Raw genomic sequence first — 72089 nt, forward strand, 5'->3', positions numbered from 1 at the left:
TAGGACACAATCATAGCAAAAAAGCAACATGTAAAAGATCTGGGAATTATAATGTCTGACAACCTGACATTTAGTGAACATAACCGAGCAAATATAGCGCCGGCCAGGAAAATGATAGGATGGATAATGAGAATGTTCAAATCCAAAGACCCCACAGCATTGCTAATACTATTTAAATCACTTGTGCTGTCCAGTCTTGAGTATTGTTCGGTACTCTCACACCCCTTTCAGAGCGGGAAAGATCTCTGAATTAGAGGATACACAGAGAACATATACGGCACCCATAAAAACGATAAAATATCTAAATTATTAGGACCATCTCAAAGCTCTCAAAATGTATTCTTTTTAAAAGAGATGAGAGGTATCAAATATGTACATGGAAGATATTTGAAGGCCAGGTCCCAAAATTGCACAGTGGAATAACCACATACTGGAACGAAAGACATGGAAGGAAATGCAGAATAGAACCACAAGGGTCAGTCAGTAATAAGTCAATAACCACAAGGGGGGGGGGGGGGGGTTGCCGTGGTTGTGTCCCAGCCTTGAATATAACAGGCACTATAAGCCTCGGGAACACTTTGGGACCCTGAGGATGGCTTAATCAATGGGATGATACCTTGCTTTGTGGGCAGTTTAATATATAACTTTCATAATGATATAAAATTCATTATAATGATGAAAAGGACATTAAAGAAACTAGTAAACTGTGAATGTTCAGAAGCTTTTAATAAAACGTGCATTTTTGTGCTAGCTCATTTAGTAGCACATACTAGCTGTAATGAAAATTTGCCAAATATAAAAAAATATCTTCCATTAAAATCTGAGCTGTGAGGAATGAACTAATATTTGAAATTAAATTTGACCTTGAGAAGAAACCTGGTCCGCACTTGAGCAGGATCATAAACAATATATTCATTGTATATGAGTGAGTAGCCATTGTTTGCTTCTGATTCTGAAGCTGGTCCCATAGGCACCACTGTTCCATCAGACCTAGAGAGAAAGCAATTAGATTATTTGTTTAAACAAAACAAAAACAAAAAAATAGGGCTTTGAGCATATAAGAAAAGCTACTTTAAAAAGCTAATGTTATTTCATGTGAGGCCAAGATGGCTATTAAGGATTGTTTTGTCAAAGTTCACAGTCAGAAGCTGTCAGTTTTGTTCTTGTGGTTGTGATTTTGAGACTGTGTAAGTTTTCATGTCTTATCACTGATAGTTCTTGCAGAGTTGTGAAGAGACTGAATTATTTGTCCAACACTGGTTGTCACCTGAGACAGTTCAGATAGGTATTCCTTGCACTTTTTCTTGTTGTTCTTGTCCATTGCAACAGGCATAATAGGTCTACTTCTAGGTCCTGTTGTGTTGTTGGTAATTCCAAGAGTGAAGTAGTTTCAGATGTGTCGGAGTGGTCTCACCCTGTGTCTTCTACTTTTAGACATTTGGCCGAGGCTGTGTTTCACAGAACCAGAGTGAGGGGGACCAGCTTTTCCTGAAGGGGTTATACCAGATCTGGAAAGTGTCTGCCCAGATCAACCTCATTAACCAGGAGAATTCCTTCAACCAACCCCTATTTCTTCAACTTCATCTAAGTGAGTTAACTCTAGAAAAAAAAGGAGTAATGACCAGTGGAAAATTTATGAGGTCATACAGAACAGAATGTTGCCATTCCAGAAGTGTTCATGGGACCATAAATTGAACTACAAGTGTCAGAGTTCACTACATCCTATTCCAAGTAGATGGTGTCTACCTGATAAAGTGCTCCAGGATGACAACTTTTGTTTGATTTGTACTATTTGTGTATCTCATGTAGTGCATTGTGGGATGTTGAGTAAGTACTTTATCTTGTGGGGCTGGTGCAGTGCAAAGTGTTTACCTTCCATAACGTTAGTACTTTGGTGTTATTGGACTAATGCGAGTATAAGAGTGAAAACAGCTAAGTGGAAAACTTCTTTACCAGACTTTGTTGTCCAGACTATCATTTATGTGTGTGTTGATTATACTCAATTCCCATGTGAACCTTGATAAGTGATAAGTGTGGTGATTATAGCATGAGCAAATGTGTTGATAGGAGAGCAAGTAATTATGTCATGTATGTAGGTGGACAGACTAAGATAGTGCCCTTGAAAGATAAATGTGTTGCAAATCCAAGGTGTACAGGTGTGGATACACTAGTGTGAGCACTTTGGGATTGGTTGTGTTAAGAGGAATGTATATTGTTTAACTGACACAGTGATTTGTGGGTGTTCTCATGTGAAGAGTGTAATGTCAAATTTTAAACTGTGGATTAATTCAGCAATTCTGTTGGAGTTAAGTAACTCGTTACTACTGCAGAAACTAACAGTCCAGTTGTGTTTATTTTCTTTCCAGATGTATATACCTTGTTACATACTATATTTCTGATTTATTGCAAGTTGTTCCTGATATGTTAATTTTGTATTCCTATTTACATTGCTAAGATAATAGGAAGGATAAGAAACCTAGATGATTGTCATGCCCTTCAAGAAGACCTGGACAAAGTATATGAAGCACCACTTGGCAAATGGAATTTAATGAATAAATGCCATGTTATGGAATGTGGAATAGGAGAACATAGACCCCACACAACCTATAAATTATGTGAGGAATCTTTAAAGAATTCTGATAAAGAAACAGATCTAGGGGTGGTTCTAGATGGAAAACTATCACCTGAGGACCACATAAGAATGTTGTGCGAGGAACCTATGCTGCACTTTTTAACTTCAGATTTGCTTTTAAATACATGGATGGGGAAATACTAAAGAAATTGTTCATGACTTTTGTTAGGCCAAAGCTAGAATATGCAGCGGTTGTGTGGTGCCCATATCTTAAGAAGCACATCAACAAACTGGAAAAGGTGGATGGATGAGGTAGGGATGATTTCCTGAGACCCAGAACTTCAAGAACACTTTTACAAACAGAGTAGTAGACGGTTGGAACAAGTTAGGTGAGAAGGTGGTGGAGGCCAAGACCGTCAGTAGTTTCAAAGCGTTATATGACAAAGAGTGCTGGGAAGACGGGACACCACGAGCGTAGCTCTCGTCCTGTAACTACACTTAGGTAATTACAGAGCCAGCTGACGCTTCCTCCCTCCCTCACTCGTTCAAGACCAGACACACTAACATTCCTCCTCCAACCATACTGTTTGTGGTGTTATTACACTATATACACACATTACATATAAGTATCTACATGTTTTATTCACCATAACTGTACAACTAAGCTGGTATGGTGAGCATACCAAAGAGCATAGTGGCAACCCTACACAGCATGACAAGTCATGCATACGATGCCACCTACCTCACTAAAATGGCTCCATGTTATTACATGTTATATATAAGTATCTACATTTATGTTCACCATAGAGAACCATTAAGCTGGTATGGTGAGTCCAGACAGTAACAGGTTGCCACACACAGTCAGCAGATGACGCTACCTCCCTCCCTCACCAAGATACTACCATACCTCCCTCCCTCCCTGCCATACTATGCAAAGTGCTAATTATCACCACAATCCTGCTATTATCAGAATCCTGGTAATTTTCATCAGTCAGGGGTCTTTGTAATACTTTCATTACTAAATAATACCAGTTACATATATATTTTGACATTTTTAGGCAATGCTGTGGTCACAAGCTGAACAGAAGTGCTGTTCATGCTGCGTGCGCCAGCCTTGGTGGCTCACTCAGTACTGAGGCTTTCACACCCGGGAATGCTGCCCAAGATTTTTTTTTTAATGGTGTCTGTTTATTAGAGCCTTGAGGAAACTGATGTGAACACAGTGTAGCCGCGAAACATTTAAATCGTTCGTGGGACCCTCAATCGCCTATGTATGATGTGCGCTCATCGTGACAGCTACTCTCATCACCTATATAAGTATTGCACAGCATTAGGGTTAAAGAGTTCTTGCAAAGATCTGGTTGGAAAATTTCAAAGCTTTTGGTACATTTACCTGTACTAAGGTGGTTTCTGCACTTTCTAGGGTGATTGTATTTACATATTACACTTGTTCTTCCCAATATCTCAGGTTTACAGATACCCCATTTATAATACACGTTTTGGGTCCTTGTTTTGTTTGTTTCTCTTTGCCTGGCTCTGGCGCCGAGACCGTGCCAGAGGTCTCCAGCATTATGCATTACAACTTTGCTGTGCACTTGACCACAATGTATTAAGTTTTTTCTGCAGACTTTACCACAAACACTACACCTTCAAAGTGTTTTTTATGTGTCAAACATATAAACAAAAAACAGAATACTTACAGAGTTGTAAAATTCTTCGGATCTGGAGCAATTCTTCCACATCCTTTGACCGAGTTGCATCCTTTGGGAAGTTTATTGGCATTATAATCAGCATTGTTGAGGTTATTAGTCTTGCCTAATGCCACTTCAGAGAGCAAAAGCAGACCTACACTGGAGCGCTGAGTAGCCCAGCAGTAATTAGCACTCTTACTCACCATATCAGCAAAGTAGATGCCCTTACCAAACTGTAAGTGTAAAAATAAAAATTAACCCCTAGAAAGATGTCCACATTACTCAGTCAAGAAAACAGAGAACAAAGAAAGGCACATATAAACACTAAAAGGATAATTGTGAGAGATGTCATAAATTAATAGCTAAAAGCTTAGTGGCTCTGTACAGTAAATACAGTAAAGCCAAAATCTACTACTAAAATGAAATACAGTACATTGAAAAAAGTTATACAGCGGAACCTCAGTTTTTGTATGCTTGGGTTCCAATAATGTCAGTGGTAAAGTTCAACCTAAGAAAATAGTTGTGAGGATGACGATAGAGGAAAAACAAGACATCATTCATTGTGTGACAATGTGATGTCTCACTACAGACAAGTGTTAAAATGTAGGGAAAACATGTGTCAATAGACATATTCTTAGTAAGACAAGCAAGCAGTGAGCCACAACCAGGTCCTAGTGGTATGCCTGCAAAATGTGAGAGAGAGAGAGTACCCCAGAAATGTCATCACTGCTGTTATAATGGAAGGGGACTCCCCTTCCAAACACTAACAACACCTTTCTTCCCCCCCCCCCCTCACTGTCTTCCGTACACCAATAAGAGTCCTCCATAAAGGTAAGGTAATGAGTAGTTTTCTGTATAAAATTAATTTTTTAGTTAATATTTTTGGGGTTGTGGAACTGATTAATTTAGATTACTTCTTATGGGAAAATTTGTTTCGATTTTTGTACTGTCTCTAAGAATGGCTTAAATACGAAAACTGAGGTACCACTGTACAATATATGAATTTTTCTGCAAAAATATTACATTTACAAAATAGGAACTGGTAATAATACCCACCCTGTCTAATAAAACCTAACAAACTGCCAATTCACTCAAATTGAATGAAATAACAGATAACAGGTTTCAAATGACTTACCATATAGCCCGTTGATGGGGCTTCTGGAGGAGCAATTCTCAAGCCTTGACTAAGGATGCCAGCCCAGTTTGACAGACGAGATCCATGCCATAACAACATGCAGTTACCCACATTTTTGAATCTCTTTTGTTCAGATTCTTTATTACAGGCAAATGCCTCCAACAGCTCCAGGTGATAATTGGTGTGAGTCTTTCCATGTGTAGATTCAAGGTACTTTTGTATTACCTAAAACAAAGATTAAGATATTTTACATCTTTAATAATTATAAAAGCCTTCAAAATTTTATATTTTGTGAAACTTTCATAGAAGAAATAAGGCTTACTAGTACTACCAAAGTATTGAATTTAAAGAACTGTACAGTACATTATTGCTGAAGGTGACATACATACTTTGAACTAAATAATAATTGTCAATATGGCTTGTAACTGTGCATTTCATGAATGGTTATTTTGTACACAAGAAAATAAATTTGTCTATTAATTCTCATATCATCCACATTATGAAAACAATCACCGTAGCCATTTAACAGCTTTCTTTACTGTGCCGAGGCAAGTGCCACCTTCTGCTCACAAAATAAAATAAACAAGGGGAAGAGCATTTATTTTTCCATTTGCAAAAAACCAGCATTGAGTGTAATGAAACGCCATTTTCAGTGTGAGTCCCGGAGGCTCCCTGGAGCTATCCAGGCTGATATGTATATCCTTAGACTTTGGCATCAGTGTGAATGGAGTTCTAGACACGAGCCAGAACCTGGCCCCCACCCTTTCCCCTCAGAGAGGCACGAGGCGCAATGGCCTATAGAAATGCACATGTGATTTGGAGCATTCTATATCTGCCATCAACCGGGACAGGCACCCAGAAAGGTAAGTGCCCAAAAACACTTCCCTATTCCTGGTTAAAATGACAGAAATAGACAAACGAGTGGACAAAACTCCCAAATGAAAACGAGCAACTGAGCATGATATCACACGAGCCACGCCACAGGTCTGGGCATGCTCCCCCCCTCTCCAGGAAGGGGACGAGGAGCCCCAGACCCTTGAGCCAACAATCCGCTCCGCAGTTTTGAGGCTGGATATAAAAAAACACTGTGAAAAACCACCGACCAGAGGGAGGGAGGGTTGCGGGGAAGCCTCCAGGACTCACCCAGAAAATGGAGTTTCATTACATTCAACACTGGTTTTCTGGGGGCCGGAGCTAACTACCCAAAGCCAAGTACCAAAGAGGGACAATCCCAGGAAGCGGAAACCAAGCTCGAAAGCAAAATAACTGGCAACACCATATGACCCCGCAGATGACCCAGGAGACCCAAACCCTGGAACAGAGATGACGAGATGGGTCAACCCAAAGCTCGTTCAGGGCCACAGAGGCCGCAGCAAGCAGGCAACAGCTAAGAGCCACAACCGAACACAAGAATGATGCACCCCTGGCCAACCAACCAAGCATCAATAACCCCTAGGGATCCACCCCCCCCCAGAAAATGGCCGTCCCAACCTTGCCAGAAAAGACGAGACTACCACAAATGAATAAACTGACCACCAGAACCCAAAGCAGCAGAAACTGTCGATAAACAAACCTGAATTGAAGGGGCCACAACAAACCGAGGGGAAGAGAGAAAAAAGTCCAAGACCAGGACAACTCAGGTGGCACATGAGCAGGCTGGAGGAGAAACAATGCTCGAGACAGCTCGCAAAACCGTACAGAAGGAATCTCAAAACCGAAAGCAAGCCATAGCGGCTCCGCCAGCACCACACAAGACAAGGCAAGCAGACAAGTATGTGGCAAGGAGACGGTTCGGAACCTCTACGAGAGAAGGACGAGACCACGTCAATAAAAAGAGCAGTATACCTACGAAGAAAAGAAAAGGAAGAACAAAAGAACAAAAAGAAAAGGAAGGACTACCAAAAAAACCTATACCGCCGCCAAGACGAAGCACAGAGGTGGGACACCAGCAACGAAGCCACCTGATCACCAAACAGATGGTGAAAGACTAAGTCAAAATTACCAGACTTGAAGACTCAAGGAGAAGACCGAACCAGCCTAGTCATGGACCGGGCTGATCATTTGTAGAGGCGGAGCCGTGGGAAAACTCCTGGGTGCGGACACCGAGCAAGCAGCGCCTGAAACTAAGGCTGTCAAGGAACCAGAAGGAACGTCCACCGGGTGAACCAGGAACCCAAACCCGGCGAGCCGGGAAAGTACCAACCCGGGCGAGCCGGGAAAGTACCAACCCGGGCGAGCAGACACGCCCCGTCCGGGATTGGAAATACACATCCACCTGCAGTCATCGCAACCCAGAAGCTGGTAAGTGACATACAAAGAGAAGATGAAGAACTCGGTACTATAACTGAACTCTGGGGCTGTTCAAAATCAGGGAACTGAACATGTACATAGTCCAAGCTAGCATGAACATTAGTATAGCCAATATAGTATACACATACTAAGATACACAACAATGTGTAGTATAGAAATAGGAAATACTTAAATATGTAAGGAAAATACTTAAAAGAGTCTTTTCTTGGACTAAAAAATATAGTCCAAGCACCGGCAGCTAGGGATAAAAAGAGTATAATCAATATGAGGAACTAATATGACCTAGGCAGCAATCGGTAACTTAGCGTACACGATCAACTATATATATATACAGAGACACTTCAATGTACTGTATATATAAGGGTGCAGCCAGGCACTGCACGACGGTCAATGAATGAGTGTCCAGGTAGCATTGAAGAAGTCAATGAAGGAGCGCCCCAAGGCAAGAAAATATCCAGGCACTGAAAGACTAAACAGAAGTTATTGACATACGGGGCTGTGCCCCACCATGTAACGAATAGCAATACATACGGACACAGTAAGGTCACGTTAAGATGCACGCAAATTGACCAATCAACACACTACAAACAATACCCAACACTCATCTAAAAACCGAGGACCAGGGCCTGGCTGACAGTGTTGCCAGACTGCATAATCTCACCTGTGGAGCGTAGGCACTATCATGTCACGACATAGTTGAGCCGTGTAATATTCCAGGAGCATCGCTAGTGGAGCATTGCGTATGAAGGAGGAGATGCATTCCAGGAGGAGATGCAGTCCAGCATTGCGTATGAAGGAGATGATTAGGTGTAGTGTAGAGGTGGAGGCGGCGCCACTCTGAGCCACTCCACATCCGTATGCAGGGAAACGAACTAGGTGTCTTCCCCATATATAAAATCCAGAAAACCACCCAGTATCTAGGGGGGCTATGACTGGAGAGAGAGGATGAGCGAGAGGGGCGAATTACCCGTGATAAAGGATGCAGAACACTAACACATGTTTACACCGTCCATAAACAAAACGATCATCCACGGCCCATGCGCAGGACGCATAAGGTCCGAGCTGCACTTACCCCGTCTTTCGGGGAGGGTGCCTACAAGGTGTATATAACTGATTATTAGTAATGTCAAGACAGAGTACGGAGAGAAGATGTAATTATAAAATAATTAGAATATAATATCGAAAAACGAGTAGTAGTACGGAAGAGGACCAACGTATCCTATAAAGAACTAGAAATAAGCCTCACTGGAAGTCGACATAAGTTCCAATAATATTGGAAGTATTGAAGATCTTCTTGAACCTTCGAGATCCTTGAGAAGCAAGCACAAAATCACGGAGGCTCATATGGGACCAGTGGTATCCGTGACCAAGGCCATGCAGGATCCGATACGATTGGAACATGATGTAAAATACATGTCCTAGATAAGAAGGGCAAGAAAGTGGTTAAAATATCCCACAGGAAGTACGGAACCGATGCACCCGGAGGGACACGGAACCGAACCAGGGAATGGGCCGATGCCCAAACTAACTCGTACGCAGAAGGCGGGGGGAAAAGAAAATAAACACTCCTTGTAACCAAAAGCCCCGCTCAGAGGGTTGGGAAACCCAGGCAAGGTCCAACGGGGCCCAAGGCCTCCAAGTCCACTCCTCCCCAACCCCGGGAATCTCCGCCTCAAACCCCGGGGCCAAGTCATCCTTCAAAGCCCCGGCCTCACAAGAAAATGCCGGGGCAGCTGGAAAAGCAGTAAGAGAAGGGACCCACTGGTCAGACCCTGTACTACGGCAGGAGGAATGGACTCGAATGCCTCCGTCATCATCCCAGAAGGGATAACCCCCGAAACTGCCAGTCCGGAAACCTCTAAACCCTACCCGACCCCAAAGCCCTCAGACGCTTAGGAGCCGGAAGCAGGGGATACAGAATGAACCACATCAGGGAAAGAACGAGGTGTGGACTGAACCAAGGCTGAAGTGCCCAACACCCCAAGTCCCGGTCCCTATAAACAAAGCGGGGCAGCCTTGGGGTATCCGGCATCCGACCTATAATTAACATGCAACGCCCGAGCCGCCTGCACCCGAAAGAATGCCATCAGTAGATTGGGTGAATTGAGTCACAAACAAGAAACAATGCTCACAGGACTCAGGGTCAAAGGTGTCACCGACCCAACAGGCAACAGAGAACGTACACAGCACGCATAGACGCAATAAAGCACCTAAATTATTGGGATCGCCTCAAAGCCCTCCAAATGAAGAAGAAAGAAACTAGAAAGAAACTAGACTAGAAACTCCACTAGAAAGAAGACGAGAGAGATACCAAATAAAATACACCTGGAAGATACTGGAGGGCCAAGTACCAAATCTACACAGTAAAATAACAACGTACTGGAGTGAACGATATGGAAGAAAATGCAGAATAGAACCAGTGAAGAGCAGAGGTGCCATAGGCACAATCAGAGAACACTCTATAAACAACAGAGGTCCGCGGTTGTTCAACGTCCTCCCAGCAAGCATAAGAAATATTGCCGGAACAACCGTGGACATCTTCAAGAGGAAACTAGATTTATTCCTCCAAGGAGTGCTGGACCAACCGGGCTGTGGTGGGTATGTGGGCCTGCGGGACGCTCCAAGCAACAGCCTAGTGGACCAAACTCTCACAAGTCAAGCCTGGCTTCAGGCCGGGCTTGGGGGAGTAGAAGAACTCCCAGAACCCTATCAACCAGGTATCAACCAGCACTACTGAGGCAAAAACAGTAAATGTCACCCTGAGACAAGTGGACAGAGCAACCCTCAAACTCACACAAGAATAGAGGGGACCCAGGGGTTGCACCCATCGGCCCCTTGCACCCCCACGGTGTTTCCCAGTGCCCTTAGACTGGTATCGCTAAGGGTAAGCCCAGGTAGGGTACTGCTAACCGGTACCCAAGCTGCCAAGGCTGAACCCCCAGGACGTGTCCACTCATGGGGACCATGCAGGGAGGCACCACCGAAAACAGAAGATCAAACCCTAATATAACAGGGGTAAGGGACACAAAGGCAGACCCCCCCCCCCCACCAAGCAGAAAACAAAATGAAGAAAAAATCCCGCAGGAGGACAATTTACACAGGAAGCCGGCTGCCGTTATAGGTGAAAACTAGCAGCGCAGCACCCCGCGCCCTTACCAGTGCAAAAACTACTCCTTACCTGTAGGTAAACAAGGAAAGAAACCCCCCCCAACACACTCGAGGCAGTCAATCACCGAGCAGCAAAAGACTAACAGAGGTAGACCCAAGGTGACTTGTGGAAGATAACCCCAAGCCCCAAGGGCGGTACTTACAGGGCACTCGGGGAAGGGAACCATAAGCACATGCAGCCCAAGTACATACCTGTGAATATTACTACCAGCTCGCATGCCACCATAAGAACAGTACTGGACACAAGGCACAGCAAAACAAAAGAGATAATCTGGAGCTGGAGCCACATGACCGAGCCACAATCACATCAGTCAAAGAACTGCAGGGCGGATTGCCGGCATGATGGGTCTGAAGCTCCCCCTACCCTCTCCCGAGGAGGGGGGAGCTGTGCAGACAGACGGCTTGGCTCGTGTGACGTCATGCTTGGTTGTTCGTTATTATTTGGGGAGTTCTAGTCCTACTCGTTCGTCTATTTTTGTCGTTTTAACCAGAATAGGGGGTTTGTTTTGAGGCGCTTACCTTTCTGGGTGCCTGTCCCAGTCGATGACAGATATAGAATGCTCCAAATCACATGTGAATTTCTATAGGCCATTGCTCCTCGTGCCTCTCTGAGGGGGTAGGTCATGTTCTGGCTCGTGGTCCCCAATAGGCCATTCACATGACAGATGTCAAAAGTCTAAGGATATACATATCGGCCTGGATAGCTCTGGGAAGCTGAAGGAGCTCGCCCCTAGAATCACTTACTACAAGAGGAATAACCTAAAAATGAAACTTCAAAAAGCTACAAGCCACTATTAAAACATCTTAGGCAAGCCCTAAATGTATGTCCAGCCAACCATTGTTTTTACCTTAAAATCACTACTGTCTACTCTCTAGCGGAGTCATATTACACTGGAGTCCATTATAATGCTGATCAGCAGGATGAAGATTAATGTCAATTGGTTGATCTAATACATTCAAAGCCGCTTGAATATCTCCAAGTGCTTCTAACAGTGCCATCTTTTCTCGAATTTCGTCTCTTGTGCGAATCAGTGGGGGAACTTTCATCCCAAAATAATGTGGTACCCTGAAAATAAAATAATATACCATTTAAAATACAGTATTTAAATTATGAAATTTCTAGAAATATCTACACCAAATGATAATACTACGGTATTAAATATATTATTTAAGATAGCTCTAAGTTTCTTCTTGGAATCACCTCTGCTGCAAGTTTCTTCCACTTGCCTTAATGTGCGTATTCAGGAGTGTCCTGGTAGGGCCTACGAGCGACCTGGGCCTACTGAAAAATCAGTCATTCGTAATACTAAGTAGCGCTTATTAACATTTTTGATTTCCCAAATTTAGGGCAAATGTACCCTGACAGAATAGCAGCAAGACACTTCTCTTGAGCTGTGCCACAAATAGATTTATTAGGAAATATGGGGTGTACATATTACATTTGCAGCCTTAAGACAGCTTTTTCTCAGTTGTGTGAACATAAACAGTTCTTCACATCAAAATTTTCTACTGAAAACCATCAATAGTTTCAAAGTGTTATATGACACAGTGCTGCAAATACTGAGACACCACGAGAGTAGCTCTCATCCTGTAACTTTACTTAGGTATTTGCACGCTGTGAAAATTCATGTGACATGGCAAACCATCTAGCTCGAACGTTACAGCCCTCACCCTCCGAGACAAGTCATCAAACTGCATCAAATGTCCTCAGACCCAATGACTTGCGATAAACCAATGACCAGGGTCAAGATTCATGAAGCAGTTACGCAAGCACTTAACACTTTAGTGCGCGCGGCACTAGCTGGAAAAAAAAGCGGGTTGTGCGCGCGGCGTTCTGGGCGCTCAAGCAGTAAACACAAAAAAGTTTATAATCTTTTCACGCTCCTAACATCAATTCTCGAGCTACGTTTTTCATTTTGGTATCAATGCGTTGGCAATAAAATTCTCTACAAGATCATATGCATAAAATGTCACCCAAACATTTGGTATCCCACCACGAAGTAAATAAACACGAAGATGACTCGCCGTGACACCCAAACAGGAAGTAAATGTTCATACTCTTTCGTTTGTTGCCAGCCTCACAGTCATCCTACAGCGCTTATTTTGATATCACTGAACTCGCAATAAAATTCCCCACCCAGACATATGCCTATCAATGTCTAATTTTGTTCCGTACGAGTGTGGGAACTGGGCGAAGCGTTAGCCGTGATTTCAGCAGCGACGACACTGTTGTGATGCAGCGCTTTGAAAGTTTATACTTATTTCACTGTCATGACATTATTTCTCGAGCTACGTATTTCATTTTTATAGCATTGTGTTCGCAATAGAAAGTTCTATAAGAACATGGGTAGAATTGGCCAACGGAGCGTCAAATAAATTTGCGGCGAATAAAATCTTACCCGAATCTTACGCGCGTTTTTACCCGTGAGCGTAAAAAGTTTTTACTTTGCTCATGTTTTATCAAGTTTATACTCGATTCACTCCGTTTTTTTTGTTTGTATAGTGTTCGGAATAAAATTCTGTACACAGACATATGCATATAAATGTAGAATCATGATCGCGGCCAACACAAGAGTGTGTGGAGTGCGCGATTACCTCTTGTGACACCAATTCAATAGTCTCTCCTCTAAGTTACAATACATTGCCGTTTTCTCAAACAGGCACAGTGCCTATTAGAGAAAACAAAAATTTAATGGCAAACATATTCATACAAACCCCAAGTCGATCGAGTAGTAAATACCCAATATAACACTGTCCATAAATTTACGTCGTGATCCGACAAGCGGTTAGGGAAACTGCCCGTAAGTCCAAGTCGAAAATCCAGGAAAGTGTTAAGAACCTGTGAATCTTTTTTTCAATCTTTGGCGGCTTTGTTTACAATTATTAAACGGTTAATGAACTCTGAAGCACCAGGAGGCTGTTTATAACAACTACAAATGTTTGGGAAGTTTTCATACGTGTAAATTGTTTAACAAATGTAACCAAAGACGTCAAGTACCTGCGTAATTGCTTCGTGAATCTGGCCCCAGGATCTTACAATCTCCTTCTAGAATCAGGATTTTTTTCCTCCATTGTTTAGAGGGATCTGCTATAGAGCGGTCCAAATTTAGGAGGATTTACTGTACATGACACCTTACAACAACATTCATTACCCTCATCACGATATTAGCAGTGATTCAGCTTTCTTATATATAATGAAAGCGCCAACTATATCCTAAGATGTACATACCTGATTCATCCAAGTACAAAAATTTTGCCATAGTTTAAAAGCCTTTTGAAATCTTGAAGGGTTCTTTGAGATGATACTGGCTAATAAAGTCTAAATATATTTCCTGTATATGATTAAATTCTTTTTATATGTATAATACATATACTTTACAACATGACTGTGTGCATATTTACCTGCCAAAGCAGCTGAAACATATACTGTACATATAAACATAAAACAATGTCTCACCTGGTATAGAAGTCATTGCATGCTTGCACCAAATCCTTTTGACTGCACTTATCACTTCGAGTTAGATCATCGATACGTTTGAGTGCAAGGTAGCCAGCTTTGATCTGATCAGTAGTAAGTTTCCCAAGAGGAGCCTTCTTAGCATCATACTTCATCTCAATCACAGTTTCTTCCATTGTTCGTACATCACAAATTAGCTCAATCAACGCCCTTACTCGTGCTTCTAGTTTGCACTTCAACTGTCATATTTAATTAAATTAGTTTAATGAAGCTTATTCACAAATATTAAAGTTTTAAGAATGAAAAGTGCCTTTCTAAGAAGGAATAATTTTTGACTACTTCCTAAGATAAAATGCCAGTCTTTGGATATGATCATACTACAGTTGAGAAAGACATCATACTGGCATAAGCACAACTTAAAATTGTCCATGTAAGGTCATTACAGGTACAGTATCCAGAATCACTTGAGAACAAGCAATTCAACCCAGAATGACCAACGTGTCAATTCATAAAAATATGATTCATTTTTAACCTTTCCTTGGCATTACAAGTGACCACTGCCAAGAGTTGTAAACAAATTACAAGATGGTTTCACTGGCGACCTACGCCAACCACCAGCTAGAAGCACTTTGCTCACACCAAGGTCTCCTGACACAGGAAAAGAGGGGCAATAAAAAATGATTCAAGAGCACCCAAATGAGTCGGCTGAAAAAACCAGCGTCGAATGTAATGAAACGCCATTTTCTGGGTGAGCCCCTACGGCTGCCTGGAGCTTATCGGGCTAATGTATGTCATATTAGACCGGGACATTAGCTAAGGAGTTCAGACCTACCAAGGACCAGCACCAGAACCTGCCCCCTTCAAAGAGGTTTCATGGAGCAATGACCCTGGAACACCCCCTTGTGGTTGGGGGTTTCCTTATCTGCCATCGACCGGGATCAGGATAACATACATTAGTATGTATGTTATACTAATATAATATTACATACATTAGTATGTTCTAATATAACATACATTAGCCCGATAAGCTCCAGGGAGCCATAGGGGCTCCCCACAGAAATGTACGGATTCTGAGCTTAGGTAATAATAATAATAATACTTCCCACATATCATCTGAACAATGTTGAAATTGTGAAGTCTGAATGCAAGATCTAGGAGTCATGATTAGTAGTGATCTAAAGCCAAAAAATTAATGCATAAATGTATGGAATAAGGCAAATAATATAGAGTTATATTTCTTGGAATGTTAGCAACAAGACCTCTGATATTATTCAACTTTATCTTGCCCTTGTTACAGCCCCCATTTGGATTATGCAGTTCAGTTTTGTCTCTACTATAGAATGGGCATAAATCTACATGAACTAGTAAAATGAAGGATGACAAAACTAATCCCAGAAATTAGAAATCTCTCATATGACATGGCTATAAAAGCTAAATATACATTCTCTAAAAAGATGAAGAGTAAGGGGTGACATGACTCAAGTATACAAATGGATGAAAGGGTGTAACATAGGGGAATATGAGTAAGATTGTAAGTATGGCAAATCGTAAGATATTGAAGCAATGGGTATAAATAGGAAAATATTAGATTCAGGAAAGACTTGGATAAATACTGGTATGGAAACAAGGTTGTTGAATCATGGAACAAATTACTGGGAAATATAATACATGTAAGATTGTGGATCATTTCAAGCGTATGTTAGACCATCCATGAATGAACTTGGGTAGATATAAATAGGAGCTGCCTTGTATGGGCCAATTGGCCTTTTATATTTACTTTTAATATTATGTTTTTATTACAAGCTTGGCCCAAGGCAATTAGCATAGCACCATGGAAAACAAGCCAGGCCCCCAGGAAAGAAGCAAAGCAGCTGGGCAAACATTCCATTCTATGTCACACAATTCAGGAACACGGTGCAAATGGTACAAGCAGGCACTGCTGAGAGGGGGGACCAATCAGCCAAAGCTCAACCTCCGCAAGCACAACTAGGTGAGTACATCAGGAGCTCAGAGGCCACAGCCTCAGGTTAAGACTATCAAATGATGTCCCAACAAACACCATCTGAAGACAACTACATAATGCTTAAAACTGGGAATGTGTGTTCTCAAAGCCATGCAGGTAGAGCTTCAAGGAAAATAGAAGCCAAAGGCAAAAGATGCAAGCACAGGAGGCATACCTACAGTCTGCATGGGCAGCAGCATTGAATGATTAATTGATGCCTTGCATACATTTTTAAGGAAAGGAGGGGGAAAGGGTAGAACAAGCAATCAGAACAGGGAACAACAAGTTCAATCAAACTGAACAGGCAGAGAATATCCCCAAAGAGCTGGCCAGAAAGAAAACCAAGAAAAGTTATCTGCCATCAACTACCCAATCACGGGGGAGAACAGGCAGGCCAAAACCAGCAAAAACCATCCCTCCTTCCTTCCCCAACACTCACGGAAACTACCCCTAGCAGAACTGGAAGTCCACAGGGAAAATTTTCACATTCCAACAAATGAGCAAAGAGTACCTTAAAGAGTTCATTTGTGGTGACTGAATCCCACAAAAATCCATCGAAGGGAAAGTTTCCATGGAAACCAATGAAACTGCAACCAGCAAACACAAGGCCAGAACTGGAATAGAAAATATGACTCCAGCAAAAAACACAAGAGAAATTCCCCAGACATGTATGGAACCCAATAACAAAGATGGTATATTTGTATGGAAACCAAAATTCAACAAAAACAGCAACATGCATGAAGATATTGAGTGAAAAGTACAAAGCTAAACAACACTCAAGAGACTTACAGGGGGCACCTGTGGTCTTTTTGAGTCTAAATACCTTGTGTCTACCTTGTGTATGTACTGCAGGGAAGTTGATCCCTGGAAGCTACAAAAGGTAGACTCAAGAAGACCACTAGTGCCCCCCTGTAAGCCAGGATTACCAATGCCCTCATGATGAGGATGGGGAGTATGATAAACTAGCTGTTGCTGACAAGTGCAATTAAAAACTCGAGTGAATCCAGTCACAATTCTTGAGTAGAACCTGAAACAAGGCACGATGAAGTGCTAATGAGGGGACCTTCCCAGAAAGATTGGCCATTACATATTAAAATTAGGGCATTTTCTTTTATTAGTCTACAGGAACACACAAAAATAACAGAACTTTTTCAAAATAAAATACAGTACTACACTAAAATGTGCCACATATGAAAAATCTTAAAAACAGTTTGCAACCCCAATCTATTACACTTACAATTTATTAAAAGGCTTACCTTCTTTCGAGCTTCCTTTGCCTTCTCAAGTGCTGCACCTGAATCAGGAGTGTCTTGTCCCACAGAGTAATCCATTGCCAACAAATCATATTTCCCGGGCACTTTTTCAAAAGCCATACGCATGTACCATTCATTCTTTGTTTTATCGCTGAACCTAAAAATTATGAGAACCTTTACACTTCCTGTTTATGTAATATAGAACAGTTAATAATGATAGAACCTTTTTTTTAAGATATCTATTTTAATGATGCTGCCACAGTGCAATTTCAGTGCAATTCTTTCAAATTCTACATATTATGTACTATATATACAAACTTCTGACAATAGATTTTTGATTAATGCATAAACTTTAAAATTACAGCTTTTCAAATGAACAGATTTAGTGCACAATGGTGGCATAATATGAAAAGTTTATTGTTTACATCAACTTGGCATACTTCAGAAATTCCAATCAATACAATATCACATTTAGGCTATTATGATAGTTGTCAGATACAATACAGTACTTAAAATTAATCAATATTTATAAGTTCTGAAATTGTCAAAATGTTGCCGTTTGTGTAGTAAAATACACAAAGGTTCTTTCTTTTTAGGTTACACTGAAGAAATGTGAACATGTGGATCTTAATGTGTGTCTGCTTTCAATCAAATTTAAAAAAAAAAAAAAAATGATTGTAATACTTATGCTTTTTTTACTAGTCCCGTAATCGGGCTTGCATTGCACTGAAATGATGCAACATTTTTGCAAAGATGCTTTCAGCAAATTTTTTATTTACCCAGCATAAGTACTGTAGTTGTGACATTACCAATATTAAAATGTAATCAAATTAAACATTGCAGTAATGATTATAATGTACACTATATATATATATATATATATATATATATATATATATATATACACACATGTACAGTACATGAATGCACGCACAATTAATAATGTACTATACAAACAAATACCTTGTATATACAGCACTTACTTTTTCATAAATAAGTCTTTAGCCTTTTCAACATTCTTTCCACAAGGAACAAGAGAATTCTGGCCATTGGCACCAACACGACCCCAACGCATCCACACTGAGTACGAGTCCTGAGTGTCGTCCTTCAACAGTTGAATCAGGTAATACTTGTTGTTGTTGAACTGAATGTTGGTCTGCAAGACATTTTGATTGTTAGGCACAAGAAATGTTAAACGGGGCTTTTCTTAATAAAGTATAGATAACACTTATCTGATTTCAGCTATCTAAATTGTGTACTGTATCTGGATGCAATTACCTACATTTATACTATTGTAATATTTACTGTTGTCTTTAATTTCCTATCAAGTAGTAACATACAGAACTATATTATATTAAGGTACAAGATTACTTTCTAGAGTTCATCAAAAGTGCCTCAAATAATTATAATAATCAAGCAAACTAATCAAAACAAACGGTCTTGAATAAATGTTTAACTGAAAAAGATACACAGTATAGAAGATGTAAATCGTGAAAACTTTAAAATAATTAATAGATGTACTGTACTATCATCCCTCTACATTATTTCTGTTTTTTTTTCTGGTTAATGTTCAGTGTCTTTTAACGACCCCTTTTTAATTTGAGTTCCTTAAATTAATTTGACTCTTTGATTTTTATATACTATGCACGCACACATAGACTCGTTCCTCTCAATGTTTGCTGCTGATGCAAAAATTATGAGAAGGATTAAGACGGAGGAAGATGGTATGAGGCTACAAGATGACCTAAACAAACTGAAGGAATGGTCCAACAAATGGCTACTAAAGTTCAATCGAAGTATATGTAAGGTAAAGAAACTAGGCAAAGGAAATATGAGGCCAGACACTGGATACAGAATGGGAGATAAAGTCCTTCACGAAACGGACAGAGAAATATCTAGAAGTTGATATCACACCAAACCTGTCTCCTGAAGCCCACATCAAAAGAATAACATCGGCAAATCTCTGAAAAGATTAAAGAATCTCTGAAACTCTAGTTTCAGAGATAGTTGAAGTTCTCGACAGTGAATAGAGGTACTGTAGTTCTAATTGTTAAGTTAATTGTATGTTTTAATAAACATTGTTTGGCATTCAGTACTCAAATATGTAAAAGTTGTAGGTCAATATGTGTCAAAATAGTCAAGAAAAAAAATCCCCCCCCCCAAAAAAAAACACTATACGGATAAGCCAGCGGTTTCAAAGCGTTATACTGTACAGTACTGTATATACAAAGAGTGCTCGGATGATGGGACACCATACCTTGAGGTTGCCTTGAGGTGCTTCCGGAGCTTAGTGCCCCCGCAGCCCGGTCGTCGACCAGGCCTCCTGGTTGCTGGACTGGTCAACCAGGCTGCTGGACGCAGCTGCTCTCAGCCTGACGTACGAATCACAGCCTGGTTGATCAGGTATCCTTTGGAGGGGCTTTGCTTATCCAGTTCTCTCGAACACTGAGGGGGTCGGCCAGTTATGCCCCTTATGTGAAGTGAAGTGTGTTGAACAGTCTCGGGCCTCTGATGTTGATAGAGTTCTCTCTCTCTCAGAGTACCTGTTGCACCTCTACTTTTCAACGGGGGTATTCTGCACATCCTGCCATGCCTCTTGTCTCATGTGATGTTATTTCTGTGTGCAGGTTTGGGACCAGCCCCTCTAATATTTTCCGAGTATAGATTGGAACTATACCATGATCATAGTTCTCTAAAATTTACATTTAGGTAATTACTCAAACTTGAACTAACTTTCCAGAACTCATTGGTAAGCAGGGGAAAATTGGAAGGTAAATATATAATTAAAAGAACAAAAGGGAGCTTATCAGTAAATTTTGATAGCCAGGATGTCAGACTAGCCAGACTAGCATTACCCACTCCTAAAGCCCCAAGGCAGTGTAGAGGATTCATTAGAGCAGGAAGGTACCCAACCACTGGTGCACTAATAGAGCCAGTAACCATGGGGTTCAAATACTACTAGCATGGAGGTCAAGAAGTTGAAAAGAAAGAGGTAGACCACAAGAAATGCAGTGCAAACATTACACATGCAAAAATAAAGAAGAGAAGCAAGGAAGAAGGGAACTAGGGTGAAAAGACAAAACTGCCTCACAAGAAGCTCGAGTCACAGACACAGAAAAGCCAGCCACTTAGTTTTACAAAATAAACTTGCTTTACACACGCTCTGTGTTAGCAGGTGGCATCGCACCACTGTGCAGCCATCAGGTGGCGAGGGAGAGAGAAGTGTTAAGTTGATATTTCAAAACAGAAATTGAAATACTTTATTCATAAATGTTTGTTTTTGAATATGTATGGTTGGGATACTTTACAAAAATTTACAGTAAATTATTTACCTAAGAGAAAGTATTTAGGAAAAGTGTTTCATATACAGTAGTTTTGTTTTTGTTAGGTTTTCGTTAGTACCGAACACATCTCTAAGCATATCTTCGAGTTTTGTGACCCTTTTTCAGCCATTTTGGCAAGGGTTCCATCAATGTGAGGGGTATCGACTACCTCAGAGATCCTGCTACTTGCAAGTAGGTGGCGAGATGGTCACAGATGCTTGGCAAGTTGGATTTTATCCCGAGATACCAGTGCATAAGCCCTGGAAAGTCATTGGAGGGGGGAGGGGGCCACCCTAGAAATGACGTATACTGTAGAGGAACCTCATGTGACGGGCAGCCCTATTTACAAGCATTGCAGGTAACGAGCGCGCCACTTGCAGAAAATTTGCCTCGATTGACGAGCTTCCGCTCAGTTAACGAGAAAACTACATGGGGCTTCCTAGTGTTCCCGCAAATTCTCGGACACCTTGGACGACAGTGTTTTATTGCGCAGAACAAACATTCCTCTGCACTTATTTGTGCTTTTCTTTATTTTTTTTTGTAGTTTTGAGACTACAATTTGTAACCCACGACATCACTAAAGCTGCTGCTAAAGATAGTGTTGTAGGAAGAGGAAGAAAGACAATTACTGTAGATTTGAAGAAGGAAATTGCCTGACTTGGAGGGGGATTCTCCTTCCACACCGTAACCCTTCTCCTCCTCCTCTCCATCGTCTCCCTCAAGCCAGCAACGACTCTTCATAAGGTAAAGTATAATTGAAAACAGCAAAACAAAAAATTACATGTATTATAATTACATTATAAAATTTTGTATTGATGTTTTTTCGGGGGTGGAACAGATTAATTTTATTTCCATTATTTTAAATGGGGAAATTCGCTTCGCAAGACGAGCGTTTCACATGACAAGCTCGGTGTCAGAACAGATTAAATTTGTTAATTGCGGCTCCTCTGTATATGTAAACATTATTAGAATAAAACAGTGTTTATCAGTACATGTAGGTGGCAGAGTGGGCATAATACATGCTGCATCATGAGGCCCTGCCCGGTGTCTGCTTTAGTAACACATGGCAAGCAAATAGAAACCATTTTTGTTTGAGTATTTTTCTCTACCCACATACATAAACAAAAATCTACCCACTAAGTATGCAAACATGTTTTTACATATTTTGCCTTAATTTTTCATAGTATGCTTCTTTTAGATAGCAAGGAATAATAATAAATTAAAATCAAGGGCTAATTTATTAATTTTACATGTAAAGTTGACATTCAAACTACGTAAGCAAGGAATTTGCACAATACTTTTTTGTATTCGCCATACCTGAATATATTTGTATAACACAAGGAAAGAAACAGCAAGTGAATGTCAAAACACACAAAAGAACAGATATTAAAAATTTCCATTGATCCTTAAAGAGAAGAAAAAGTGAGTTACCTGGTTGAGCATGCAGTCCCATATATCATCATCCTCTTCAAACACATGTGACTGCTTTGCTATTGGGCAAAGGGCATCTACAGCTGCTCGACCTTTCACCACAACTGTCCTATCAACACCTGTTTATAATTAAAACATTTCTATACATTTACTATATTCAATAAACGACGTTAGTAGTAAAAGTATTTCATCATTACGCAACAGACAATAATAAACTTTTAATATAAGTAAAACATTAAGACAATTTCATTACTATACAAATTTTAAAATCTAATATGCACTAATGAAGAAAACCAACATGTGTTGTTTATTCAAACATGTAAAACTTATGCATAAAACAATATGCATCCCTAAAACCAATGCTGTTATGAAAATTCATCTATTGGTATGATGAATACTTGAAGACATTTTCTAAGAAACTAAATTCTCACAAATAACACACAATACAATTACACAGAATTGATGAATTCCAACATTTAAAATATTCATCTTCTAACAAATCTGAGTGTTTGCATACAAAATACCAGAATCCAAATGGCTCAAGTAGTCAAAAATGATGGGAAAATACACAAGAAATAAATAGGCCTCTTAAGCAATGATTGTTACATTAATGATTGTCCATAATTGTTACATGAAGACAAGTTTGATTTGGCAAAAATTAATAAATCAAATTAAACTAAAGAATTTATACAGATACAAAATACAAAGTATTTTCCAAAATTTGTTTGTGTCTACCTAAAGCAAAGACAGTGACTGTAGGTAGTAACAATACACACTACAAGAATATAAGAATAAAGTAAACTGCAGAAGGCCTATTGGTCCTTGAGAGGGAGCTCCTATTTATATCCAGCTAAACATATTCAAATACAGTGCATGTCTAACCTAGGCTTGGAACAGTACAGGTATACCATATGTATTATATTACCCTGTACTTTGGTCTCTAATCAACCCCATTTCCAAACCATTTATTTAAATCAAAACTTATTCAGTTTGAATCCATCGTTCCATGTTTTATTTTGTGTTGATATATTTGAAGATTATTAATAATATACTTTGTTATACCATTTTGGGAAAATTTTAATTATGCTTCCTTAATTTTTTTCTAAGGTCGATTTCTAATTCAAGATATTAAATTTATCATCCATCTCTATCCACTCTGAATTTAAGTCGATTCTATGTGACCAAAACTAAACTCAATACTCTCAATGGGGCCTAATATGGCCAAGATAAAGTCGAGGAGTATTATTAGATGCCTTACTGCTAACACTTCTAGATATGATTCCCAGTATGTATCATATTTGCTACATTTTTAACATTACACATGGATTTTGGGGCTTAGGAGCCTTCCTGATCAAATTCCAAAGTTTTATACATTCACACACCCCTTGCCAAAAATAATTTATCTTAACTCGGTTTAAAAAATGCCATTAATTTTGGAGACTGGGACTGATGTAAACCTTCATATTATATATATAATGTTAAGACTGTTCTCAAGTCCACACATTTGATTACAAGCATCACTATATACAATTAACCATTGCAACAATTGCCAACAAGTTCACATCAAAGGAAAGGATAAAAGAAAGAAAAAGTATCCTATACACTATAACAGTGATGCAGGTGAAAAGGAAAAATATACCATGCTGCATGCATTACAGTATACAGTGAAACATGCTCAAGAATTTAATAATGAGAAATTACAAAAAGAATTCTACAAAATGTGACTAATATTGTGCTATGCATCTTCAAAGGCAGGTAAACACTACAGTACAGAAACAAACCCCCAAAAGGAAAAGATATCAATGTGGATCCCATAATAAACTAGGTAAATGTTAAGTCATAATTTGACAGCAATCAGTTAGATCTTTTAACACTAACTTTTAAAATTAATCCAATTTTGTCTACAAAAACTTTAAATGGGTACTCAACCTGACTTGATGCCAGATTTGCCAGGAATATTACTGGAATCGATGTTCTCTTTTCCTTCACTGGACATGCGTGAATTATTTTTCCCTTTGCTTGCATTAGATTTATTTTTCTTCCCACCTGGAGCTTTTGCAGGTGCTGTCTTCTCTTCACTCTCCTCTTTAACTTTCTTCTGGGACACCTTGCTCTTTTTCTCTGCCTTTTTGGCAACATTACCATTTGAAGTAGATGGCTCCTGATCATCATCCTCCACAATTTCTTCCTTTATTTGAGCTTCCTTTTTCCTCCCTCTCTTTCCAGTGGTTTTAATCTGTGTGTTATTTTGGGAATGGTCAATATCTAGTTCAGTCTTTACAGTCATATCAGTGTCGACTTTTTTTGACCTTCCTCGTCTCTTCACATTTGGCTCATCCTCTTGAACCACTGGCTCTTTCATTTTAGGCCGACCTCTTCCCCTTTTTGCAACTGGTTCATCTTCAGTTTTAACATCTTTATCTGGAGCAGCATCAACAATTTTGATAGTCCTTTTCCTGGTACTACCTGTAATTCATAAACGAGTTATTGAATATTTCATACAACTACTGCATGAATGATATACAGTAGGCTGTACTAAGAGGCATAATAGAAAACACTTTTAATAATACAAATAATTCTATTCAAAAGAATGTGTATACAATGAACAAAAGAGGAAGGGACAATTGAAAAGACAGGAGTTACACATAATCATAAAGCCTCTATTACGCAAAGCGTTTCGGGTAAAACTTGAGAATAATTCAGATAAAATTAATTAAGGGTGTAGAGGGGGTAAGCATTTTATCCTAAAAGAGAAGTAAGCTAACATAAGTGAGAATGTTAAAAAAACCAGCGTTGAATGTAATGAAACGCCATTTTCTGGACGAGACCCTAAGGCTCCCCGAGGCTGATATGCTAATGTCAGACTTTGGCATCAGTCATGTGTATGGAGTTCTGTGGGCCTACCGAGGACCATGAGCCAGAACCTGGCCCCCTCTAGAGAGCCAAGGGAAGCAATGGACTATAGAAACCCTGCGTGTGGTTGGAAGCATTCTATGTCTGCCATTGACCGGGTCAGGCACCCAGAAAGGCAAGCATCCCAAAACAAACCCCTATTCTGGCACACTTTGCTATCAAAAGTTGAACAAGTAGAAAGAACTCCCCAAAAGAAACGAGCAAACAAGCATGACATTACAAGTCGCCGCACCGCTGTCTGCGCAGCTTTCCCCCTCCCCGGGAGGGGGATGGGGGAGCCCCCAGACCCCTTGCACCGGCTATCCACCCGTCAGTTCTGATGCTGGATGTCAAAACACGCGAAAAACTGCCAACCGGGGGTAGGGAGGGATGCAGGGGAGCCTCCGGGTCTCACCCAGAAAATGGCGTTTCATTACATTCAACGCTGGTTTTATGGGGGGAACCCCTTCGGCTACCCATAGATAACTACCTACAGAGGAAAAAGATAGAGACTTACCCTGGAGGCGGTCGCTGCTCACTCCTCAACCAGAAGTCGAGACAACTGGCTGCAACCGCCAACCTAAAGCGACACAAGGCCCGTTCACGAGATACCGAGCAGCCAGGACCCTGTTCGACTGCCAAAATCCCCGTTCCCGAATGTCAGGCCAGGACATGTTGCCAAACACAACAGCAAGAGCAGCAAACTTGCAAACGTCATGAGCCCGGGGATAGACTGCAGACTGGCTAGCCTTAATCCTGCGGACGACCTGGGAGACCCGCACCCGCGAACAGGGAAGAAGGGAAACCGGATTAACCCAAAGCATGTCCTTGGAAACAGAAGCCATGGCACGCAACTAAGGTTTTGAGTCCGGTTACGGACAAGCCGCAACCGGACCAAAACCATGACGTACCCCCGGCATGACCAAGCATCAACAACCCAAAGATCCCTACAGCAAGCAGCAGTCTCATTCTTCACCAGTAAAGGAGATGGCTGAAGACGGACAAATCGATCGCCACGACCGAAAGAGCAGAAACCCCTGCACTGGAGGAGAGCATGAAGCTCACCGACCCAATCCCCACAGGCCAATGCCAACAGAAAGAGCCTTCAATAAGCAATCCTGAACTGAAGGGGCCACAAGAAACCGTGAAGAAGAAAGAAAAGAGCACCCTGTCCAACAACCAGATTGGCTCAGGTGGCGCATGAGCAGGCAGGAGGTAAAACAACGTATGAGACAGCTTGAGAAACGGCTCAGGCGTAATGTCAATACCAAAAGCAAGCTGAGGTGGTTCTGCCAGCGCCGCTCGATACGAGGCGACAGTGTTAGGCATAAGATTTCTGACCTGGAAAAACGAAGAGAAAGGACAACACAACTCTAACAGACAGCAAAGCACAACGACTGAAGACACAAAAAGAAACGGGAGGACCGCCAGGAAACTTCACACTGCCGCCGAGAAAAAGCCCTCAGGTGGGACATTAACAAGGAAGCCACCTGATCACCATAGAGATGATAAACTTGAGTCAAAAATGCCATACGCATAGACTCTAGGAGAAGACTGAACCAGCCAAGTGGCGCACCGGTTCGATCTGCTGAAACAGGCGGAGCAGCGGCATCAACCCCGACGGCCTTGTAGTAGGGGAAGGGTGCCACATATATGGGAAGGTGCCTCGACCTTGCCGACGCGAAGAGGTCCACCTCGGGGTGCCCAAACATCCGGCAAAGTCAAACGAAGGAGTCGGCATTGACCATCCATTCCGTGGAAAGGGGAACGAAACGAGACAGGCCGACAGCCAGGACGTTGGACAACACCGCACATGAACAGCCAGGAGAGCCAAACCCTGAGAACCCAGCAGACGAGTCACACAAAGCGACTAGTGCCAGAGAGCCAAGGACCGCATCAAACCTCCCCAGTTCAGGCAATGAACCACTGGGGAGCAGTCCGAATGCAGACGGATTATCGATCCGCGAATGACCCGAACTGTCCGCAGCACAAACCATACCGCTGCGAACTCCCGCACCGGGCTGTGGGGGTGACGGAAGGACGGACCCCACCGTCCCTGGCCGGCCTGGTGAGCACTGGTTACAAAGCTCCAGCCGAGACACAATGTGTCAGTGAACACATCGAGCGAGGGACTCGGGCAGGCGCCAAGGCACCGAACCCGGAAAAACCCGAAGAGGAAGCAGGCGACACAGCAGCCGACATAAGGCCCCCAGGGTCCAAACCCAGCGATCGGGGTAGAAACGGAGAGGACGTCCCTGAAGGAACCAGAACAGCCAACAAAGCCAAATCCGACCCGGCGGGTAGACCATCATCATGAAGTTCAGGCTCCCCCAGAAACAGGCATATGTGGAACCGCAGCTGCACGAGAGACTCCAGAGGAAAAGACAAGGAAGCGGTCCGAGAGTCCCACACGAGACCCAGCTAGGCCCGAACCTGGCAGGGAACCAAATGGGACTTCCTCCAATTCACCAAGAACCCGAACCTTGCAAGCTGGGAAAGAACCAAATCCCTGCCTAGCAGACAAGAGGACCGCCTGGGAGCTCAAACCAGCCAGTCGTCGAGGTAGGCCAACACCCGAACATCTAACAGATGCAGACAGGCCACAACGACCCGGGTAAGGCGCGTGAACACGTGAGGTGCCAGGTTTAACCTGAATGGGAGACAACGAAAGCAGTAACCCTGACACCCCACAACAAAACCGAGCCAGTCCCTGAACCCTGGATGAATCAGGACGGAAGGATAAGAAACTTAGATGATTGTCATGCCCTTCAAGAAGACCTGGACAAAATAAGTATATGGAGCACCTACTTGGCAAATGGAATTTAATGTTAATAAATGCCATGTTATGGAATGTGGAATAGGAGAACATAGACCCCACACAACCTATATATTATGTGAGAAATCTTTAAAGAATTCTGATAAAGAAAGAGATCTAGGGGTGGTTCTAGATAGAAAACTATCACCTGAGGACCAGATAAAGAATATTGTGCAAGGAGCCTATGCCAAGCTTTCTAACTTCAGAATTGCTTTTAAATACATGGATGGCAATATACTAAAGAAATTGTTCACGACTTTTGTTAGGCCAAAACTAGAATATGCAGCGATTGTGTGGTGCCCATATCTTAAGAAGCACATCAACAAACTGGAAAAGGTGCAAAGACATGCTACTAAGTGGCTCCCAGAACTGAAGGGCAAGAGCTACGAGGAGAGGTTAGAGGCATTAAATATGCCAAAACTGGAAGACAGAAGAAAAAGAGGTGATATGATCACTACATACAAAATAGTAACAGGAATTGATAAAATCGACAGGGAAGATTTCCCAAGACCTGGAACTTTAAGAACAGGAGGTCATAGATTTAAACTAGCTAAACACAGATGCCGAAGAAATATAAGAAAATTCACTTTCGCAAACAGAGTGGTAGACGGTTGGAACAAGTTAGGTGAGAAGGTGGTGGAGGCCAAGACCGTCAGTAGTTTCAAAGCGTTATATGACAAAGAGTGCTGGGAAGACGGGACACAATGAGCGTAGTTCTCATTGTGTAACTACAGTTAGGTAATTACTAGGTTTGTAAGGTATGGAAGGTGTCTGTGATGACTGACCAAGGAAGGCCCACACCTTCACCACATTAGGTTATAAGATATGGAAGGTAACTGATAACTGACCAAGGAAGGCCCACACCTTCACCACAACATTAGGGTGTAAGGTATGGAAAGTGACTGATAACTGACCAAGGAAGGCCCGCACCTTCACCACAACATTAGGGTGTAAGGTATGGAAAGTGACTGATAACTGACCAAGGAAGGCCCGCACCTTCACCACAACATTAGGGTGTAAGGTATGGAAGGCGAGACTATGATAACTGACCAAGGAAGGCCCACACCTTCACCACATTAGGTTATAAGATATGGAAGGTGACTGATAACTGACCAAGGAAGGCCCGCACCACAACAACAATGTGCGCCAAGAATCCAAATTTTGGCGCCAGGCAGCATGGTGAGGGAGGCCGGGAGGCCGCCACCCAACACTACACATACTTCTCTTCTCCATGGTTGTGGTGTTGAGAGTGGTGATGGCGGGTGTGGTTGGGGGCGGGTACTGGAGGAGGGTTGAGGTGGTGTTGCCAGGGTTGGTTGGGAGCGGGAGGCGTGCTGGGGGACGGTCGCCAACACACTTCTACTGACGCAACACTCAACACAATGGCTCTCCCACCGGGGACTGGTCAAGTCGTATACTGCAATTTCGGATACCGGGCTAGAAACAACTTCGTTCACTGAGAAGTTTGTACATACAAACCATTCCGTTCATATATGCGCTGGTTTGTGTTCGCTGTTGTTATCATCTGAATAAATACATGGCATTTGTTCATATAATTAGCGCTTCCATTATTAGAATTATTTATCCATTATTAGAATAACAAGGTGCAAACCATACCCCCTTACAGTTGAAATCTATTTATATACAAGAAGGTACATTGGGTTGCGAGAGTACATAACATATATTAAGAGGTACATTGTAGCAAGATTTGAGATTAAAGGATTTAAGACTAACACGTTTAGAAACAAGGCGCCCCCGAAGGAGGCTATTATTTGTTATGCACCCCATGCTCAACCATATACATAGACAGTCTCCCCATACTCAACCATATGACAGTCTCCGTGGTGTAGTGGTAAGACACTCGCCTGGCGTTCCGCGAGCGCTTTGTCATGGGTTCGTATCCTGGCCGGGGAGGATTTACTGGGCACAATTCCTTAACTGTAGCCTCTGTTTAACGCAACAGTAAAATGTGTACTTGGATGAAAAAACTATTCTTCGCGGCAGGGGATCGTATTCCAGGGACCTGCCCGAAACGCTACGCGTACTAGTGGCTGTACAAGAATGTAACAACTCTTGTATATATCTCAAAAAAAAAAAAAAAAAAAAAAAAAACAGTAAGTAGTGGAGCAAAACATAGATTACATAGTCATAAAGTCTTAATCAGACCAATTCAATTCTATTTCTTTCTTTATTATGCACCCCATACCTATCCCGTGGGCGGTGGTGTAAAGGATTACAGAGGCACATAATCGGTTCAGGAACTGAACCCTCTAGTTCGTTTAGCTAAGCAAATAACAATTTGTGACGCTAGTTACGAAATTATTAATATTATATATATACATGTACACACTCTCATACATACATGTACATATATATATATACGTATACATATATACATGCACATACATATCTAATCACCTACACAAATACACACATCAATAATCTTTGTGTCACAAGTGATCAATAAGAGGCTCACAACAGTCACTATACAAGGCACTTTACATCTATGGTGAGTCACACAGTTACTAGTCTTGCTGCACACCCACCCAACTGGGCGGCAGCTTTACAGTCATTTGCTCCACACCCATCCAACTGGGCGGCAGCTTTACAGTTATGTGCAGCATTACCTACAGTAAGCAAATTTTGGATACTTCGCTAAGATTTCGAGCAGCACATCATTATGAATGAAGTACTTACACATTTCTTGGACACTATTGATGGTGTTATCCCTAAATTCCGCGATTTTTTCACATTCCATTATATAATGGCGCAAAGTAAGCGAATAGTTCTGCTGACAGAGTTTACATTTAGTCAAATCTACATCAGCAGATGTTACAAACTCCCAGAGGTACTTGTAGACGAACCTAAGCCTAGCAGTGGTAACATCTAGAAGTCTGCTAACATTATTGGATGACCTATAGACGTGCGGTTCTTCCTGCATAATAGAATGATGATAGATGGAGTAACTGGTGTGAATTTCACTTTGCTTCAAGTCTCCGAAATTTAGCTGATGTTCCTGGGATATTGCTGCCCTCAGGCTGCTCAAAGGCAGTCCAAGTTTGTAATCAATTCCCTCTTTACGAGCAAAAGTCTTGGGCAACTCATCAGTTCTCAGTGGCTATTTTTACATTATCATTTACAACTAACTTAAGTTAAATAACAACCAGTAAACAGACTGCTGTTTTCTAATTCTAGTTCAGGCACTTCCTGGGATAAAACGCGAACATTCCTTGAGGAACTGTGAGGTGCTTATCTGTTTTTCCTCGTAACGGTCCCAAAGCTTCCACAAATGTTCCTGTTTCTCTTCATTGCTCTTGCGGCGACTGGACTTTAGCTTTTGATCAGAAACCAGTTGGTATTGCAAGGTTACAAGGGTTGCCTCACGGTACAGTAAGGGGATTAAAATATATAAAGCCAAGTTGTCCCTCACTGCCCATTGATTCAGACGCTGGTGCCATCCTTCTACGTCATTGTTGGTCCTCACCAGTCGTCTAAATGCACACCAGTTCCCCAATTCCCACACACTGTTGCACAGCCACGTATTTTTGTTATGTAATGAGTTAATTGTGTCGTTAAGGGTGGACTGCTAGCCGACTTTTCTAATTCAGCAAACGCCTTACAATTATGTAGTACATACGTACCACATAAGTACGTGTGTGTTATACACGTACACACACACACACACCTTGTCAAGCACAGGACGAAGCTTGAAAAAGTTTAATGGTATGCCAATAGGCTAGTCCCAGGACTAAGAGGCATGAGTTACGAGGACAGGCTGCGAGAAATGCACCTCATGACACTGGAAGACAGAAGAGTAAGGGTAGACATGATCACTACCTACAAAATTCTCAGAGCAATTGATAGGGTACATAAAGATAAACTGATTAACACGGGTGGTAGGCGAACAAGGGGACACAGGTGGAACTTAGTACCTAAATGAGCCACTGGGATGTTAGAAAGAACTTTTTCAGTGTCAGAGTAGTTAATAGATGGAATGCATTAGGCAGTGATGTGGTGGAGGCTGACTCCATACACAGTTTCAAATGCAGATATGATAGAGCCCAGTAGGCTCAGGAATCTGTACATCAGTTGATTGCCAGTTCAGAGGTGGAACCAAAGAGCCAGAGCTCAACCCCCGCAACCACAACTAGGTGAGTATACACACAAACACACACACGCGCACACACACACGTACACACACACACACAGACACAAACATACACATACTAATGCCTCTATTCACCTTGCAGTAAATAGGAACCTGAAAGTCAGGAAGCTGCTATAGGCTGCATCTTGGGGATGTGTGTGTGTGTTAGATAAAAATATATGTTGTTTAGATATGTAACGGTTCTATTGTTACGTAAAGTATGGTGACAAATAAACACAGACACTAAGATACTATATATATATTTGGTCGAATATACAGAAGTACACAGGTGATACGTTGGTGTGAGTTGAGCGCACTGAGCGTTGGTACAGTATCTCGCAAGTGTCTGCTCTAGACCACACTTGAAAGTAGACTAATTAATGTTTCCTATTCTTGCTGCTTATATTGCTCGGGCAACACCTCGCCGTGTTGCCCGGGCAACGCCTCAGCTCATTCATCTCCAAAGGTTGACAGGAATATTAACACTATATTTGGAGCGAGTATATTATTGGGATAATCTACTCGCTACAGAACTCCCCCTCCCAGGGGATGAAAGGAAAAATACTTGATCAAGGAACTTAGCTGGTCGGCAAATTGTGCGCCCTGCTCGCGTTACATAACCATCAAAGTTAACTTCCTCCTCTTCGCTGATGTCATCTAACTGGGGTCGTAGGGTGGGAGGTCGCACAGGATCGTCCGTCGTCGCAGGATCAGGTTGTGGTGCGGCTGGTAACTGGGGTTGTAGGGTGAGAGGTCGTACAGGATCGTCCGTTGTCGTAGGTGGCGGTGCTGCTGGTAACTGTGGTCGAAAAGTGAACTGCGTAGTCGGCGGATGTATCTCTGGATTTAGCAGTGTCGCAGACGTTGAGACGAAGCCTGGAGCAGAGCAGAGAGCTGAGTGAGGCCGGAGTCGTGGAGCTCTATGTGGGAGAGCGTGGTGGCTCGATTGAGAATTGTGAGTGTCTAAACTCGGGGAGCGAGAGCGTGGCGGCTCGATGCGGTCGTAGTCTGCTGTCTGCTCTGTGTCGAAGCTGTAGCGTCTTGGGTTGATTAGGACTGTACACGCCGAGTACTACATTGTTGAATGTGGAAATTGTAGTCTGGTACCAAAAGATGTAGGCAGTGTGTGGACAAGCTCGGTGTAGCAGGAGAGAAGAATGTGCATAATTGTTGCGTCCTTGGGTCGCTGGTGGAGCATTTAGATCCGGGGCGGATGGGCTCGGGCACCAGGACATTAGGAGGTAATGTAGGCACGTAGGACAACGAGGAAATCACATCTAGAGCTGAATTGTCCTGAAGGCGACGAAGTGTCGGAAACGCAAGCTGTAAGTCCTGTACTGCGCAAAGGGCTTGAGTCGGCCGAGTATCAAAATGCAGTGATACTCGTGTAGATGAATCTGATGACAGAGCAGCTGTCGTGGGCGTAGGACAAGCAGTGCCCTGGTCGCGACGGAGAGTCGGCAGGACAAGCTGTAGATCCAACATGATGTAATCATTGATGAGGCTGTCAGATGAGTGAGTAACGATCGTGGAGCAGCAAGCCGTAGTAGATGAAAATGCAGAGATGGACGCGATGAAAATCATAGCTGTGGCGAGGGTGTTGGCAGTGTTCCATCACAGCAAACAGTAGCAGTAGAGGTCCAGTGAGTGTTGTAGTCCATCGTGGCTGGGTATCGTCGAAACTCTCTGGGGTCACCAATGTAACGGTTCTATTGTTACGTAAAGTATGGTGACAAATAAACACAGACACTAAGATACTATATATATATTTGGTCGAATATACAGAAGTACACAGGTGATACGTTGGTGTGAGTTGAGCGCACTGAGCGTTGGTACAGTATCTCGCAAGTGTCTGCTCTAGACCACACTTGAAAGTAGACTAGTTAATGTTTGCTATTCTTGCTGCTTATATTGCTCGGGCAACACCTCGCCGTGTTGCCCGGGCAACGCCTCACCTCATTCATCTCCAAAGGTTGACAGGAATATTAACACTATATTTGGAGCGAGTATATTATTGGGATAATCTACTCGCTACAGATATGATGGAGGAAAAGAGGCCGAGAGTCGGTACATTAGACAACCGACGCTTAGAAAGGCGGGGTCCAAGAGCTAACAGCTAAATCTTGGAAATAATAAATTAAAATATTTAATACACACACATACGTGTTTCACAAGAATTTGGCTGAGGGCTGGTGGCCCCGTCGACGGGGCAGGAAGTCGGCGGTTGATCAAAGGCCTCCCACATCCTCCACATACCTGAGGATTATTCCGGCTTAATTTTAAACGGAAGTAATGTCTTGGCATTTACGGCTTCAGCGGGTGGGTGGGTCCGTGAGTTTATTACACTATGAGTGAAAACAATCGCCTATTCTCTATTTTATATTGCTGCTTGTAGAGCTAGAAGCTGTTGCCTCTTGTGTGCCTTGCACAAGGGGATTAATATCTGGATTAATATCTTTCAATATTTCCAGTATTTTTTAAGGTATCGCTTAAATACCGAAGATACTGCTATTGGACACCGCTTAATTGACAATGTCTCAACAACGCAGGCTGAAGATGTGCGTGGCTCCTGCTACTGCAATGATGCTCATTTGCTTTGCTTTTCAATGATGCGCCTTAGTTGTCCCCCTCTCTAACTTACCGTTCTAAATACCCCTTCTCCATCTCTCGCAAACATTCCCCCTCATACATCTCCCCCCTTTCCTCCTGTCCCCCTGTCCATCTTTGTCCCCCTGTCCCTCACTTTGTCCCCTTGCCCACATTTTCTGTCCTCTGTCCCCGATCTCTTTCCCCCTGTCCCCCCTTTCCATCTCTCTGTCCCCCTGTCCCTCTCTATCCCATTGTCCCTCTCTCTGTTCCCCAGTCTCTCTCTGTCCCCCTGTTCCTCTCTGTCCTCCTGTTCCTCTCTCTGTCCCCCTGTCACTCTCTGTCCCCCTGTTCCTCTATGTCCCCCTGTCCATCTCTGTCCCCCTGCATTAATAATTACAATACATACAACGTAAGGGTAATACATAAGACTATTTTATAAAAACAGTTTATTGTAATATTGTGTATTCTGTACAGGTATTAGTGTTTACAATGATAAATAATAATAACTGCAGTGTTTTGATTGTTAACTTTTAAGAACTGTCTTCCAACAATATTTGTGTGCAATAAGTGATGTAAAAGACTTTTTAAAAGTTGTTGGATATTAAATAAAACTTTTTATTCAAATGTGAAGGACTCTACAATAACAAAATTTAATAGAAATGAAATTTTGTTTATGGTTGGGAAGGATTAAATAACTACCAAAACTATTTTTCTGACAAATGATAGTACAAGAGAGTCTACAGTACTGGTACACATTAACTAATGAAAAATGCCTCATAGGAGAAAGCGCTAACCCAGCACAACTATACCTAACTTGGAAGGGAATATAAAAACAAGAAACTAGAATGTAAAAAGAGTGAAAGAACAGTCCACAACCACTTAGATCATCAGCTACTGAGCACCAACTCAAAAGTAAAACTGTCACTGTATCAACAAGACCAAAACACAAATTAAAATATACAGTACTGTATTTATTTGATAGCTGAACAAGATTTTCATTAAAAATACAAATCACAAATCAGATTATACAAATCACAGAGATACATTAAGAAGTTCTTCTAATTGCTCTTCAGTAATATTATCCAAATCCTCACAATTTTCCTCATCGTCTGGATCATAGTTTATGTGATTTACCTGAAAGACAAAATAGAATACCATGCAATCATTTATTATAACCTATAGATATATAGCACTGAATATACAGTACAGTACTGTAGTTTAAGGTTTATTTAAATCTTCTATCTTCTGTTTACTACTGAAAAACCAGCATTGAATGTAATGAAATGCCATTTTCTGGGCTAGCCCCCAGAGGCTCCCTGAAGCTGTCCAAACTGACAGTGCCATATGGCTTTGTTTACATTTATTAAACAGTTTACAAGCATGAAAACTTCCCAATCAACTGTTTTTTTTGTTATAAACAGCCTCTTGGTGCTTCGGAGCTCATTAACTGTTCAATAATTGTAAACAAAGCCGCCAAAGATTGAGAAAAGATGTACAGGTTCGTAAGTGCTTGCATAACTGCTGCGTGAATCTGGCCCCTGGTTCCCTCAGAGACACACAGGGACCAATGCCTATATGAGCACTCTACATTTAGAGTATTGTCATGTCTGCCATCTACTGGGGAAATACCCCCAGAAAGGTAGGCGAAACAATACAAAACCCCCAACTGATTAAAATTGCATCCTACATCCGAACAGAGCCAAAGAACTCCCCCCTACCCCGTAAAAAAAGAAAACAAACAAGCATCCAAATCGTCATTAAAAAAAAAAAAAAAAAAGGAGAGAGAGAGAATATACACACACAAAGCCTGTTCTCTCAAGTTGTCACAATACATAGCAAATGATATAGTAAGCTGTCTGAACTGAACCAAAGTTGAACACTCAACTTTAACTTTATTTACAAGTATGAATAACTGAACAAAGGATACAAGAAATTACAACTGGTAAGGTCTATTTCAAGTGCCTGTCATTTAAATAATTAATATGTTGTTCTTTACAAACGTTTAATGGGCATTGCTCTATATCAGTAAATGGTATTCTATACAAATGGCTTGCATTTTACCTTGATAAGTGGTTTGTCCAAAGCTGAATCATATTTTAGGGGATCACACTGTGTGGTATCAACTTCTACTGTTACCTTCCCATTTTTAAGTCTGATGATAATGAATTTGGAAAATGCCGCTTTCATTGCCGATTGAAATGCAAATCTGAAAAAAAATTATGAAAGTTTAAATCACAACTACTTTTTTATCTTTGCTTACATATTGTATCTCTATTTTATGTATATGAAGGTAACATCACCAATGATTGTCCAGCAAGTATTGTCCGATCCTCCTGGCAAAATAAATCTCTACTGCATAATGCATGTGTCTGAGATTAGGTAATGTGGGATCACTATTGTGTGCAGCTAGGCTGGGACAGGTGTACAAGCTGCTCACAGTAGTTATCAACAACGTAAAATGCTTAGAGCAATCACACAAGTTCTTGAGGAGTTCTTGTAAGATACGAGTTATGTCTGATCTCTATCTGGTGGCGTAGGGAGACCAAAGATCGGTAACTCGAAATTGATATGATGTGGTGCTAGTTATAAGGCGGAGGTTCCTTTTGTGGGACTAATTCCGCAAAAGGCTGCAATATGAGGGAGAAAGGATTTTCTGAAACAGTTCCTGTTAAAGCAATAACTGGGACTTTGACTAATTTATCAAATAGCCGAACTTGCCCAGAATAGTTAACATGCATTTCCTGGCCAGCAGGCAGTCGAGGACTGGAAGCCTAAAGGAGTCAGCCCTTAGAGGTGGGCCAAGACATTGATGCTCTGATGCTGAATATCCTGGTGAATTACCCTGGCTGAAAGTTCTTGCCACTGGATTCAACCTGAGGGAAAACAGCCAAAGATGGTAAGAGGTGCAATCAACCCAAAACCCCAGTCAGTCGCTGAACCTTGGATGAACCAAAGCATGCCAATAAGCACTCTAAGGCAGTGAGAGAGAAGTCAAGACTGTATTGAAACCAATAGGTGAATAACAGCCAAAGTGTTCATCTGGAAAACTGGGAAAGAGATATAAGTGTTGATCCCTGACAAGCCAAGAATCATCCTTGTCTTGTCTAAATCTTTCTTATAACCGAGGAAAGATGAGACTGAAAGAGAAAATCATGGAAACTAGCCCATGATCCTTGATATGAGTACAGAGAAGTGGGATACACAACTAAATAAGTGACCACCAATCTTATTGTGAATCACGAATATCAAGTTCAAGGAGACTACGTTGTGACCACAAGGTCACAACGTAGTCTTATGGGTCACCTCTTGTGGTGTGCTCCATGGGAACATCTGGCATGGATCCAATGAAGAATTCAGAACAAATTTTGAGTTCAATTATTCTGGGCTGGCTTGAGTTTTCTCCAGTGATTCCCTGACAATTAAATAACTATGCAGTGATATTTATAAAGATCCCTGTATTGCTCCTGCTGGTATGTCTCCATGACTGACTATACATGATCCTGGTCAAATGACTTGCAACATTACCTTAGGTAGTAATTAAATGTGATAGCTCAGAAAAAAAAGAACGTTGAATGTAATGAAATGCTATTTTCTGGGTGAGCCCAGGAGGCTCCCTGGAGCTATCGGGTTAATATGATACATTAGACTGGGGCATCAGTCTATGGAGTTCAGCCTACCAGGGACCACGAGCCAGAACCTGGCCCCCTCAGAGAGGTACAGGGAGCAATAGCCCTGGAAAACCTCCCCTGTGGCTGGGGTTATTCCTTTTCTGCCATTGACTGGGGTTAGGCACCCAGAAAGGTACATATAACAAAACAAACCCCACATGGTAATAAAATTACAACTAAAAACTGAAAAAAAAGGCAGAACACCCTTCGGTGAGCATGAAGCTCACTGACCCGACCACCAGAGGCCAATGCCAACAGAAACAGATCCTTGGAAAAACAATCTTGAACTGAAGGGGCCACCACAAACTGAGAAGAGGAAAGATAGGAGAGGACCTGTTCCAAGGATGAGGACGGCTCAAGCAGCGCATGAGCAGGCTCAAGGTGAAACAAAGCACGAAGAAGCTTATGGAACGGGGGTTAGCAGTGATATCCACCCCGAACGCAAGCTGGAGCGGCTCCGCTAGCAGCGCATGATACGAGGCGATAGTATTAAGCATTAAATAATGGTCCTGAATAAGCCAAGACAGAAAGGACAAGATAACCCAATCAGAAATAGAAGACAACTTATGAAAAAGAAAGAAAATAGCGGTAAGAACACCAGTAAACTTCAAACTGTCGCCTAGACGAAACTCTCAGGTGAGACACCATCAACAAACCCATCTGATCACCATACAAATGGTGATAGGCCCGCATCAAAAAACCAGCATTGAATGTAATGAAACACCATTTTCTGGGTGAGACCCGGAGGCTCCCCAGAGCTTATCCAGGCTGATATGCTAATGTCAGGCTTTGGCATTGGTCATGTGTATGGAGTTCTATGGGCCTACTGGGGACCACGAGGCAGAACCTGGCCCCCCTCAGGCAAGGGGAGCAATGGCCTATAGAAACCCGTGTGGTTGGAAGCATTCTATGTCTGACATTAACTGGGTCAGGCATCCAGAAAGATAAGCATCCCAAAACAAACCCCTATTCTGGTGAAAATTGCGCTACCAAAAGCCGAACAAGTAGATAGAACTCCCCAAAAAGAAACAAGCAAACAATCATGACGTCACACGTCACCGCACCGGTGTCTGCGCAGCTCCCCCCTCCCCGAGAGAGGGAAGGGGGAGCCCCAGACCTACCACGCCGCTTATCCACTATCAGTTCTGAGGCTGGAGGTCAAAAAAAAAATGCCGACTGGAGGGAGGAAGGGATGCCGGGGAGCTTCTGGGTCTCACCCAGAAAATGGTGTTTCATTACATTCAACGCTGGTTTTCTGGGGGAAACCCCTTCGGCTCCCAGGAATTAACTCCCCACAGAGGAAAAATATAGGGACCTACCCGGGAGGCAGTCACAGTGCACCCCTCAACTCGTAAGTCGAGATAACCGGCTGCAACCACCGACCCAAGGCGACACCGTCCCGACTAGGCCCAGGAACTTTCAAGAGATAAAGAGCAGCCAGGACCCCGTCTGACCACCAAAATCCCCTCACCTAAATGTCAGACCAGGACACGTTGCCAAGGACGGCAGCAAGAGCAGCGAACTGACGTATGTCACTGGCATGGGGATAGACCGCAGGCTGGCTAGATGTAATAACCTAGCGGATGACCCAGGAGCCCCACACCTGCAAACAGGGAAGAAGGGGAAACCGGATCAATCCAAAGCGCGTTCATGAACACAGAAATCGTGGCGCGCAAAGAACGGCGGAGGGCCGCAACCGGACAACGCACGATGCACCCCCAGCCTGACCAACCAAGCATGAACAACCCAAGGACCCCTCCGGAAATCAGCAGTCTCAATCATCGCCAGAAAAGAAGGGACCGGCTGCAGTTGTACACGACCGGCATGACTGAAAGAGCAGAATCCCTGCACCAGAGGAGAGCATGGAGTACCCCGACGACCTGACCCCTAAGAGGCACTTGCCAACAGGAAAAGAGCCTCCGAGAAACAAACCGGGACCGAAGGAGCCACAACAAACTGAGAAGAAAGAAAAGAGAGCACACTGTCCAATGACCAGGACAGCTCAGGTGGCACATGAGCAGGCTGGAGGTGAAAACGCACAAGACAGCTTGTGAAATGGCGCAGAAGGAACGTGAACACCGAACACAAGCTGAAGCGGCTCTGCCAGTGCCGCACGATACGAGGCGACAGTATGCAAAAAAATAATGGCCCTGAACCTCACAAGAGAAGGACAAGACTGTGCCCACATCACAGCCACCTAAGAAGGGACAGAAGAAGAAAGGAAGGACCGCCAAAAAACCCAACACTGCCACCAAGAAGAAGCACGCAGGTGAGACACCATCAAGGAAACCACCTGAAAACCAACAGAAGATGAAAGACTCGAGGCAGAGCCGAACCAGCTCCGCCATAGACCAAACGAGCCGTGGAAGAGGTGGAGTTGCGGGAAGATCCCGGGTGCGACCACAGAGCAAGCAAAGCCAGAAACCCAAGCCGGCAAAGGAGGAGATGGAACGTCTGCCGTACAGAAAACTTCCCAACGCCAGCGAGCGCGCAAGGAGACCAGAGATAATGGTCCCAACAGAGACTCTAAAGAAGGTACACAGAGACTGAAAATGCCAACAGGCAGAGAAAATCAGGAATCAGAAACCCAAACCCGGCAATAGAAGAGCCAAAAGGCACAAACAAAACACACAATGTGTAGGAGAACAGGAAGCTGAGGAACGAAGAAGGCAGGCTGCAAACAGAAACGAAAAGCACGTCAAAAACACAATTGTTGGTCTTGTCCCAACACAAGACCTGACTGAAAAATGTAAGGGTCACCACCAGACCAGCACCCGAATCAAGGCGGTACGAACGAAGATAAGAGACAACGGGAATGAAACTGCACGTCACTGGGAGACAGAAGAACCAGAGGGGGAAAACAACACCACAAGCAAGACCCTCAAAGGAAAGGAGAGGGTAGATAAGACAGACCAATGAACACAAGGGGGCACACGTGCCAGGAAACACAGGTGGAACGGATGCCCAATGAGTAATAGAAATGACAGAAAGAAGGATTCCAGTGTCAGAGTAGGAGACAAATGGAATGCATGAGGAAGGGAAGTGGCGGAGGCTGACCCCACACACAGTGTCAAGTGGAGATACGACAGAGCCCAGTAGGCACAGGAAGCCGTACATTAGTCGAACGACAGGCGAGAGGAGAGACCAAAAACCCAGAGCTCTACCCAGCAAACAACTAGGGAAGAACAACGAGGGAAGCACAGAGGCCATGTATATGGCAGGTGAGTGCCAGAGGAGCAGGACTAAAGAGGCAAAGCTCAATCCCAGCAAGCACAACTAGGTGAGGACAACTAGGGGTGTACAGAGAATCCAACGTACCTGGAAGGGCTAAGCCAGGCACTGCAAGGCGGGCAAGGAATGAGTGATCCAGAGAAGACCATAGTAACAAAGAGCACAAACAAGGAAGGCCCCAGGAGAAACCACGCAAAGGCCAAACAAAATGCCACGACCAAACCCCCAATATGCATCCTCAGTAACAAAATCACATCAAAATGTCACCACAGAACATCCTGACACGGTCACATGTACCTCATAACATTCACCACCACCATTGTACCTCGTAACCTGGTGGAGGTGGAGCCCCAGGACAGACTCAAGCATGGGTTGGACATGCATACGAGTGGGACTGGATGGGTATAACTCTGTGTCCGGGTTCTCTTTCTCTGTCAACCGCAACCCCATGCATAGTGGCATGTACATTCACTTCTTTTCCTACCATCTTCCTCCTGTTAAGAAAAGTGTCCTCGTCTCTCTCTTCCTCCGCGCTCTACGCATCAGCGACCCTCAGTTTCTTGATTCTGAAAGTGCCTTTATCTACAAATCATTTTCTCGCCTTGGTTACCCTTTGCATTTTATCAACTGTGCCTACTCTCAAGCAAACCGAAATTTTTTTCATCCTAAACCTGCTTCCAACACTAGTAGCACTGTACTATGCCTTCCCTTCATATCTGACCTCAAAACTTTTATTAATATCTTTCGTCCTCTTGACATAAAGCTCGCCTTTCGACAAACTAACACACTTTGTAGCAATCTAGTTCACACTGCTCCTCCTGCTTCTAATGCTGCTGGTGTCTACTCTATTACCTGTTTGTCTTGTCCTCTCCAATACTTTGGCGAAACTGGCCATACACTTAATGACAGACTTAAAGAACACAAGAGAAGTGTTAAGTCTGCAGACACAAACAATGCTCTCTTCTGTCATGTGAGGGATTCTAATCATCCTATTGATTGGTCTTCCTCCAAAATAATCTTTCCTGCCTCTACTCTACACAGACGCCGTCTTGTTGAATCGGCTCTAATACACAACGTACCCAATATGAACTTGAGTCCTGGCTTTGTTGCTGTTGACTCTTCCCTTTCACAGTATATACTCAAATGCTCTAATCTTTCTAACAAACGTGACCTAACATAAGCTTACCCTTCCATTTATCTTTCTTTCTCTTTCCTTTTCTTTTTCTGTTCATTGTTTTCTCTTACGTTCCCCTGCTATCCTCTTCTTATTCCTATTACTATCCCCTTCTCATTCGTTAGTTAAATAGGAGCTGCCTCGTATGGGTCAATGTTCCTTCTGCAGTTCTTATTCCTACTACTATCCCCTCTACTACACCTTACCTTTCGTACCTTTTGCCTTGCTCCTCACCTCTCTCTTGCCTATTTATTGCCTTCAATCATCTTCCCTCATCACAATCGACTTGAGAATGGTCCAGGATGGCCCGAAACGTCGTCGTCCCTTCACCTTCTAGTGTGTGGTCTGGTCAATATACTTCAGCCACGTTATTGTGACTCATCACCTGCATCCAGAGGGTACAAGTCCAGAAGGAACCGGAGGTCTGCGCAGTCCCATTTCTAGACCGGAAATAGGTGGGAACCCACCTGAGAGACGAGGTCAATGTGACCATGCCCAAGCGAATCCAAGCCAAGATGACTCAACAGATCGCAGGATCGGTGCTGCCCCGCCAGTATTGAACCCCCCCCCCCCAAAGGAGGAAAAGCCACTCAACGCCACTGCATGCTGCACGAAATGACCTGAAGAGCCCAAAATTGCGGGACCAGGCGTGAGGAAACAGAACGAGCCTCCCTCCCATCGTCCTCTCAATGGGACGAACTGCAAAAGGGCCGACACACCAGACGAAAACCTAAGCGGCGCACAGGACGATACCCGTGCCAACCAGAAAAGACGGAACCGAAGCCTGCGCCTGCCCCAAATCTGGTACCACTGGCCTACCACAATGGGAAGAATCTCGAGTCCTGGCATGACCCATCCGGGAAGGCCCCCCATGAGCCCCCAGGAAGACCAACAAGTCCGACAGGACAGCAATTAACCGAAGCTGCCTGTGAAGACTGCACTACCACAAACTCTGCAAACAGCAACGGACAAAAGGGTTTAGACAACCTAAGAGCCAGGGCCCAAGTGGATTCCAAGGAAGAAGCAAGCACCTCCTGCCGACACACGAGGAGAGAAGCAAAAAACCACGAAACCGAATCCCGCAGGAGCGGAGTGAACAGTTACAACAATATAGACTATGCACACACCACTGAGGGCAACGCACCAGACCCAGAGGTACTCCAAGCACCTCCACACCCAATGCAAGCCAACCCAAGGACAGCTTGAGGAGAGGGAGAAGAAACGCAGGGCCGAAGCCAGCAGGCCACGTGTATGCAAATCTTCCGTGATCAAGGCAGCTGAAAGGGAAGGAATCAGCCCATGAAGTTACATCACACCAACATCCCGCGGAAGGCAGGGGTGAACAATCAAGCAAGTAGACACTCAAAGTCATCCCCCCTCCCAGGACACTCAGGCACACAGACCGACTGGACGGGTGCCAAGCCTCCAACGAGAAGAACTGGCAATATGCTAACCAGGACGACTCCAGAACTTCATAATGAACCTAGTACGGACATGAAGATCCTTTGAAGGACCACAGACCCATCATAAAGGTACAACCCGGGTTGCACAGGTAATCCATAAGGAATACAGTACAGTACCTGCACCAAATGAGAAGGGATGCGGGAAGCCGAAAATCTCCGGAAGGACGAACCACGGAACCCATGGGAACACGGAACAGAAGCCGGGGAGGGGTAGACACTAAATCCAATTCGTACAAGGAGGGAGCGAAAGAGTACCCCTTTCTGTGTAACACCAAGCCCTGCTCCGAGGGTACAAAAACCCAGGCAGGGTCCATCGGGGTCCAAGGGCCCCCAAATCAACCCCTCCCCTGCCCTAGGAACCTCACTCCAAGGACCCAGAGCCAGGCAGGAGGAACAGGGTCAAATGCTTCTGCCGCGACCCCGGAAGGGGACACCCCCCTGAAACCGCCCAAGTTTCATCACCAACTAGACCCCGCCCCGCCTCCGAACCCGCTAATGAATTGGAGCCAGAAGCCAGGGAGGGGGGAGGGGGGACTGGACACACAACAGAAGGGGTTAGGAAGGGTGGAAGGTACCAAGGTGAAGCGACTCCTGAAAACAAAAACAAAACGGGGCAGTCTCAGGGCATCCGGGGAAGTGACCAATCCATTGCATTGCAGCAACAGAACCTAGCACGCAACACAGCTGCTGCCTGCACCCTCAGATCATGATTAATAGCGAGGATGAACTGGAGCACGTACCAACAACAACGTCACCACGACTCTCGGCTAAAAGAACCACCGACCCTACAGGCAGCATGGGGGAGGCAAAACCTGTGAATGTCACCCTCAGACAAAGGAGATAGAGCAGCCACATGTGATGATAGTCACATCCATCGGACCACAGAGCCCCTGCGGGGTTTCCCGGGGCCCTTAGCCTTGGTAACACGCTAAGGGAAGCCCAGGCAGGGTATTGCGAACCGGCGCCCAAAAGTACCAAACAAACTTCTAAAAGCTGAACCCCTGGGACATGTCCACTCACGGGGGGCCTAGAAGGGGGTACTATCAAGAATACAGAATTGTCTATCTAAGAACACACAAAGATAGAGAGGGGGGCAACCAATCAAAGGCAGACCCCCACCAGGCAGGAAAACAAAGACAAAAGAAAAACCTCACTGGAGGACAATATACCCAGGCAGAACAGTCAGATGCTATAAGAGGTGATAACTAGCTGTGCAGTACCCCGCGCTCCTACCAGTGACGAAAACTACCTCCTATCCAGAGGCAAACAAGGCAACAGAAACCCCAGCTAACTCCAAGGGCAGTCAAATACCAAGCAGTAAAAGACACAGCGGAGGTAGATCTCAAGGAGGTAGTCCCAAGCCCCCAAGAGCAGTACACTACTTACAGGGCACCTAGGGAAAGAAACCCTAGGTGCATGCAGCCCGCATACTGTAGAATATTACTCCTGGTTCACACACCACCTGTACAAACAGCCCATGCCATAAGGCACAGAAACTGAAACCAAAGCAGGAGCCAGAGGCACCTGACCTACCAGTATCACAGCAGCCAAAAACTGCCGGCCCTCCCTGGAAGGGGGGAAGGGTGTGCAGACAGCGACGCGGCGATGAGATGATGTCATGTTAGTTTGCTAGTTTTCATTTGGGGAGTTTTGTTAACTCATTTGGCTTTCGGTAACAATATTTTCACCAGAATAAGGGGTTTGATTTGGGGCACCTAGGTGCCAGACCCGGTCAATGGCAGACATAGAATGCTTCTAATCATACGGGGGTTTCTATAGGCCATTGCTCCTCATGCCTCTCTGAGGGGGGCCAGGTTCTGACTCGTTGTCCTCAGTAGGCAAGAACTCCATGCATTTTGATGCCAGAAAGCTAATAGTTACATATCAGGCCTGGATAACTTCCGGGGAGCAAACGGGGCTTCCCTCAGAAAAGAGGCGTTGACAGAGCAAGTGCCGGAGGAGGTCTGCTCCACCCGAGCTGTCATGCGGGAGTTGCCACAAAGATATTATTACTTAATTATTCAATGTCTCTGATTGATTTTTTCTTAGTTGTTTTGCAGTAATATTATTAAATGTTGTGTAGTGTGATACATTTATATAATAAAATGTGTGAACCAACTGTACAACTAAGCTGGTATGGTGAGTCAGACAATAACTGAGGTCGCCACACAGTCAGCTGATGCTCCCTCCATCACTCGCCAACATTCCTAATCCCACTATACTGTTTGTGCTGTTTTTACACTATATACACATACATTATATACAAGTATCTACACATTTTATTCATCATAACTGTACAACTAAGCTGGTATAGTGAGTTCAGACAATAACAGAGGTCACCACACAGTCAGCTGATGCTTCCCTCCCCCCCTCACTCGTTCAAGGCCAGACACACTAACATTCCTCCTCCATTCATACTGTTTGTGGTGTTATTACACTCTATACACACATTATATATAAGTATCTACATGTTTTATTCACCATAATTGTAGAACTAAGCTGGTATGGTGTCCAACCAACATAGTGGCCACAACAAAATTCCATGACAGGAGACACAGCAGCCAGCAGATGACGCCACCTGTCACTAAAATGGCTCCTCCCAACTTACTCCTTTTGCTGTTATTTCACTATATACACATGTTATATATAAGTGTCTATATTTGTGTTCACCATAGCGAGCCACTAAGCTGGTAAGGTGAGTGCAGATAGTAACAGGTGGCTACACAGAGTCAGCAGACGCTATCTCCCTCAGCATTACTCTTCCCACCATACTACGCACAGCACTAATCACCGTAACAATCCTACTACAGTAGCACCTCGACTTACGATTGCCCCTACTTACTATAATTTTGAGTTACGTTGTAAATTTCATCGAAAAATGCGACTCGACATCCGATGGTGTCGTCGACTTACGATATTTGTTGGTACACATTCGAGTCGACCGAGCGCGTGGTTCCCGGTCACGCGGCCGACCTGCCTCAGTTTACTACAGCTGCCTGCTTAGTGACGATCGCGCCTATAAGAAATTTCGCTTTTGTGGTGATTTTTTGCATTTTGAACATTAAAGTAATTATTATATATCACGCCATGAGTCCCAGGAAAGTCAGTGGTAAGGCTCAACATATGACATCCCATGTAAGGATGACCATAGAGCAGAAACGAGATCATTCGTAAATATGAAGATGGTGTGTGGGTTGTTGAACTGGCTAGGCAGTACAACAAATCTCAGTTAACGATATCCACCATACTGGCTAAGAAAAAGGACATTATGGGTGCTAAAGTGATGCATCATTACAGACAAATGTTAAAACGAAGGGAAAAACAAATGTCTCTTGACAAATTTGTAGTGAGACAAACAAGCACTGAGCCACAACCAGGTCCTAGTGGTATTCAGGCAAAACGTAGGAGAGAGAGTACCCCAGAGAAAACATCACTGCCTGATGTGATAATGGAAGGGGACTCCCCTTCCAAACAGTAACAACTCTCCTCCTCCCCCCTCATCACCATCTTCCATATGCCATCAAGAGCCCTCCATAAAGGTAAGATAAACTTAGGTACTGTATTGTAGTTAGAAAAAACATTGTATTCAGTATAAAATGTATTTGTATGTTAATATTTTGGAGGGTGGGGAACGGATTAATTCAAATCCCTTTATTTCTTATGGGAAAAATCACTTCGACTTACAATATTTCGACTTATGATCCGTCTCTGGGAACGGATTAGCATCGTAAGTTGAGGCCCCATTGTACTATCAGAATCCCGGTCTTTTTTTTATTACAGTCAGGGGTCTTCTATAATACTATCATCACTAAATAATACCAGTTACATATTTATTTTGTCAATTTTAAGCGATGCTGTGGTCACAAGCTGAACAGCAGTGCTGTTAGCTCATGCTGCATGCATCAGCCTTGGTTGCTCACTCAGTACCTGAGGCTTTCACACCCGGGAATGTTGCCCATGATTTTTTTCTAAAATGGCGTCTGTTTACAAAAGCCGTGAGGAAGCTGATCCGAACCCTGTATTGCCACGGGACTTTTAAGTCTTCCATGGTACTATAACACATCAATATTGTTATAATTGATGTGCTGCACAGTTTAACCTTTAGACCACGCAATACATATATAGATGATGGGAGTAACTTTACCGAAACCGTGCAATACGTATATAGATGATTTAAGCTCTAGCGCACGATTTTAAATTCCCCACGAGGGATAGGGGTAGCTATAATCCAGCTATGACCCATAGTTATCAGCTATCCCCAGGTAGGCTGAACTCCATACACTAATGCCCTGGTCTAATGTATCACATATTAGCCCCATAGCTCCAGTGAGCCATAGGGACTTCCCACAAAAAATGGTATTTAAATAGGACAGTAATAGCTTAATTTGTTTCAATTGTGAAATGAAAACTAAAAATACAAATCTAAATCATTTAAATAGGTGGCATTTGCAAAATTTTCACAGTTGACTAATGGTGCCTTACCTCCTTGCACAACAAATTGAATATCCCCATGATACTGGAGAGGCATTATTAAAAGGGACCTCACCTATCCCCACTCCTTCACTGCAAAGTTCCTCCCTTGGAATTTGGATGTGTACCATGCAAACATATCGTACAACATCAGGCACTTCAACTTCTTTTTCCCTCTCCATCTAAAAAAAAAAAAATAAAGAAAAGAAAATACCTTTCAAATACAATAATAAACAAAAAAACAGCATTGGATGTAATGAAACGCCATTTTCTGGGCAAGTCCCGGAGGCTCCCCAGAGCTATCCAGGCTGATATGCTAATGTCCGACTTTGGCATCAGTCGATGTGGGTGGAGTTATAGGCCTACCGGGGACCACGAGCCAAAACCTGGCCCCCCTCAGAGAGGCACGAAGAAGCAATGGCCTATAGAAATGCACATGTGATTTGGAGCATTCTATATCCGCTATCAACTGGGACAGGCACCCAGAAAGGTAAGAACCCCACAGGTCCACACAGTCCCGTTTCGGAACTGGAAAGAGGTGGATACCCACCTGAGAGACGTCATCGTTTCGACCATGTCTAAGCACACCCACTACAAGACGACCTGACAGAGCGTAGAAGAGGCCTGCCCTGCCAGCCCCGAACCCCCCGAAGGAGAAGCCACCCAACGCCACCGCAGGCTGCGAGAAACGGCCTGAAAAGCCCACGAATCGTGGGACCAGGCGTCAGTGAACAGAGCAAGCCTCCCCCTCCCCCATCGGCCCATCAATGGGACAGAATGCATAAGGGCCTATGCCCCTTATGAGAACCCGATCTGTGCACAGAGTGAGCACCGCACCGACCAGGCAGCAGCCAGGACCAAAGGCGGCACCGGCTCTGAAACTGGCACCTGTGGCCCACCTCAACGAGCGGAACCATGGGCCCTGGCATAACCCCTCCGAGATGAACCCAACCAGGACCCCCCTGACCCCCGGACCACACATAATAATATACAATTAACTCATGTATATATGAGTAACCTGGCTCCTAGCCTAACCCTACCATACTGGCAGTAATAATAATAAAAACAATGCTCCTGACATGAATGATACTCTAGCTCATCTAAACCAAGGGGTAATGGGGAGGGAATTTATCTACCTTAACTCTTTCTGCTACAAAGTCGACATATCCTCTGGTGAGGGTTGCCGAGGTCCTTGGTCCTGGCATTCGATCCTCCGTTGGTCAGGATCTTGTACACACACGGTCCTCGGTTGACTCGTAGATGCGTGTCCTCGCCGTTCTCACACTCTGCAGGCAGGCCCTCCTCCTGAGGTCTTGGAGACGGGTCCCTGTGCACGTCGTCGTCTTCCTCCCACACTGGGACTGTAGTCAAACTTGCAGTCTGGTTCAGTGTCCCCTTCTCAGTCTTCCTGTGGACTTGCCCCAGGCACAGCAACTCGCCTGGTGCGTTTGAACGTGGCCTGCGGGAACCGTCCTCACGATCCCGCCCAGCGTTAATCCCAACCACAGACTATCAGCAAAAGAGCTCTTGGCACTCTGACGTCAGCCAAGCCTTGTTTCTATGTAATCCCTATGAGTCGAGTAAGGTCACATGACATCTGCAATATCAATGTGGCTGCTTGGGTCCACAGGTTGGGGGTTTCTAGCCTCCAAAGTCAGAGCTCATTCGACCGCGTCTGCTCTCAAAGGCGGGCCGTGACACACTGAGCCCGCAGGGGCTCCCGCCGCCCAGAGCCCTCTGCCTTGTGACGTCACACCGCCTGAGGGCTCCTTGTCATTGATTCCACGATGTCACGTGACCCTACCTGGCCAATCAACAGCCGGCAGGTGTCACGCTCCTTTGGCGGGAAACAGAATGCCTCGGCGCCATCTTGTAACTCAAAAGGGCGTAAACCACGTGTATAATCAAACTAAAATGGCAAATTCATTGCTACATCATAATGTTCCATACCCTCATATACACCAAAATGTTCCCTGAACATCAGAGAAAGTTCAGGTTGTAGAGATATGACGCTTGAAGCTGGAACGGGAAAGATATAGGAAGTGGGTCACCGTCACAGATGGCAGACATACTGCTTCCAACTACATGGGTGTGTCTATAGGTCATTGCTCCTTGTGCCTCTCTGAAGGGGCCAGGTTCTGGCGTTGGTCCCTGGTAAGCCTAAAACTCCTTCGACTGACTGTTGCTACAGTAATATATACACATCAGCCCAGTAAAGCTACAGGACGCCGGAGGGGCTCTCCACAGAAAAGGGTAACACAATTACATATATCACTGTAAAATATATAAACATATAAATATATGAATTTCTCCAATAACAGATCAACTGGTCTACATGTGTTGGCTCTCAAAAAGTTTCACATTCCTTAGCAAGTAAATGACTGATAAATACTTACATATATAACTTTTGATATCCAACAATTAAATCCAAGATAATAAGTGAGCAAGTCTTGGGCCTTGTAGGGAGGGAGTAGAATTCTCTTTTGCAGTCTGACAGTTCCCTTTCTTTTTATTCTAATTTCACTGCCTCCAATTTTAATTTTGCCATCAAATTGAAGAGCCCTTTCAAAATCCCATGTGGAGTAGAATGAAACATATGCAAACCATATGTTTTCACTGAAATATATGTTTTTTAATCAAATTTATTTCCTATGTAATATATATAGTACAGTGGCTACCAATACTGCAAAATAAAAATAATGTACTGGTACATCAGAATATCAACACACTAAGTGCCATACTATATTTTAAACCTTGAAGTCTGGTTATCGTCATTTGGTGATTTTAACTATTACTGTTTGATTTTTACACCAATGATGTAGTGGATGTTGTGGAGTTTACCTAAACACCCATGAAAAATTCCTGCCACCATTTCCTGGTTGCTTATTATGCAAGTTTGCCTATTGTTGCAAATGTTACACTGCTAATGTGGTAAATGTCATGATATAAAACCTGTGTTGAATGCAATGAAGTGCCATTTTCTGGGCGAGCCCTGGAGGCTCCCTGGAGCTATCGGACTGATATGCGATATACAGTATTAGTCTAGGGCATTAATCAATGGAGTTCAGCTTACCAGGGACCACAAGCCAGACCCTGGCCCCCCTCAGAGAGGCAAGAGAGCAATAGCCTCTGGAAACCATTGAAGAAGAGATAAGAAGAAAGACTTCACTAGATTAACTTTAATAAAACAACCAGCAGTGAATATAATGAAAAGCAAGTTTCTGGGCGAGACCCGGAGGCAAGTGAACTTACACACAAAATAAGTCCGTTGTGTGTAAATGAGGGCCATCCCAGCGTAGGTCCACATCCCGTTACCACCGTGTGTGTGTGTGCTTACTAGTACTGTTTCCAACAAGTGTAATGTATCCAGGTTACTAGTGCCATGATACAGAAACTAGATGCCTCCACTGTAAGATAACCAGTGGGAAAATGCAAACAATGTACTCTTAACACGTGAACAAAACAAATTAAGAACAAACAAATTAAGAGTGCGACACGAGGTGGCAACACAGCCTGTTCATACAGCCTCCTACCGGCTGGTCTCTCCCCACCCCCACACTGGTCAACACCCACCAGACACCACCCACCTGGTCCACTACTTTAACACCATCACTGAACAGAAGTATTCAGTAAAAATGTCTTTGGGGAAATTGTGCACAGAATGCCACAAGGAGGTAGATCACCAGCAAAGCTTTCAATGTCAACTCTGCCCAGCAGTCATACACAGTAAATGTACCAATATGACTAATAATGGAAGGAAAAATGGTTTCAGAGAAAACACTGCATACTGGCTCTGCTCAAAGGATAATATTAGTTTCTTGAAGATGTGGGCAATTCTGGATAAAATTCCTGCGCAGAACATAGAATCGCTAATAAATGCCTGCATAGATATTTCAAATGTCTTCAAACAAATTGTCTATAACACCCAGCTACAATCAGATGAAGCACAGAGCGCAGATTCGGTGTCGCCACAGCAAAGCGCAGTGCCCCAGCAGAGTGCTGTGTCGGGGGCGGCGCCACAGCAGTGCCGTGTCGGGGGTGACGCCACAGCAGGGTGCTGTGTTGAGGGGCGGCGCCACAGCAGTGCCGTGTCGGGGGTGACGCCACAGCAGGGTGCTGTGTTGAGGGGCGGCACCAGAGTAGGGTGCTGTTTCAAGGGCAGTGCCACAGCAGAGTGCTGTGTCGGGGGCGGCGCCACAACAGTGCTATGTCGGGGGCAGCGCCACAACAGAGTGCTGTGTCGGGGGCAGCGCCACAACAGAGTGCTGTGTCGGGGGCGGCGCCACAACAGAGTGCTGTGTCGAGGGCGGCGCCACAACAGTGTGCTGTGTCGGGGGCGGCGCCACAACAGTGTGCTGTGTCGGGGGCGGCGCCACAACAGAGTGCTGTGTCTGTAGCGAAACCACAACAGAGTGCTGTGTCGGGGGCGGCGCCACAACAGAGTGCTGTGTCTGTGGCGGCACCACAACAGAGTGCTGTGTCGGGGGCAGTGCCACAACAGTGCTGTGTCGGGGGCGGTGCCACAATAGAGTGCTGTGTCGGGGGCGGTGTCGGTGGCAGTCCCACAGCAGAGTGTGGTCTCTGGCAAAGGAAAACAAACAAAACAAGGGCCCGAAACCTGTCATTATTATAAATGGAGTACGCGTAAGCATGGAATTATCTGCTGACTCTGTGTGACCACCTTTTACTGTCGGGACTCACTATACCAGCTTAGTGGTTCGCTGTGGTGAACAAAACATGCAGATACTTATATATAACGTCTGTATATAGTGAATAAAAGCACAAAACAGTATGGTCAAAAGTGAATGTTGGCGAGTCAGGTGAGGTGAGTGGGGGAGTGGCAGCCAGTGGCAGGCTAGCTGGTGTGTGGTGGTCACTCCTTGCTGCTGTTTGACTCGGCATACCAACTTAGTGGTTCTTTATGGTGAACACAAATGTAGATACTTATATATAATGTGTGTATAAAGGGTAATAACACCACAAACAGTATTGGCACACTGGCATCAATCACTCAAATATTCAATTCATAAATTGGGAACCAATGCAAGTTAAGATCTGATAAGATTTAGTAACACGACATGTCACAATGCATTGGTGGTATTTTAAAATTGAATTGGAGAAACAGTACAGAGTTAGATTAGGTGGCCAGATGCAAGTATTTGGAAATTTGTGACTGCTCTTTTGCTGTATCATTTGTTACCAACTGTTACAGTATCGACACCGTCGCTGGAGTATGGAGTGGCGATCTCAGTGCCATCTATGGGTTTGCACTCCAACTCCCCAGGTATTTGGTGCAACTCAGACAACGCCATCAGTTGATAGTGGCGTGGCAACAGTGAAAGGCTCTGGTTTCCTGCCTCAGAAAGTTAGGTTGATGAAGACCTCTGGTGGGTGGCGTATCGAGATCAACGCCATCTAGGTTGTGGCCTACAATTTACAATGTCAATTCCCCAGTGAAAGGGTGTTATCCTAGGATTACCTAGTATACTGTCTGTCTAGCTAATGATGTTTTATTTTCACAGAGGTGAAGTAAGCAGGCAATTGCATCAAGGAGGGTAGTTCACCTTGGGCAATCCAAGAACTCATGACTTGGTCCTGTGAGAGGGCAAAGTGACTGCCGTCGGTTATAGCAGTGTGTTACCTGCTGGTTTATGCAGTGTTGGAGGAGCCGACGTACCCGGGATTGGCCAGGAAGAGTTACATGACGACGACAGTGGTGCGTCTGTTGAGAAGTGCTGCTAGCGAGCTGCTAGAGACTTCTGGCAGGGTGTTAGCTACCCCTGTATGTGACTGTTTGAAACCTTTGTCAGCATGTTGCTGAAACTCTCTGCCAGTGCGTATCTGGAGAGCGGAGGTGGGGGTATTGACTCATCGTGAAGATACGGTGTGTGTGGACTGGCCCATGTTGAAGAAGGTGAACTTGCCATTATTTGCCATTAGGTGTGGAAGACGTGTACCTGGAAAGTGGATTCACCATGATTGATGAACACTGCTGATGTATTGTGTCCTGAGTGAAAGAGACACTTTGTAAATACGTGTAGTAATACTTTAATATAATATGTATAGTGGTGAAGGTGTTAACCCTTAACATGCTCGGGGTCTAATATCCTGCTATCCACACAGGCGCATGTCATTTTGAAAAAAAAAAAAATTTTTTTTTTTTGCTAATCTGTTAAGTTCTGTTCACTGATCACGGGAAAAATAAAAAAAAAATTCTATTGTACTTACTTTTGTTGCAATAGAGCCGAGAAGCTCTGCGATGACGTCACAATCTGCATGGTCGCTCATGCAGTACACGCCCGGGAGATGTTGCGCGCGGTCCTCAAACAGCCAGAGTTGCCACAAATATATTTTCGCGCTATTTATTTACAATGTCTAAGCGCATTTTATCTAATTTTTTTTCACTAATTGTGTTTCAAATACTGTTTGAACATATTTTGTATCAATAATTGTTGCATACAGTATTTGAGTATACACAGGCGCACACAAATGTTTTCAATTACGGCAATATAATATGTCATTACAGTCTATTATATTATATGTTCTGCTTATATGTTTACATATTTACACACTCGCACACGCTATACACACTTTGAAGCACACTTAGAAGATTTCTAGACTGTGGTAGTCATTGAAGCAGTCGACAGCACATAATGGGATACCACACGTTTCACACCATGTTTGCACAAGCTTCCGTTTCTTGTCTCTACGTGTCGTTGTTTTACACACCAAGCAATCACGTTGGGCTATTGCACGCTTCACACCAGGTGGCAAATACTTAAGTTTGTGTGCTAGGAAGCCTTCAGTGTGAGCGAGGCGTGGAGTACCAGCATGCTGCAACAGTGGGTTTATGATGGGCCGCTGAATACCTGGGACATCTTTTGCAAACTTTCCTAATAACTGTATTGCAGCATCAAATACAAAGTCACGGAAAGTGGGCTTACGTCCAGTTCTCACAAGGTACATGTTGAAACAGTTCAGCATGCTCATGTCCACAAGATGGAAGAACACTTTTTTCGTCCACCTACATGTCTTCCGCACACACTCTGCAGTGCCAATCATCATGTCTGATTTATCAATCAACCGCATGTTGATATTATAGTCTAAAACACAGTCTGGCTTATATAGTGGTGCGTTTGTTTTATGGCTCACTTTCCCACTGTTCACCATTGTTCCATCATGAATTGTTGTCAACAAGTTCACCTCTCTTTTGTCTTTCCACCGAACTGACAGAATGTTATCACTTTTCCTTCTCTGACACTCACCAACTGCAATGTCGTTGTCAAACACAGGCATTTCCCTTCGTTGTGGCTTTACTGTACCAACCAATCCGGTTCTATTTTCTAGCAAGAACCGAGCTAGCAAGGGACTTGTATAGTAATTATCTGTGTATAAAATGTGTCCCTTGTTCATCCACGGAGCCATGATGGTCTTCACTACACTCCCCGAGAATCCATGTTCGTCGTTACCGGGAATGTCTACATCACTAGCCGAGTACAGAATCATGTGTAACACGTATCCTGTCTCACAATCACAAAGAACAAAAAATTTCAGGCCAAATCGGTTTCGTTTTGAGGGAATGTACTGTTTGAATGGAACACGTCCCTTGAAAAGTATGAGAGATTCATCAACCACCAGCTTCTGTGCTGGTACGTAAAAATCTCTGAATTTTCCAATAACATCGTTCATGTAGTGCCTCACTCGCCACAGTCTATCATCAGGTGTTCGGTCCTGAACACTTCCAAAATGTAGACACCTGAGGAGTATCTGAAACCTGTCTCGTGACATATATTTCCCGAATAAAGGTGTTGGTATTGTCTTGTCCTTGCTCCAATAGTCATTTATTGCATGTTTGTGACAGTGCTTCATCAACAAACAGAGTGCCAAAAACACATACATTTCCGCCACTGTGGTATTTTTCCAACGCTGCAGTCGTGAAAATTCTGTGATTTCCCTCTCAATCAGGTAAGCAGCATGCAGGTTCGTTTGGTGTACAATGTATTCCATGAGTGGTTCATCATAGAATGCTGTAAAATATTCCATCTCAGCCATGTCCTCACCTTGATTAGGGAAAAGGTTTGTAATCCCTACATCTTTATCGTCAAAGTGAGGAATATTAGGAATAAAATCGTCACCATCACTCCACTCAAGTACACCAGGCGTCCTGCGAGATGCAGAGGAAAGACGGCGAGGAAGCGATGCATACCGGCGACCAGGAGCTGAATACCGTCTGCGAGAAGCACGGCGGCTACGTGCACGTGAGGTGGGTGCACGTGAACACGAGGGTCTTGGTCCCTCATGTGGTGCTATGCGGTGGCGCTTGGCTGGGCGAGATGCTGCTGACGCGACAATTTCTCGCCCAGTTACACCACTGGTACCAGCCACAGGCTCAATAAAACTTTGATCTGAGTCACTAAACCCAGAAAAGGAGTCGCCTCCCTCTGACTCGTCACCCTCAAACAGAAAATATCCACAGGAACTGTGAGGTCGTGGTAGAATTGGGGTAGAAAATGGGCGAGGAGGCATGGGAGAGCGTATAGGCCTCGCCATGGCATGGCGGTCATTCTCACTTTCACTGCTGCTGCTACTATCTCCCGACAACTGTGTATAATCCTCATCGTTGTCTGAATCGTCAAACACACTTTCTTCACCTTCAGAGAATAATTCGTGGGCTATTTGCTCTGGGGTGAGGGACTGAGTGATGCGTGCTCGTGAGGCGTTTGACCGTGCGCTCGCCATGGTGACTCTCGCTAAACTGAGGCCTCCCATGCCATCGGAGCGTGAGCTGGATTTTTTTTCAAAATGGCCGCTGTTTACTAGAGCCCCTGGGCAGCGTATGGGACCCCCAGCTACACCGCGGGCCATTCAAATCGTGCGCGGTACCCATACACTTCATATGAAGTGAAGCGCAGTTGACTGGTAAAACGATTTACACTTCATATGAAGTGATGCGCACTTTAAGGGTTAATATATTGGTGAAGGTGTAATTGTGTATTGTTTATCCCACCTTTTATTCTTTGCACTAATACCTGCCGGCTAGTTTTTGAAAGCTTACCACCGACTTGGGGTTGCTTACAGAAGAGGAGGTTATAACAGCATGAACCCGGTTACTGGCCCAAAGTGGCCGTAACCCCAACAAAACATCTTTATCGAACCTGTGTCATTTTACAATTTAAGGAATGTAATTACAGTAATCTTAAAAGGGAACCCAGATTAAATAAGACAGAGATTAAATTCGACAATAAAAATAATTCTTATGGGTTTTAGAAAGAAGCATGTTCTACCCATTTCATATTGAAATCCCTTCATGTCTTAACATGCTATTGGAGTACTGATGCTGTATATTTAGGAAGGTCCTGGTTTACCATTTCATTCTATCCAATAGAGCAGGAGCTATAGGTTTTTTTTTTAGACACTGGTAACAAGACACGAGCAACCAACCAAATAGTCAAATTGCTTCTAAACCACACTGCATAATAACTTTTAATTTTTTGCAAATTGGCTTTTAAATTATTCTCATTAACCTATTATATGAAAGATCATGACAGTTTGAAAGTGTATTTTTGGCAAAAACATATACATGTTCAAAATACTTACGTTTCTTCTATATTTGTAAATCTGCTTTTGTAAACAGATATTCGGTGTATGAGACCAAATTGAACAAATTTTGCCTCCAGTTCATGCTGTCAGATGTAGCAGGAACAGAAAAATATGTGAATTAATATTAATGTATAAAGAACCATAAACTGCATATACAGTATTTTGTAATCATGGAATTGCAAAAATTGTATTATCAAATACTGTAAGAATGCAATATTCATTTAAAACAGGGTTAAGTAAGATAGAAATATAAAGCTGTTAGATATGGGCAACCTCTAAGTGCTCCTGAGTGCTTTCCCACTTTATCCATGGTAAATAAAGCTGATGACCTTCATCTTCTGGGCTTTCAACGTGTATCACCTCAACATCCTGAAAATTGTAAATTTGCAATTACACTTTACATTCTCCCAGTAATCACAGAGTTCCCTGGATATGCAGTTATAAATCTTTCAAGATATAAATCTTATAATATATAAGATATAAATATTATTTTTTAAATAAATGTAAAACCCTGAGCTTTTACAGTACAGTATACAGTATTAGTTTAAAAAAAAGCTGTTAAATATCAGTGAAGCATGATCAGAGCGAGGTGAGAGGTACGGCAGGATTGTATGAGAACGAGAAGAAGAAAGACCACTAAATTAACAAATTAATAAAACTGGCTGTTCAAAAGTATAGTAATAAGTATTTGGCTCATGACATAAGTATGAACATCTAATAATTATAATCACTTAGAAAAATATTATATTTGCATGACTAGGTTTGCAATTATCTGCCAATTAGGTATTTAAACTCTATGTTCTTTCATAATGGCCAATTGAGTAGTTAACTTCTTGTTTCTAAGATAGGTATACATTATCTCACAAACATTATTATTACAAGAGAAAGAGGAAGAAGAACAGTAGCATACCTGGAGAGGGTTCTTGGGAGTTGTTCTACTCCCAGGCTCAGCCTGAGGCCAGGCTTCAGAAAGGCAGCTTGAGCTTATCTAATAGCACTAAGGTAGAAGTGAGGTCTGGCTCTTTATGCTCCACCTACTAGCCTTGTTGTGCATTTTTTATTTTATTTTAATAATATTCTTGACATTCAAATAATTTTTCATAATGGGCCTTAACCCTTAAACTGCCCAACACTTCATATGACGTGTTGAGTTACTGATGCGAAAGTGCGAACCCCTCCATATGACGTTTTGGAGTACCACGCAAGATTTAAATGGCCTGCAACTACAAGGGGGTTCACCTCACCTTCCTCAGGGCTCTTGTAAACAGTCTCTATTTTTTTTTAAATCGTGGGTAATATTCCCGGGTGTAAAAGTCCCAGTACTGAATGATCCACCAAGGCTAACACAAGCAGCATGAGCTCACAGCACTGCTGTTCAGCTTGTGACCACAGCATCGCCTAAAAATGTTAAAAATATATGTAATTGGTATTTTTATGCCATGCTAGTATTACAGAAGACCCCTGACTGTGATAAAAATGACCAGGATTCTGATAATAGCAGGATTGTTGTGATAATTTATACTGTGCTGTGGGGGAGTAGTGTTGAGGATGGGAGGGCTGTAGCATCCATGCCGATTGTGTGTGGCCATCTGTTCCTGTCTGCACTTACTATATCAGCTTAGTATTTTGCTTTAGTGAACAAAACATGCAGATATTGTACTTATATATAAAGTCTGTATATAGTGAATAAAAGCAAAAAAAAGTATGGTGGGAGGAGAATGTTGGCAAATTAGGTGAGGGAGAGAGTGGGGGCGAGTGGCTGGCTGCCTGGTGTCCCGGCCACTCCTTGCTGTTTTTGACTCGGCATACCAACTTAGTGGTTCGTTATGGTGAACACAATTGTAGATACTTATATATAACGTGTATATATAGTGTAAGACCAGCAAAAGCAGTGTTGGGAGAAGCCATTTTGGTGAGGGAGGTGGTGTCATCTTCCTGACTTGTCATGCTGTGTAAGAGTGACCACTATGCTCTTTGTGCACTATACCAGCTTAGATGCACAGTTATGTGAACAGAACATGTAGATACTTATATATAATGTCTGTATATAGTGAATAAAAGCAAAAACAGTATGGTGGGAGGAGGATGTTGGCAAGTAAGGTGTTTTTGAGGGAGAGAGTGGTGGCGAGTGGCTGGCTGGCAGATGTAGTGGCCAGTCCTCATTGCTTTTTGACTAACTATATCAAATTAGTGGTTCATTATGGTGAACAAAACATGCAGATACTTATATATAACCTGTGTATATAGTGTAATAACCGACAAAGTATTTGTTTATTGATTTATAAACATAATAATTGAATCAATAATATGCACACCATAATTTTGAGTACAGCGATGATTCACACATTTTATTATATAAATATATTACACTACACACTACTGAATAATATTACTTGAAAAAAACTGAAATAATCAATCAGACACATTGAAATAATTAGGAAATAATATCTTTGTGGCAACTCCCGCCTGACAGCTGGGACAAAGCAGACTGCCTCTGATGCTTCATCTGTCAACACCTCTTTTTTGCCAGACTTCCCCACCCTATTGTGGCCAAAATATGCCACTTACAATTTTTTTTTTTATTATTTTTCCCATGATCAGGGAACACAAATTAACAGGTTTATAAGATTTTTTTTTATGCCCCTGTGGGTGACAAAGGCCAAATAGCCCAGAGCAGCTTAGGGGTTAAATGAGTTGAAGAAATGGAAGGAAATACTCATACCATGCTTGGCTGGACAACAAATAAAATGCACTCTTAACCCTTAAGCTGCTCTGGAATTATTTGACCCACAGGCGCAACAACAACAAAATTCAAAAAAATATTTTAGCTCATAAAAGTGTTTATTTGTGTTCCCTGATCACGGGGAAAAAAAATCGTAGGTGGCATATTTTGGCCACAAGAGGGCGGGGAAGTCTGGCAAAAAACCAGCGTTGAATGTAATGAATTGTCATTTGCTGAGTGATACCCGGAGGCTCCCTAGAGCTATACCGGGCTGATGTGTATACAGTACAGTATATTAGACCATGGCAACAGTCAGTTGAAGGAATTCTAGGCCTACCGGGGACCAGAGTCAGAATCTGGCCCACTCGTGAAGAGGCACTGGCCTAAAGACACCCCCCATGTAATTGGAAGCAGTCTTTGTCTGCCATGTACCAGGTCAGGCACCCAGAAAGGAAGGAATTCCAAAACAAACTACTGCTGGTCAAAAATTGCAAACCAAAAGTCTAACTAGCAAACAGAACTCTCCAATCAAAAACAAGGAAACAAGTAAGATGTCACCACAGCCGCCGCGCATCCGTCTGCACACCCGGAGGCATCTCTCCTCAGTTCAGAGGTTGAGTATCAAAAATGTGAAAAAAACGCTGACTGGAAGGAGGGAGGGATGCCAGGGAGCCTCTGGGTCTAACCCAGAAAATAATGTTGCATTACATTTAACGCTGGTTTTCTGTGGAGAGCCCCTTTGGCTCCCCGGAGCTACCTAACCAAAGATAAAGAAGAAGAGGGACTTACCCGGGAGGCAGCTGTCACTTGCTCCTCAACTCGAAGTCGAGACAATTGGCTGCAACCTGTGACCCAAGGCTACACACGCCCAAGGGCCAGGAACATTAACGAGGTACCGTGCGGCCAGGACCCTGTTCGACCTCCAAAACCCATGTTGCGTTATTTTACAATATTGTTCTCCAAGATGTTGGACGATTCTCTCCCTTGAGATTCTCACCATGAGCTTGCAGATGTGTGATTTAACAGAGTTTTGGCATTTCTGGCTTTTGCGGGTAGGTAGTTCTGTGTGTTTATAAACACCTGTGGGCGAAAAAGCATCTCCTGTTCTCAGTCATACATAGGGACTTGTTGAGCTTGAAATCGTTGCTCCTAATTGTTTGTGTTACATCTGACCTTTTGAAGAAATTGTCCGGATCAACATCCTCCAAATTGTTCAGTATTTTAAAAGTTTCATTGAGATCCGCCCTATCATGCCTGGTTTGCAGTGTTGTTAGCCCTGTTAGGCTTGTAGAATAAAGCCAGCGTATGCACCCATATGTGGGCTGCATCCTGTCGGTCTGCAGTTGATCTAGGTAGACCTTGATAACCGACAGTACAGGTTTCCTGACCCTGACATCGGGATTTAAATTAATTTTAATTTAATTTTGCCCCGAAAGGCGAGTTTACTGGGCAGCGCAACTCATCCTGAGTGTACATACTGTCATAGCAGCATGTTTCAATAGTAATAAAATGCGCCGAGAGTGAATACCAGCATTATCCTCACTTTAATAAGACTTAATTGAAATCCTCAGAGTAGGCAAAATTGTAATTAATTTTGTCAATAAAGATGTTAATAATAGTAAGTTATTCATCCTGTCACTTGTACCCAGACACAGCTGGGACTTGCTTAACTGACTCAAGTGATGAACTTATCAAAACAAGAAAATTAATAATTATAATTATTACAAGGCAATTCGTCATGTACCATTTAACTTGCCTCACCAGGTGCACTTACCATAATACTTCAAAACATTGATATCACTTTCCCCTAAGCACTTTTACTTTGTTGCTTATGCAATTCAAATGTACATAAACAATCTATATAAAGATGTTCTTGAAACAGCGATATTTTGTTGTTGTGTTGATTTAGGGGCGATATTTTTCCTTAGCGAGATGCAGCTTTTGAATGGAGCACCTTGCAACCAAGTTGTTTTGTTATGGCGGTGACCGGTCCCAGCGCCCGATCTCTCCAGCGACGATCTGCCTTGCGACCAGCTCAATGCAACCTGTCCTCAGGCCAGAGGGACGTTAATATGGCTCCTGTCCACCAAGACGTGCTCATGAATTTAACGAATTGTTTATTAACAAAATTTTGTTTACATATATAAATTAATATTATTATATATTAAAGTTCTATGTATAATTTTAAACCGTCCATAGACAAATTCCATTCCATCCAGCGGTCGACCCCAAAAACGCATTGATCAATTTTAACATGCTGTTCATCCACAATAGGAATTTTCTCAAATATAAATTAATATTGTTGTAACGTACAGTTATTTTAGTTGTTGGGTAGATTAGATACACAGTGTTTAGTGAGTTTCATATCAAATCAAATTAAATGTTTATTCAGGTAAAAGTATATACATAGAGGATTTGTTACTAACATAATGTTGGATTTATAGATAGAACTAGTACATACAATACCTAAAGCCACTAGTACGTATGGCGTTTTGGGAAAGGTGTTGGAAAAAAAAGACTTTCTGCGGTTGGAAGAAAATGCTCACTGAGTGGGGGACTTGTTTATTTTATAATAATAATAATAATTAATTATTTAAAACAAATAATTAATTAATAATAGTCATAATTAATGATTTAATAATTGATAAACCTTAATGAAGAAGCCTAGTAGCTCATTATAACTAATAAATAGATGATTAAAGAGGAATTAATTATGGTGACTAATAATGATTAGTGAATGACCATAAATTATTATACAGAAATAAAATTATTGGATAGCCGTTATAATGATTAAATCAAATACAATGAAGAGAGATCTCGTATTCTTGGCTTATCACTTTGGGGGTTCCGACGGAGCACCCACAAGGTAACACATTCATTGCAAGATGGAACAAGTGTCCCCAGCAAACTGCTTTAACGTCATCCCTTGGAGAGTAAAACCGGGGATGGCAGGGATACCCGGGAGGAGGGTGGGCGTTTTGTAGTGTAACAGGCGAGGCGGAGGCGAGCAAGCGGGCCCAGAATCCGCGTCTCGCATTTAAGTACCCTGCTCGGTGCGCGCGCGCGCTACTTAGTCGGTTAGTCTCCAACTCATGGTAATACATTTTCTTCTTCGCAGAATTTCACCGCTTTTGCTGAGAAAATCAGTGATTATTTCTGGCCCTTGGCCTAAAACGTAATAGTAATTGAGCTTAAAGTATAAATTGCGTTGAAACAAAAAAAATAAAAGATAAAAAAAGGGGGGAACATGGTAGAAAATAGCCAATATACAAGTTGGTCAACAAACAGCATTGTTTAAAAATAGTAAGACATGGGCTGACAGTTAGGGGTAAGAGGTACGTTACATTTAGTTAATTAGGTAGTACTTAGTTTTCATCTTATGATGATGGTAATAATAATAATAATAATAATAATAATAATAATAATAATAATAATAATAATAATAATAATAATAATAATAATTTAGGAACAGTACATACATAGTTGCAGAGTTACAGTACAAACATTCTGTTTGATTTAAAGATAAATATCTCAAACCAATTCTATTTGCTGACGACACAACATTCATTTACTCCAGTCCTGATCTGACCCCCTTGCTCTGAATGTCACAGTGAATACTGAGCTAAATAAAGTCCATCACTGGCTAACTGCCAACAAACTCACCCTCAATATTGACTAAACTTTCTATATTTTGTTTGGCAATAAATCCTCAAATCAAATAAATCTCCGGATTAACAATACCCAAATTTGTAACTGTAGCGAGTTAATCTTATACTCGCTCTGTAGCCAGTTAATCTTATACTCGCTCCATTATCTCATTATCTTAATAGCATAACTAATTACAGAAGCTACAATCCTTTCCCCAATTACAGGTAATACTCTTCTCACCTTGTTGGAGGAAGCTGAGGTGTAATCACCATATAAGCAACGATTTGATGAATAGAAGACAGTTCAATTTCCACAGTCAACAATGTAGCACTCGGTGTGTACAGTCCTAATCGACCCAAGACGCTACAGCTTCGACACAGAGCAGACAGCAGACTACGACTGCATCGAGCCGCCATGCTCTCGCTCCCCGAGTTCAGACACTCACAATTCTCAATCGAGCCGCCACGCTCTCCCACATAGAGCTCCACGACTCCGGCCTCACTCAGCTCTCTGCTCTGCACCAGGCTTCGCCTCAACGTCTACGACACTACTGTATCCAGGACTACTAAATAAATATGAAACTCACTAAACACTGTGTATATAATCAACCCAACAACATAACATAAACGTACGTTACATAACAAAGTAGATGGCAAATTCCTTAGCATTCTCATTGACCACAAGCTGAATTTCCAGGGACACATTCTAAATATATAAAAAAAAAGTTTCAAAAACTGTTGGCATTCTTTCTATGATCAGATATTATGTACCCCGCCCTGCCCTGGTGACGCTCTATTACTCCCTCATCTATCCATATCTCAACTATGGTATTTATGCTTGGGGTTCTACTACTCAAAATCATTTACGTCCTCTAATTATTCAATACAAAGCTGCTATTAGGATAATATCTAACTCTGGCCCCAGACATCACTCGGTACCCTTATTCAAATAAATAAATAAATAAATAAATGTTTATTCAGGTAGGTACATACATACAAGAGATTTTACAAAAATGAAAGATTTATAGATAGAGCTAGTACATACAATGCCTGAAGCCACTATTACGCAAAGTGTTTCGGGCAGGAAAAACATTAATAACTAAAGCTTAATACTAATTGAGTATAAAGAATAAAATGTGTTGAGAACAAATAAAAATAGAGATAAAAAAGGGGGGGAACATGGCTGAAAAAGCAGCACAAATACAATTAGGTCGACAAACAGCGTTGATAAAAAACAAAAAACAGACATGGGTTGACAATAAAGGGGTAAGGTATAGGTTACAGGGAATTTATTAGGTAGTGCTTCGTTTTTATCTTAAACTGGTTGAGAGAGGTACAGTCTTTAACATGGTTGGGAAGGTCATTCCACATTCTGGGTCCCTTGATTTGTAGAGCATTTCTAGTTTGATTAAGTCGTACTCTTGGAATATCAAAACGGTATTTGTTTCTGGTGTGGTGCTCATGGGTTCTGTTACAACCTTCAACGAAGCTTTTGAGGTCAGGATTGGCATTACAGTTCAGCGTTTTATAATTGATTTGACGCAGGCGGTAGAGGAGTTGCTGTCTTTTTCTAGTCAAGCATTTTTTTTTTTTTTTTTTTTTTTTTTTGAGATATATACAAGAGTTGTTACATTCTTGTACAGCCACTAGTACGCGTAGCGTTTCGGGCAAGTCCTTAATCCTATGGTCCCTGGAATACGATCCCCCGCCGCGAAGAATCTAAGTATGAGACCTTAGCCTATAGTGACATGGAAACTAATTCTGCAGAAACCTAAAGGTTAACTGGTACTAGAATTAAGGCCGAGTGCAAATGTGTAGTAATTATATAACACTAGGATATAACAGGCAGGACACAAAGAATAACTAATAAGTGAGAGACCACATAACACGTAATGTACCCGGCCAAGAGGCCGTAAAAGACCTAATGGATAAGGAGAAGGGGGTGTGACTACAAGTAGGGCTTACTAGCACCTAGACTGGGCAAAGTATTAGCTGCGGACAGCGGGACACTTGGGGACCGGCGCTGCACCCCCCTTCCCACATGCAGTGGGGAGACAATCGGGACAACTGTGCAAAGCATGACGGGGGTACAAAAGCAGCCGCTTGCAAAGGGGGGGAGGGTGGGGTTTTGCGAGGGCAGCGGCGAGGGCAGGCGGAGTGAGGCGGATCCCCATTGTGCGCCCGTATTTATACGGCCCCAAACTGCCCGCGCAACGCCGCGGGACGCGCTGCGCAATTGTTTCTTTCTCCCCCGCCAGAAACATCCCCGCTTGTGATGCAAGCAGTGACCATTTTTCATCCAAGTACACATTTTACTGTTGCGTTAAACAGAGGCTACAGTTAAGGAATTGCGCCCAGTAAATCCTCCCCGGCCAGGATACGAACCCATGACATAGCGCTCGCGGAACGCCAGGCGAGTGTCTTACCACTACACCACGGAGACTGTAAAATCATTCGATCGGTTATTGTGGCAGCGGGTCTCAGATATTCCTGAGAAGCTTGCCCAACCGTCCTTAAGATGGCAGAACGGGTCAAGAAATTAGGCAATGTCTTCAATACGGGAAAAGATCTATTGGGCGATATGCCCAAAAGTTTCTGGCGGTAGCGACCCGCGGGCCCCGTGTCGTAGTCAAGCACTCATTGATATGAGTGCTGATATGATATAGATTCCCTGTCGTTGGGATGCCGCTGTCCGGACAAGATGCGATTTCATGGACTGGGAAGCCAGCTTCAGGCGAATTTTCCGCTGGTTTTGTCCTGATGGACGGTCTGTCTAATTACCACAAGCTACCACAAGCTACATAAGCTTCACAAAGCTTCCTGGCAATACGTTAGTAATGAATAAATATAATATATTTACTCATTATAATGTTGGTGATGAATGTACAACACGAAAAAACATAATTTTAATCTGAAAAAGTATCTTTTTATAAAGAAATTAGACGAAAATAAAGAGCTGGTGACGCCAAATCAAGTCGACGATCCAAGCATCGGTTAGGCTAGGTTAGGTTAGGTTTGGTTTGGTTAAGTTAGGTTAGGTTAGGTCAGCCTAACCTAACATATCATATTTATTCATTACTAACGTATTACCAGGAAGCTTTATGAAGCTTGTGTAGCTTGTGGTAGCTTGTGGTAATTAGGCGGACCCCTGATGGATTCTTTTTGCTTACTCTGTAGGCAGCAATAATGTCTGTTTTGTTTAGAGCGAACTGCAATTCTTTTTTTAAGAGATCCTGAACTATTTCAATACACTTTTCACCTTCGCTTTCCACTGGAATATCATGGGACGACACAACTATAGAGTCAAGCAGTTTTTGCTGTTCTTGTTCATCCTGGGTGACGGAACGTTGGGCGGATAATGAACAGATACAAGCAGTCATTTTGCATTTGTATTAAACTTAGGCTGCCCGAAACACTATGTGTGCTAGTTGCTGTACAAGAATGCAAGAACTCTTGTATATATGAATAATTAAATAAAATAAACAAATAAAAAAATAAATAACAAAATTAGAAAAAATATTGTGCGGTCGTAATTTGTTTTGAAAGCAACACAGTTGTCTGGCGCCTATTTGAGCGCAGGGTTTGTTTACGTCTAGGCAACCTCCGATGTGTTCCCTGTGATGTGAGTAGCTTCTTGTCCATGATGTAACTTGCCTGTGATGTAAGTAACTTGCCTGTGATGTGAGTATCTTGCCTGTGATGTGAGTAGCTTGCCTGTGATGTGAGTAGCTTGCCTGTGATGTGAGTAGCTTGCCTGTGATGTGAGTAGCTTGCCTGTGATGTGAGTAGCTTGCCTGTGATGTGAGTAGCTTGCCTGTGATGTGAGTAGCTTGCCTGTGATGTGAGTAGCTTGCCTGTGATGTGAGTAGCTTGCCTGTGATGTGAGTAGCTTGCCTGTGATGTGAGTAACTTGACTGTGATGTGAGTAACTTGCCTGTGATGTGAGTAGCTTGCCTGTGATGTGAGTAGCTTGCCTGTGATGTGAGTAGCTTGCCTGTGATGTGAGTAGCTTGCCTGTGATGTGAGTAGCTTGCCTGTGATGTGAGTAGCTTGCCTGTGATGTGAGTAGCGGTAGCTTGCCTGTGATGTGAGTAGCTTGCCTGTGATGTGAGTAACTTGACTGTGATGTGAGTAACTTGCCTGTGATGTGAGTAGCTTGCCTGTGATGTGAGTAGCTTGCCTGTGATGTGAGTAGCTTGCCTGTGATGTGAGTAGCTTGCCTGTGATGTGAGTAGCTTGCCTGTGATGTGAGTAGCTTGCCTGTGATGTGAGTAGCTTGCCTGTGATGTGAGTAACTTGACTGTGATGTGAGTAACTTGCCTGTGATGTGAGTAGCTTGCCTGTGATGTGAGTAGCTTGCCTGCGATGTGAGTAGCTTGCCTGTGATGCGAGTAGCTTGCCTGTGATGTGAGTAACTTGACTGTGATGTGAGTAACTTGACTATGATGTGAGTAGCTTGCCTGTGATGTGAGTAACTTGCCTGTGATGTGAGTAGCTTGCCTGTGATGTGAGTAGCTTGCCTGTAATTACCTAAGTGTAATTACTTAAGTGTAGTTACAGGATGAGAGCTACGCTCGTGGTGTCCTGTCTTCCCAGCACTCTTTGTCATATAACGCTTTGAAACTACTGACGGTCTTGGCCTCCACCACCTTCTCACCTAACTTCTTCCAACCGTCTACCACTCTGTTTGCGAAAGTGAATTTTCTTATATTTCTTCGGCATCTGTGTTTAGCTAGTTTAAATCTATGACCTCTTGTTCTTAATGTTCCAGGTCTCAGGAAATCTTCCCTATCGATTTTATCAATTCCTGTTACTATTTTGTATGTAGTATTCATATCAGCCTCTTTTTCTTCTGTCTTCTAGTTTTGGCATATTTAATGCCTGTAACCTCTCCTCATAGCTCTTGCCCTTCAGTTCTGGGAGCCACTTAGTAGCATGTCTTTGCACCTTAGTTTGTTGATGTGCTTCTTATGATATGGGCACCACACAATCGCTGCATATTCTAGTTTTGGCCTAACAAAAGTCGTGAACAATTTCTTTAGTATATTGCCATCCATGTATTTAAAAGCAATTCTGAAGTTAGAAAGCTTGGCATAGGCTCCTCGCACAATATTCTTCATGTGGTCCTCATGGGATAGTTTTCTATCTAGAACCACCCCTAGATGTCTTTCTTTATCAGAATTCTTTAAAGATTTCTCACATAATATATAGGTTGTGTGGGGTCTATGTTCTCCTATTCCACATTCCATAACATGGCATTTATGCCTGTGATGCGAGTAGCTTGCCTGTGATGTGAGTAGCTTGCCTGTGATGTGAGTAGCTTGCCTGTGATGTGAGTAGCTTGCCTGTGATGTGAGTAGTTTGCCTGTGATTCGAGGATGTGGGCTGCTCCAAACAACAGCCTGGTGGACCAAACACTCACATGTCAAGCCTGGCCTTGGGCTGGGTTTGGGGAGTAGAAGAAGTCTCAGAACCCCATCAAGCAGGTGATGCGAGTAGCTTGCCTGTAATTACCTAATTACCTAAGTGTAGTTACAGGCTGAGAGCTATGCTCGTGGTGTCCCGTCTTCCCAGCACTCTTTGTCACATAACGCTGTGATGCGAGTAGCTTGCCTGTACTCATTATTTGTGCCTGCAGGATCAAGCCCTAGCTCTGACCTTGCTTTTTTAGCCACTGGTTGTCTAATGCAATGAGTCCTGACCTGTTCCCCTATCATCCTGTGCTTTAAAAATTGTGAATTGAGTTTGCCTCTACAACCTGCTCCTTTAGGTCATTCCATTTACTCATTACCCTTATGCTAAAGAAAACTTTTTAACATCTAACATCTCTGTGACATACTGTATCTGAGTCTCAAGCGTCCATCTGTGCTCCCTTGTTCTATTAGTATCCATTGTTAACATTTCCTCTTTTTCCACCTTGCCAGTTCCACTAAGTATTTTATACATTTGTATCGTGTTCCCTCTCTCCCTCCTCTTCCTCCAGCGTTGTCAGGTTTAGTTCCTTCAGTTGCTCTTCATACCTCATCCCTTGCAACTCAAGGGCGAGTCTCATTGCATATTTCTGCACCCTTTCAAGCTTCCTTATGTGTATTTTAGATGGGGGTTTCATGATGGGGCGGCATACTCTAAAACTAGCTTCACATAGGCCGTCTATATTGTGATCTAAAAGCCTCCTTATTTAAGTTCCTGAAGGGTATTCAGGTATTATGTTGTGGGGCCCTCTCAACCTCGTGGCCCCAACCCAGGGAACCAGGGGGTATTCTCCTGCACCATCGGTCTGTGTCAGGTTTGGTTAAAGGGAGTGTATCCTGTGGAGGGAGGAGTGTACTAGATGATCCTTAAGTGACTTTCCTCGTCTCTAGGCCAGCATTGGCGGTGATTGGGCAAACCTAGGCCAAGAAGGGTGGTCCCTATAGGTGTTTCTCAGATAGGTCCAGATGTCAGTTAGGGCATTATGGAGAGGGCTTGCTAGGCCGTTTACAGTCTCCGTGGTGTAGTGGTAAGACACTCGCCTGGCGTTCCGCGAGCGCTATGTCATGGGTTCGTATCCTGGCCGGGGAGGATTTACTGGGCACAATTCCTTAACTGTAGCCTCTGTTTAACGCAACAGTAAAATGTGTACTTGGATGAAAAAACGATTCTTCGCGGCAGGGGATCGTATTCCAGGGACCTGCCCGAAACGCTACTCGTACTAGTGGCTGTACAAGAATGTAACAACTCTTGTATATATCTTAAAAAAAAAAAAAAAAAAAAAAAATACAGCGATGGAAGGATCCATCTCGACTGAGGGTCTGGAAGGGCCTGTATGAGGAGCTCTGACCTCGTCTTCAGGTCTAGTTTGTTTTTAGCCGTTGCTATTACTCGTTCTGTGTATCTTCTGGCTGAGAACATATCCCAGAGGTCTAGAAGTTGAGTAGCAAGTGTGTCTTCAAGGCTGTTTATCCTCTTCAAACGTAGACCTAAGGAGTAGGGTGCAACAAACGCAACAAACACACCTCTAAAAGCAGAGGTGCAACAGGTACTCTGTCAAGAGAGAACTGGATAAGCACCTCCAAAGGATACCTGATCAACCAGGCTGTGACTCATACGTCAGGCTGCGAGCAGCCTGCATCTAACAGCCATGGTTGATCAGTCCAGCAACCAGGAGGCCTGGTCGACGACCTGGGCCGCGGGGACGCTGAGCCCCGGAAACACCTCGAGGTTACCTCAAGGTAAGGTAAGGTAGGGAGTTCTTCAAGGAGGAGGGGTGACTGGAGTCGTATCGTAGATACGTGTGCAGGTTCGTGGGCTTGTAGTAGGCCCTCTTCAAACGTAGACCTAAGGAGTGGG

General features: G+C 43.2%; 3 protein-coding genes across 7 annotated transcripts in view; 1 reads left to right on the top strand and 2 right to left on the bottom strand.

The window, feature by feature from the left end:
• Window positions 1-705: 705 nt before the first annotated feature.
• On the bottom strand, window positions 706-29494 carry LOC123764000 (poly [ADP-ribose] polymerase 2). Its single transcript, XM_045751432.2, is given in 11 exon segments — window positions 706-990; window positions 4273-4496; window positions 5399-5623; window positions 11725-11742; window positions 11744-11942; window positions 14334-14572; window positions 17592-17745; window positions 18572-18744; window positions 22343-22461; window positions 24272-24808; window positions 29270-29494. Coding segments are annotated over 11 exon segments (2052 nt in total). The 5' UTR covers window positions 29283-29494; the 3' UTR covers window positions 706-839.
• A 5722-nt stretch (window positions 29495-35216) lies between these two features.
• On the bottom strand, window positions 35217-63183 carry LOC123764002 (RAD52 motif-containing protein 1). Its single transcript, XM_045751434.2, has 7 exons — window positions 62888-63183; window positions 58665-58760; window positions 58389-58474; window positions 51188-51407; window positions 48804-48973; window positions 36847-36991; window positions 35217-35919 (listed from the first exon to the last, which is right to left on the bottom strand). The coding sequence occupies exons 1-7, from the start codon at window positions 62888-62890 to the stop codon at window positions 35818-35820; spliced, it is 822 nt and encodes a 273-aa protein (XP_045607390.1). The 5' UTR covers window positions 62891-63183; the 3' UTR covers window positions 35217-35817.
• A 5065-nt stretch (window positions 63184-68248) lies between these two features.
• LOC123763900 (recQ-like DNA helicase BLM) overlaps window positions 68249-72089 on the top strand; it is a 134690-nt gene continuing 130849 nt past the window's right edge. For 4 of the 5 annotated variants that reach the window (XM_069330137.1, XM_069330141.1, XM_069330140.1 and 1 more), the window contains exon 1: window positions 68249-68382. The gene's annotated coding sequence lies outside the window, so the exon portion shown is untranslated. Of the gene's footprint in view, window positions 68422-72089 lie in introns of all 5 variants that reach the window. The other variant, XM_069330138.1, reaches the window with a different exon arrangement.

Source organism: Procambarus clarkii, chromosome 23 (assembly GCF_040958095.1).
Source record: "Procambarus clarkii isolate CNS0578487 chromosome 23, FALCON_Pclarkii_2.0, whole genome shotgun sequence".
NCBI classification, from domain to species: Eukaryota; Metazoa; Arthropoda; class Malacostraca; order Decapoda; family Cambaridae; genus Procambarus; species Procambarus clarkii.

Excerpts from the sequence above, each read along its gene's own strand:
- LOC123764002 (XM_045751434.2), bottom strand. Across the intron at positions 51,408-58,388 it reads TTTACAAATATAGAAGAAAC|TGAAAACATATGGTTTGCAT; the intron begins GTAAGTATTTTG and ends CATATATTTCAG. Across the intron at positions 48,974-51,187 it reads GGATATCAAAAGTTATATAT|ATGGAGAGGGAAAAAGAAGT; the intron begins GTAAGTATTTAT and ends TTTTTTTTTTAG.